Here is a 72,089-nt window from a genome sequence, read left to right as displayed (position 1 = left end):
TTCTAGTATTTGGTCCAGAGAAATGAAAACATATGTCCATGAAAACTGAAAACGAATGTTCACAGCAGCATTATTCAGAATATACAAAAGCTGGGAAAAACCCAAATGTCTATCAACTAGTGAATGGATATACAAGCTGTGGTATATCCGTGCAATGGAACACTACTCAATAATAAAAAGGAATGAACTATTGAAAAAGACAACATTATGCTAAGTAAAAGAAACCTTTTACTTAGCAAATAATAATAATCATACTATATGATTTCATTTAAATGAAATTCTAGAACAGGCAAAACTAACCTATCATGATGAAAGTTAGATCAGTAGTTGCCTGGAGGTAGGGAGTTAGGGAGATTAACTATAAGTGAACACAAGAAAAATTATTGTATAAATTTCAAAAGTCCTTGATCCATATACTTAAAGTGTATGGATTGTACTGTTTTTAAATTGTAATTTCATATGTTGATTTTTAACGGATTACATTGAATTTATTGATATGAGTACACTTTCTGGAAATTCTGAACTTCATTTTTTAGTTCAAGCAGCTGAGAAGTGGCTATAATCATTTTTTTGGTTAGTTAACTAAAAAATTATCATGACCTACGGTTAATTAAGTCAAGAAGCTAGAACTCTCTAGCATCATTGGAAGAATCCAAAAACTTAAGAAATGGATTTATCACATTCAGACTACACATCCATCCCCGTTCCTTATACCTTAGAAGGCTTTCCTTCACTGTGATGTCAAGAAATACATCAGAAAAGTGAGCAGCAGCATCCTTAAAAAGTTCTGTGGTGGAGGTTGCCCTCCGCAGGCTGGGGATGATAGTGGGAGACATCACTGTTGAGACTGGCTCCTGACAAAAGCTGTGATGATGAGACCCCAGGGTGAAAGGGCTACTTAGCAGCACTGACCCACCAGAAAAAAAGTGAGTAAAATCACTACAATGAACAGCAGGAAAAAGTAGTAATTAGAGCGACCTAGTCTGCAAAGATCTTTGCTATGGCTAACTGGCCATGATGTCCTTAGAAATAAAATAGGTTCCCTGCTAAAATATTATTTATATAATATTTCAGTGTACATAACACAAAATAGCTTAAGAATGGATGGGTAGAAAGCTAAATAAAGGTGAGAAAACTGACTTATCCAGTTCTCAGACCTAAGCCAGATCCAGAGTTCCTTGGCCAAAGAGAAGACATGGTCCTCTTGAGAATGGACCTTGCAACATAGTCAAAAAAAATGTGCTGAATTTTTTTCAAACCTTCTTCCAAAAGAAGTGTGCACTAGGGGATAAGTAATACTCAGACCTTTCAAAGTTGATTGATTCTAATTCCCAAAGACCCAATGTAATAATCTGACTTCACTCGTTAATGTTTGCTGACAGCTCATAAGCCTCATCTCTCTATTTTCCTCTTCTTCCTTGCATCTATGCAAACTGATACAAGGCGTTCATTCCCTTCTTTGGTACCAGCAGAAAGTTCAAACTACAAACAGGAGCCCTCACTCTGACCCCACCCTCTGACCACCACAAAAACTCCAAGCTAGCACAGCCATTATGGAAAAGAGTATGGAGGTTCCTCAAAAAAATAAAAATAGAACTACCCTATGATTCAGCAATCCCACTGCTAGGAATATAGCTGTAGGAAATGAAATTAGTATGTTGAAGATAGATCTGCACTCCCATGTTCATAGCAGCAATATTAATAATAGCCAAGATATGGAAGCAATCTAAGTGTCCATAAAGAGAATGGGTAAAGAAAATGTGAGATATATCAGCCATTGTGGAAGACAGTGTGGCGACTCCTCAAGGATCTAGATCTAAAAATACCATTTGACCCAGCAATCCCATTACTGGGTATATACCCAAAGGATTATAAATCATGCTACTATAAAGACACATGCACACGTATGTTTATTGCGGCACTATTCACAATAGCAAAGATTTGGAACCAACCCAAATGTCCATCAATCAACCAACCCAAATGTCCACGTCCTCTGCAGGGACATGGATGAAGCTGGAAACCATCATTCTAAGCAAACTATCACAAGGACATAAAACCAAACACCGCATGTTCTCACTCATAGGTGGGAGGTGAATAACGAGAACACATGGACACAGGGCAGGAACATCACACACCAGGGCCTGTCGGGGGGTGGGGGGCTGGGGGAGGGATAGCATTAGGAGAAATACCTAATGTAAATGATGAGTTGATGGGTGCGGCAAACCAACATGGCACATATATACCTATGTAACAAACCTGCACATTGTGCACATGTACCCTAAAACTTAAAGCATAATAAAAAAAATAAATTAAAACAAAAAAAGAAATGTGAAATATATATATATATATCACACACAATGGAATACTATTCAGCTTTAATAAGGAAATTCTGCCATTTGTGACAACATGGAGGACATTATGCTAAGTGAAATAAGCCAAGTACAGAAAGAAAAATACTACACAATCTCACTTACATGTGGAACCTAAAAATGTTTAACTCATAGAAGCAGAGAGTAGAATGGCAGTTGCCAGGGGCTGCTGGTGTTGGGGGATAGGGAGATGTTGATCAAAAGATGTAAATTTCAGTTAGATAGGAGGAACAAGTTCAAGAGATCCATTGTACAACATGGTGGCTATAGTTAATAAAGATATGTTATATACTAGAAAATTGCTAAGAGAGTAGATTTTAAGTTTTCTCCCCATAAATAAATGCTAACTGTGTTGGGGGAGGGAGCCAGTCTCTTTTTCTTGTTCTCTCAAGCCATTTTCAGCCCAGGTTGGGAGGGCTACATTGTTTTCCCCAGAAAGCTTCATTATGTGAGTAATAAACCTTTCCACACCCTCTTGATGTGTGTGCGGTGCCATCAGTCTCAATATAAAACAACAAATTTTGAGTGGGAGCTCTATTCTGTTTCTGAGGGATAACCTGAAACACCCCAAATGCCATTGTATTCACCAACGCAGGAACTTATGATAATTGTAATAGATGGAGCTTTGCTTATATGTCTCCGCAGATAGATTCATTAGTTATTTCCTCAGTTTCTGGATATATAATTGAAATAAATATGCTCATCAATGGGCTTAAATCACTACATTCGCAGATACTAGAATGAGATATGGTATGGTAGAAAGAGCCTAGTGGAAGCTCCTGGAACATCCTCTCCCCATTTGGGTAGAAAACCAAACACAATGCTCTATCTCCAAAGAAGCTAAACACATGAATGCCATAACCAAAGCCTTGAAAATGCAATTTAGTGGGTTTTACTACATCCTCATTTAACTTACCTATTTGGCCTATGCAGATGGTAGATGACCTTGGAGAGTAAAACTTAACCAGGTAATGACTACAATTGCTGCTGTTTCTCCTCCTGGAGTATCTTACTGGAGCAAACCAAGGCAACACCTGGCACCTTATACAGAGCTATTGATTGGACGAATGCTTTTTTCTCTATACTAATTTGAAAGCATAATTAGACAGAGTTCATTCTCACCCAGAATTGACAAAACTACACCTGCACTGTCACCTCAGTGAGTTATGTCAACTCTTCTGCTCTCTAACCCAATTTAGTCTGCAGAGATCATAATCATCTTGGCATCCCACAGAATATCTGGTCCATTTCATTGATGACATCATGCTGGTTGAACCAGACAAACAAAAAGTGACTCGTATTGTTGTAAGACACGTGACTGCCATAAGATAGCAAAGAAACCCATGAAAATTCCATCTTGTTACTATGAAGTTTCTGAGGGCCCAGTGGTCTAGGGCATGTGCGAAAAATATTTCAAAAGTAACAGACCAATTGTTGCACCTTGCACTAATTGTTGCTACAAAAGAGTCATTGGGATCTAAAGTTTTCATTTGATATTAGAAATAACACATAATATATTGGAATGTGCTACTCCAATCCATATATTAAGTAACACATAAGATGGCTCTATTTCAGTGGGGCTTAGGGAAAAGGAAGGCTCTGCAGTAGGGCTGGGCTGCCTCTGTAAGCTGCTCTGCCACTTGGGCCATATGAACCCACAGATTTAATGGTACTTGTGGTAAATAAAGATGCTGTATAGAGACTCTGGCAAGCTTGAACAAAAGAATTGTAGTACAGACACCGAGATATTTAGAGCAAAGACATATCTTCTTCTATTCATGATTCCTTCTCTTTTGAGATAGACTGCATAACTGTTATCCAGAAATGGAAAATGTGACCATTAGGAATCTGTAGCTCCCCTTTTTGAAGAGAAGATAAAAGAGTCTTGCCCTCTCTTACTCTACTCTAAGATACTTTGGGTATGACATTGCAATCAACATTCCCAGACTCCTTTGCCAGCAGACTTCCCATTAAGTTATCTCAATAGAGGATATAGAAGGAAATTGTTAGTCAGAAATTCATACATTTACATGATCTCATTCAGAATAGAAAAGTATTTTTGAATACACCTTTAATTCGAAGTGTGGGTTCACAAACTATTCTTGTCATTGGCCCCAAGAATATACACTGGAAGACAATTTATAATATTTTACAGTGAGAAGATATTGAATCAAAATTAAACTGAAAATTAAATATGTGAAATCTAGATATATTGTGCTGTCGTACTGAGCATGCATGTGCTCAAGAAATAACCAGTATTGTTGGATCTGCATACTTTAAATGTAAATATTATTTGTCTTCCCAATATAAAACTTCAAAAAATTTGTAATATTAATAATTCAGTTCAGCCCACTTTCCATTGAGGAGCTACTACCTCCCATAGACTACTAAAATATGAGCCAGGAAGACACACAGGAACACATACAAAGGCTGGGTGCAGTGGCTCACACCTATAATCTCAATGCTTTAGGAGGCTGAGGCAGGAGGATCACTTGAGCCCAGGAGTTTAAGTCTGCACTGAGCTATGATCATACCACTGCACTCCAGCCAGAGCAACACAGCAACATGCTGTTTCTAAAAATGAAATAAAATTAAATTAAAATTTAAAAAGAAACATATATACATCGTGTTTCATAACCAAATTTAAAAATATATTCTTGCGCTTTTAAGTCACCCAAGGTACTAATGTTTCTGTGAGTGTCAAAATTAGCAAATCACTGCAGTATTCCTCAGGAGACTGATTACATATCCTCATATGATTTATCACCCCAGCATGAAGGGCGTTTGGGGAATCTGCAGTGAAGTCTTGTAGGATCTTTGTCCTGGGGCTTGAATGAAGTTTGGTGTTTGCCTTGAAGCATGCAGGTGTCTGTACATCTTACTCAATTTGGTCCCAAGTGCACTCTTGTGAGAAACAAAGGTTAGGAAAAGACACGATAAACAGTGGGAAAGCCAAGGAAGTTAATTATGCCAGGTGAAAGGCCACAGAATTCCCTTTTAGCACCTGCAAAAGTATGCCAATATTTATACAACAGTCTCCTGGGATTTGTGGGAGATGTCAATTTTTAAGACACTCTACCTTTCCTTTTTTTTTTTTACTTTCAGCCATCTGTAAGTAATATGTGCAGAGAAAGGATGATCTGACAAAGTATGAAACACAACAAGCTGTAAGACTTTGAGCCTTGTATAACAAAATATGAAAACAAAGATCAAAGCCACAAGGCATACTGGGTGATTGTTTGGTTTTTTAAAAGAACAGCCCAAAGCAAGGAAAAAAATTTCCCAACTTCTAAACAAACAGAGTATCAGCAAAACATAAACAAGAGCATGTTTATCTTATACCTACCACTGAATCTCCTTGAGTCCCTTTCCTGTTTAAGCCGTTAGCCAGCTGGACACAAAGTCAGCAGAGCAGCCTGCTTTAATTTACTCAGAATGAGAGATTATTCTGAGGTTCCAGTGTTACTTTTTATGAAGTCAAATCCAAGAAAATTAACTCACATGTATAAATGTGTAAATCTATAAAAACTAGATATACAATATGATGAAAATGAATTCCATAAAACGTACACAAAAAATTCTGAGCAATTTAGATCCTAATGCTGATAAAAGACTTTCAGTCTTTGAAGAAAGAAATTTCATTCTTTGTAAAGACACTTTTATAACGTTGCTGGGCTTTTTCTTCTATAAGTTAAATGTGCACCAGAGGTGACATACATAACTTTTTCTGAGGAGGAAAGTAGTATCTTCACTTAGCCAGACATGAAAATGTCTCATTTTCCAGTTTTTCTATATTATGCTCTAATGATAAAAAGGTAATATTTTTAAACTATATTGTTAGATAAAATTTATAAATCTAGCTCAATAAAACATTTTTTTCATCAGTTCTATAATAGAGGCTTTTAAATGTTATCCAGAGAAATAAGCCCAAAGTGAGTAATAGAGTGTCTTTATCACATTAACCATAATGCTCAAAACAGTTTCATATTGATTAATTCAAAGAAAACTGAAATAGAAAACATCCAATATGTGACTTAAAGACAGAAATGTCAACCAAATTTAATATATTGTTTTTAAACTCTATAATTGTTTTTTGTTGCTGGCCATGAACAAAAGATACTTTTGAAGCTCAATTTCATCTTTAACTCCAAGTGTACTTTAAGAAATATCTTTCAGTTTCTCTTCCTTTCCATCTCAACTGCTATCTCACCTAGGTTTATACATCATCACACAAATCTGTTTATTTCACTAGGTCTGTTCCTAATATTTGTGGGATCTGAACTAAGAGTACAAAGAAATCCATTTACCATTTGTCTAAATATTTAAATGTAATTAAATCAAGCTAACAAACTACTAAATAAAATATATGCTGTCTTTCTAATTTGAAATAGATGATTCATAATAATTAGACAGTCCAAGTTTGAATTTAGAGTTTTTGGATTTCTTAAAGTTCTGTAGATACTACAGGAACTAGAGGAACTTGATACTACAGGAAGAGCTTGTTCCTAACCTTCATCCTATGGCCTACCCTCTTTCTCCTCCCAACATCAACTCCAACATACACCAAAGTGTCCTGCATGGGCGCTTCAGCCTGCATGTCCAAGTTCAGCCCTTTAATTCCTACAGCAGATGGCTATCCATTGGCTCCTCTTAGGGCACAGGTATGTGTAACAGGTTAACATGGTCCACCCTTGGGAGGAAAGATCTTAGATAAAGGCCTATACAGACCCTGAAAATGTGCTTGGAGTCATCTCAGCAGAGAATTATGGGGTCCTAAATACACAAGGGCCAGAGTGTAGGCCCTAGATGGACACAACCTCTTGCCCCTTGGAGGACACACAGCTGGAGGACAACCCAAAGGCAGCCCTCATAAGCACAGGTCCCAGTACAGGGGCCTTCTTTATTCCAATCCGTTGTTGATATTGAATTTTCCTGCCTGCTCTACCACCTTAAATTCACTCTACGTGTAAATGTTATGTCCAAAATTACATTCATTATCAGTTTGTAATTACATATTCACTTTCTCCTGAATTTCCTAACATGGTAATAAAAGCATTACAATTCAAATATTTGTTTAACCTAGAAATGCTAGGGTCTTAGAATTTTAGAGTCCTAGACTCTTCCCCCACTATTTGTCTCCAATCTTCTCAATTTTTTAGCCGAAGCATCAGTAAACTCTTTTCCATTCAAATTGCCATTATACTAGCTAAAGCTTTCATTATGTTTCTAGACTATAGCAATAGACTTTTAAATGGTTTTCTGGCACATGTCATGTCCTAGCTAAATTCATTCCCTGCTCTTTTAAAAGGACATTTGTAATCAAGTCACTATTATCTTTAAAAAGCTTTCATGCCTGCCCACTGCCAAAGAATGAAACTAGCATGAGTTCAGCATAGACAGCCTTTTTCAATGTGGCCCCAGCCAATAAGCAGCCATTTCTCCCTGAAACCATCCTGCCTTTTTCTTTGGCCACACTAGGCTACTCATCATTCTCAGAATATTTTATGCCTTTTCACTTCCTATTCTTTGCTCATGCAATTTCAACTGAATTGAATACCTTTTTCCACTTCTGATGCATGCGAACTCTTTCTCATCCTCCAAAGCCAGCTCAAATATCCCCACCTCCCAACAGGCTGATTTGAGCCCTAGACAAACTTAATAATTAATTCTTCCCTCATCTGTGTCCTGATTGAATTTTATGCCTGACTTTCTTACAGCATGTATAAAAGCTATTATCCCTAACTTTCTTACAGCATGTATCAATAGTATAATTCATATTAATCTTAGCTGAATGACAGAAGTGACTGTTGAATTTATATGAACTTTCTCTTAGTTTGGAATTCCCCAGAAGCACACCCAGAGGCAAGGATTTGTGTGCAAATAATTCATTTAAGAAGTGCAGGAATCACTGCTATACAGCAGGGAAGTGAGACAAGGAAAGGAAGCCAGCCAGTAAGGTTTACATCATCAAGCCAAATAATACTGAGAACAACTAGAGCTTAGGACACACACCCTCCCAAAGGACAAGGTGGCTGAGGTATGCTAACTCCATCATCAATGGCCAAAGGCTGCTCCCAGAGGGTATTCAATCCCCTGTACTTCTCCCTAGCTTTATACAGAGAGTGGCCTTCCCCTTTTAAAGAAAAACTCTTAAGCACAGAAATGCAAATAGTTGAAAGTTATGGGGAGCACTGTATTGAGGCCCTTATCGGGTGCTCAGAAGCCCAAATCTAGAATCCTATTGCTTCTATGGCATGGTAAGCAAAAAGCAGGGACCAACAATTTATGATTCCTCCATTAACTACCAATTTGTTCCTTAATCTCTAGCTGCATTAACTCTGATGAAAGAGCAAGGATTCATCAACCACTGTGAAAGTTCCACTTTATTTAATCCTCATAGCACTTAGAAGTAGCTATTATTACCATCATTTTATGGAAGAAAGTGATGTTCAGAGAATTTAATTCATAGAATTTAAGTCAAAGAATTTAGACCATAGAGTTAAGAAGACTTAAGAAAAGCATTTGAACCCAGGTACTCTAAAAACATTCAAATGCTTAATAAAAATCTGGCTATTTAATTTTAGAGTCAAAATGTTAATTAAACTGGACATGTTTTGTCATTTCTGTGCCTAATTTTTTAAAAACTTCATATTTAATCCATATTTTTTAAATCTTTAGTTACTTGAAATTATAAGCTATAATAAGAATTTGTAAAAAAAATGCTTTGCTTATTGTTTTAAAAAATCAAAGATTAAAAAATCATAGTGCCAAACTAGTAGGGAAATGCACTAAATTTTATTATAAAATACTAGAAACATGTTATAAATGCATAATATATATTATTATTAAGATTAGAAATATTAATGGATCTTTAACTCTAAAAGTAGTACCTCAATTTGTGCTTAATGTTGTGAAAGAAAACATTAAACATAAATAAATAGCTATTAATATATGTGGAGTCTATCTGTGAAAACTGTTCAAAAATTTGAAATAGATTTTTTTTACTTGTCATAAAAATCCTAGTCACTATATATTTAAGTGATATTTTGTATTTCTCCAAATTTTATAATTTGCTTTCAACCTTTTTGGAAGCATGTGTAGTATAAAACATTAAAACAAGGGTTTTAAGATCTACAATACAAGCACAGCTAGTACCCCCATATCATACCCTCATAAGTAATCACTGGGCCAGCCAAGCTGTTCAATCTCCCAAAATACGGAATAAATTCTTCAAAGTATTTGGATACGATTTGTCCCAACAAACAAATTGTTCTATACATATTATCAAGACCCTAATATGTGTTAAGTGGGAAATCATCCAATGATATAAAAAAAATTAACTATTTTGCTAAAAAGCTCAGTAGAAAATAGTGTTGATTCCATTTTGATTTAAAATAATGTAAAGAAGTGAATATTTTGGTTACTGATGATTCCTGTGCAAAAGGTTAACTTAAATAAGTCTTTTTCAGCCTGACCAACATGGTGAAACCCCGGCTCTACTGAAAATACAAAAAAATTAGCCGGGCGTGGTGGCGGGCACCTGTAATCCCAGCTATTCTGGAGGCTGAGGCAGGAGAATCACTTGAACCCAGGAGGCAGAGGTTGCAGTGAGCCGAGATGGTGCCACTGCACTCCAGCCTGGACAACAGAGTGAGACTGTCTCAAAAACGAAAAAACAAAAAAAAAAAAGTTTTTTTAATTTTTTAAAGAAAAGATGTAATCAGCAATTCTCTTAGTTCAACATTTACTCATAAGGGCGTGTGTGTGTGTGTGTGTGTGTGTGTGTGTGTATAAAATTCATATTGAGTCATTTTTTCCTCAACAAATTTAATAAAAAATCTTAGTTATTTTTCCCTCTTAAAAAAAAGAAACAAACCAAACCAAACCTGACCTGCTGACCAAGGAGAGATCACCGACACGGAATATTAAAGCAAAAGTTCTAGGTGTTTAGAAATACCTAGAAAAGGTCAATTTGTGTTATCTTTCAATAAAAGAAAAAACATAATTATTTATGATGTATTCCAAGCATGGGATTTATCAATCAGAGTTCTGACATGTTTAATAATTTATCTTGATAAGAATAAGAAGAAAGAGAGAGAGAGAAACAAGGAAGGAAGGAAGGGAGGAAGACAGGGAGGGAGGGAGGGAAGGAGGAAGGGATGAAGGAGGAGGGAAGGAGAGAGGAAGGAAAAAAAAGAGTTAATGATAAATGTGTCACTAAATTGTATTTTAAAGACATTCCCATTTTTTACAGCCGTATAAGCTGTGGCACATTCTAAAACATCCATAAAATTCCTTCTATCTCATTTGTATTCTACATTTGTAAATTCTGTCTCAAGTAAAATAAGCAATTCGGTGCAACATTTGCAAACTTTTATAAATACCATTTTAATTACTCTACACTCCTAAAACCTTCTGTTTGGATTCAAGACAGTGATGTCAAACATTTATGAGAGTGTTTATTGCTTTGGAGTGGGATGCGAAACTTATACGGCACATCTGTGTATTCTAGAAGACTGCTTTATATAACTCAATCACATACACATAGGATTACAGGTAATTTCACTTTTATATCAGATTAACACAAAATGATTATCAGCTTCAGTGAGTCCATTATTTTACAAAATCTCAGCTTAAATGAAAAATGGTACTTTACAATTCCAAATGACTTCTGAATTCACTATATTCCCAACTGTGATAACAAATCCAAAAGAAACATTTCACAGTATAATTCAATCTTTTAAGAAGGAGAATTCTTAAAAGGTCATGAATGAACATTAATTGGTTTTAGTCCCAGCTTTGATTTTGTAATTTATTGTTTATTAATTTATTAACTTGTTCATTTAGTCAATAAATGTTTACTAGGTTTCTTCTATTGGCAGCCTTTAGGCTGAGCACTGATAATACAAGATACAATTGTAAATAGCACCTGTGTTTAAGGAATTGCCAGCTGGTGAATTTGTCCTCCTTTCCTTTAAAGGAAGTACCCAATCTAATCTGAAAAGACTTAATGTATGACACAAAGTATTAGAAATAAATCCCCTTTTAACTTTATAGAATGTTGTCATATTAGAAACTAAAACTCGTGCCAATTTATAGAACTTTGACCTTATTCCATTTCAGCCATCCACACCCATATTGTCACAACCCAGAACAGTTCCACCTCTGGAATCATATTTAATTATCTTTTTCTGCCCCAAACATTCCATTATTTCACTACCTTACTTTCATTATAAGTGTCATTCCACATCATTAAAATCGTCCAGTCCCTTAATCTTTTTTTTCACACTATCAATCTGCTTTTTCTCATTTTCTTCACTGAGCAGCCTGTAGTTCATGATCCATCATTTCTCATTGTTAGCTTTCATTCCACCTTAACCCTGAATAAATTCAGAGCTTTGTGCTCCTGTTCCTTTAGCCAGTAGGTCTCCTGGATTCTGCAGGACAAACTACACAACCCTGTTGATTTGTTTCATTACTAAGACAGGGTCTCCAGAGTCATGTGGGTCATCAACCAGGAATAACAAACTTTTAAATGTCCCTGGGTCAGATACCTCTCTCACTTCCCTGAGATTATTTTAGACATTTATGAATGCATCTAATTTCTGTAATGCAAAGTCCTTACCAATTACCACTTTAATCACTTTAAAAAAATACCCAAAGCTGAAGGAACTTAAACCCTAGGAGCCCTTTCTTACTTATCCAAGAGGGTTGCATGCTTTCTGTGTTTCCATGTCTCCCTACTTAATACTATTCTGTAATTGTTTTTACTTTTTTCATCTGTCTTGCTAATTAGTTACTTAAGACCCAGTTCCTATCTTTTTGTGTGTGAAGACACAAAAACTAGCACAGCACTTCACAGATAACAGGCATTTAATTTTAGTTGAGTAAATTTATTTAAAAATATTTACTATAATATTTCTTCTCTTTCATTTCACCCACCTCTATAAAAGATTTTCTTATTGTAATATGAAATACCACCAAAATAGCTTTTTCTTTGTCCTCTTTTAACCCCTTAGAAAATAAAACAGTTTAATTTGTTTTTGATCCTAGATTAAAATCTAGCTTTTAGTTTAACTAATTTAAATTTTTTGATATGCCAAATTTCAAAATAATATTTCCAAAAATATTATATTTTAGTAAAAAAATTATGAGTATGTAAACACATATATCACATATAAATATAAAAAAGGAAGAATAGTTACTCACCTAATTGGTAATAGTGGTGATTTCTAGGGAGTAGTATTGGAAGAAGTTTATTTCTTACATTACAAATATTTATACTACTTGTATTTTCTACAAGGAACATGAATTACCTTTATTTTAAAGCTTGTGAGTACTTCTTATAATTTTTTAAAATAAATCTTAATAAAAAGCAGAACTTCTGTTTGTAAAGAACAAAGGTATTTCAGAGTGGAATTTCACCATAACATTATGAATCTAATGAGATTCTCCTCCTAAATAAGAAAACTTTCTTAAAGAGGGTCTAAGATGAACCTACTATATGTAAAATTCTAAGAAAATGCCATAGGTTTCAAATGTATTTATTAAATTTCTGAAGGAGTTGCTTCTTTTAACCTGCTGCTCACACACACCAACACTCAAACAATAACTTCAAACTAATTTATTATAATTAATTTTTTCTGGAATCATTTTAAAGTTGTCAGTGAAAGCCTTCTTGAAAGAGTTTTCTTCATAGCAATTTCCAAAGCACTTATTTTTAAAATCCAAACAGTGGTTTAGGATTCCAAATCAGCAACAATATGTGTTTAGACTGAAAAATTAAAATACATTTCAAACCAAATATTTCAAAATCAATTTCTTTCATGTTTACTCATCAATTCTTTGGTTCCGGGCTCTATGTTTTCCCTGAAACAGTTGACAGTTTTGCTTTTGGTATTAAATAACATAGGATTAGTTTGCCTGAGGGACCATCTGTTGTTCTACGCCCTGTCATGACAATTCTGAGGGCTTCAGAACTGCATTCTGTGGTTTCTCATTAAGGGGAGAATAAGAGTATTCTCTATCTTGAACCTAAGCCTCAGAAATGCTGTCCATTACATATGCATCAGAATATATTTGTGACATGTGTCAAGCAAGACAGGAGGTTTTTGTTTCATTTTATGTGAATATTACTTGATGCTCTAGCAGATGGGAAGGTAAGTTTTGTTTGCTTGTTTAAGTTTTTTTATTTCATTAGTCTGTGCCTTACAATGTGAATGTGTTATTTAACACTTAAACCATTTTCTCAATGTATGAATTACTGCTGATATTCCTGATCAAACCATAAGTAAAAACAAAGTATAAGTAAAAATAAAATAAATATGTATTATTTTCTAACAAGTTTAGGCAATCAGTACTCCTGTTCTTTCAAAGTTCGAAGAGAAGATGTCTGTCTTCCACCACAACTTCACAAATCCTTTGAGTCTTAGAAAGCTCAAAATAATATGAATCAAGTACACATACAATGAGGGTGTTATAAATAAGAGTAAACAAATTTGTGTTGATTCAGTAAGGAAAGATTAAGGAAACTTTTCCAACAGTCGTGTGTTTTGTACTAAATTACGAAAGGACTCAGCAGCATGTATTGGCAGAAAGGAATGTGTTAAAAGCTATCCCTGGGTCTACCCTAGAAGTCTTTTGCCTTTAAAAAAAAAAATCACATTACATTGACTTAAATACCAGTGCATATTTTGTTTTTATATTTATTATTTATATATGTGATTATTTCATTGTTTCATAATATAAACTAAATAGTACATTTTATTTATCAGACTCTCAGGTATCTATGGTGCATAATGCAAAACTCATGGGCCATGGGCCATGGGGGTGTGAAAAGATAAGAGTGGTCTAAAAGCCTCCCATAGGGTATACCCAAGAGTTAAGGGTTACCCTCAGAAATTAAAAAAAAAAAAAAGAGACCTAATATGAAATAGATGAACATAGTCATCTCCAGAAGTAGCAACCTTTAAAGATTCCATGTAAACATGTTTACAGATAAGCCCACAATAACCCCAGATTTCCAGTGAAAAGCCCACAGTGTCTCCAGGATTCAGTCATGATAACAAATTTAAATATGCCTTTCAACTCCAATTTAAGTCAATTGGCAAATTAAAAGGGAGAATTAAGCAGCTAACAATTTTACTATAATATGTCTGAGATAATTATTGTCTTGTTAAAACAGATGAGCTCCAAATGTAGGGTGAGACACAGGCAAAAGGGAAGAGTTGCATGTTCTGTATTTCCAAAAGATATAGACTTTGCTTCCAGCAGAAAAACTGTTCAAATGCCAGATATTTGATATGATGATAAATCACTTCTTCAAGCTTTTCCCTAGACTGAGTGAAATATCTCCCAAAACCACTGCAAACTCTTTGCTCCTATTTCATAGAGCATCCTTCAGGTTAAATTTTGTTTTCCAATTTCCTCCACATCTTGAAGGTAATGCCCTAAACATAGGACATAAGGATATCCCCGTAACAGATAAGTTAGCCCTGCAACTTATAAAACCTTCTCTAATAGGTTCAGGTAATATGCATTGAATGATCCAACAATGACCATGCGGAAACAAACTACAGTTTCCTGAACTTAAAATCTTATCTTATGAAAGGTAGCTCTAAAAGCGCCGCCTGCACCCCAGGAGCTGTGTGTACATATCATCTTTTAATACCACCATGAAGCCTAAAGCCATCAAGACAGAGGTCAGCTCCAGGGAGCTCAAAGCCTAGAAGAGGGGTTATATGTGTATAATTAACTGTGTCATAAGATAGAACGACTTGGCTATCATGATATTCAAGCAACTTGCAAATACTGACAAGAAGGAGGTTACATTTTACTAAAGGAGTAAGAGAAGCTTAATAAAGGAACCAGTTAGTCATCCAAAAAATATTTTTCAAGCACTGTGGCACTGAGCTGGGATTTGAGTTGTGACAGAGTGGATGGAAAGAAAATACCAAGCTAAAATAAAAAGAATGCCATCAGTAAAGTGCCGCAAATACTTAAGTAATTCAGGGATTCTCATTTGACTGATTTTACAATCTATAACAGAGAAAAGTCTATCAAGGTGAGTTGGTTTGAATACTAGTCCCGACCTGGTTTTCTTAATATACCAACCTAAGGAGTATGGACTTGATTTTATAAGCACGAGGAGAAGGATTACTTTGCACAGGGGTACTACCTGCTGGGTCTTGTCTGTGCTCCCAGATCACTCTGGCAGTTGGTAATGACAGATTTTGAACGGAAGAGGTGGTGAAGTCAGTGGGGAAGCTATTGTGGTGGTTGAGGTGAGAGTCAGTAAGGACATGGGCAAGCAGGGTACCAATAGGAATAAAAAGAAGTCAAGACATAGGCCATTATTAATTTCTACAGCAACACAATTGTTTTATTGATATGCTTCATTTGAATGTTTACTGTATATTCAAATCTTGATATTAAATTACAACTTCCAGTTACAATGAACTGGAAGAGAAAATCAATCAAAAAAGTAATTTGATAATATATGTTTATGATCCATTTATTGTGAAGCTCAGAAACAAAAGAAAAACCTGCCATTGTGGATACAATTATGTAATAGATCAGTAATCTTACCTGTTTTTAAAATATATAACTTTAATAAAATTGACTTGATTCTCTCTCTTAACTGAGAAAGTTACTGACAATTAAAATACCTAGTCATTCATAATGGAGGAATAGAAAGAGCTAAATGTGACTAATATAGAGACAGTGGAAAGGCAAATAAAGCTACTGAGATAGGAAGGAGTAGTAAATGTGAGGGCTCTTACATATGCCGTAGTACAGGATTAGAATCTCATTAAATGAAGAGTTAATAAAGGGCTTTAAATGAGGGGTGATAAAATCTTAGCAACTCTGCACTGAAAAAAAAAAAGAATCAAACTTTACACTCCCCAAATTCAGCTCAATTTCAGTAATATATGTAACATACCAAAATTTCCAAAGGGAATCCCCACATTCCAAAAACTTTCAAGTTTTATTAAAGAACAATAAAACATCCTCATATTTAAATAGTAGGATTTTATGCTTCTTATGCTAACAGTGTAAGCTGATTTCTCTAAGAATTTAATATAGGTACGAAACTAAGATATATTAATTTTTTACTGTTATAGTAATATATTTATCTAGTTATATGACATATCTAAATTTATTGTTTAATTAAAATTTGACAAAAGTAATCATTATTAAAACATTGCATACTTAAGGACTAAAGATGAAAGCATCATCCTTTTCTATAGTATATTGGTAGTTTGGTTACTTGCTTTAAACCCAGTAAAAGAAAAGCCACCATACAGAGTGCCACCTACTCCTTTGCTCCTTCCCCTTGATCCCAAAAATTTATCATGTGTCATCGTTTTCTGCATGGTTATTTAGGAGAAAAGATACTCGTTTTTGTTTTTAGAACTCTCTCCAGACTTTATTCTCTTAGTAGTAAATTGCTTCAAACATATTGGTTGGTATTTAATCCTACATTAAATAAAGTCCAAATGTGTGTGTTTAAGTGCCTCATCATATTCAGTGGAAAAGGTTTAATTTCTTTCTCTAGAGAATATTGCTGAAGAGTTTGTCTTCTTTACTGTTGTATCTAAATGGTTTTTTAATTGTATTTTTAATTGACAAGTAATAATTGCACACATTCTTGGATGCATAGTGATGTTTTGATACAATACTATATAGGAATCAGATTGGGCTAATTAGCATATCCATCATTTCAAACATTTATCATCTATTTGTATTGGGAGTATTCAATATCTTCCTTCTAGCTATTTGAAGCTATATATTAATAGTATTGTCTCCTATAGTCATCTTACAGTAATATAGAACACTAGAACTTATTCCTTCTACCTAGCGTAATATTGCATCCTTTAACAAATGCAAAGAAGTATTTGAGAATGCTAATATGGAATTTTTTGCAATCAAAATTCCAATGTTGAAATATTTCTAGAGATCATGTAGCATAACATCCCATTTTTTTGCAGCTGAAGGTAAATTGAGGCTCAGAGCATTTAAATGGCCTACAATTTTATGCATTCAGCTTTTTCAGGAACTAGGAATCAAACCCAGGACTCAAAGTATAGTGGTTTTTTTAGTTTTGTAATTTGCTGATGGGTTGTACTTTATAGTATCACACAACTGCTTGACCAAAATTTGGCATGGCTCAGCAATTGTCTATTCCTCCTTCTGTAGATGTGATCTTGAATGAAACTATTGTCTACATTGCCAGCACTTTTTTATTTCACAGAACTGGCTACCATGCTCTGTTAATTCTGCTTTCAAATAAATTTTGAAGCTGCTACTTCCTCATTACCCTAAATAATGTTGATATAATTTAGGCAGCTACCATACCCTACTTTGATTACTATTATGGATGATGGTGGCAGCCTGTCTCAAGAGGCTGCTGTGAGGACACCAGCTGCAGTGGGAGAGGCACAGCTGGGGCTACACACTCCGTGGAGCCAGTGGGGGCAGGAACAGGTGACACCAGCAGGAACCCCATGCCTTACCAAGTTAGTGGGGTGGCAGCCCAAGCTCCCGGGTGCAACTGCAGCCACCCAGCGGTGGCTCTGGACCTCGGCATCTCTGTGCTCTTGGGGGTCCGAGAAGCCCCCTACCCCCCACTCTCAGAAGTGTCTGCTCCACTCCCTTGCCTTTCCCTGTTCCCAGCACCCACTTCAGCGTGGAGCAAAGTTGTGGCTAAGCCTGAGTGCTGTCGCTACCCAGCCAGATGTGTGTGCGCTTGGGGTGGTGCTGATGTGTCCGGAATTGGTGGGTTCTTGGTCTCACTGACTTCAAGAATGAAGCCGGGGACCCTCGTGGTGAGTTTTACAGTTCTTAAAGGCGGCGTGTCCAGAGTTTGTTCCTTCTGATGTTCAGATGTGTTCAGAGTTTCTTCCTTCGGGTGGGTTCGTGGTCTCGCTGGCTTCAGGAGTGACGCTGTAGACCTTCCTGGTGAGTGTTACAGCTCATAAAAGCAGTGTGGACCCAAAGAGTGAGCAACAGTAAGATTTAGTGCAAAGAGCAAAAGAACAAAGCTTCCACAGCGTGAAAAGGGACCCCAGCAAGTTGCCATTGCTAACTTGGGCAGCCTGATTTTATTCCCTCATCTGGCCCCACCCAGATCCTGCTGATTGGTCCATTTTACAGAGGAGCTGATTGGTCTGTTTTGACAGGGTGCCTGGTGCGTTTACAATCCCTGAGATAGACGCAAAAGTTCTCCAAGTCCCCACTAGATTAGCTAGACACAGATTACTGATTGGTACATTTACAAACCTTGAGCTAGACACAGGGTGCTGATTGGTGTGTTCACAAACCTTGAGCTAGATACAGAGTGCTGATTGGTGTATTTACAATCCCTTAGCTAGACATAAATGTTCTCCAAGTCCCCAGCAGATAAGCTAGATACAGAGTGCTGATTGGTGCATTTACAAACCCAGAGCTAGGCACAGGGTGTTGGTGCATATATAATCCTCCAGCTAGACATAAAAGTTCTCCAAGTCCCCACTAGACTCAGGAGCCCAGGTGGTTTCACCCAGTGGATCCCACAGGTGGCGGCAGGTGGAGCTGCCTGTCAGTCCCGTGCCTTGTGCGCTGGTACTCCTCAGCCCTTGGGCAGTTGATCGGACCGTGGCGCAGAGCAGGGGTCATTGCTAGTCGGGGAGGCTGCCGCTGTGCAGGAGCCCAGGGTCGCGGGGGAGGCTCAGGCATGGCAGGCTGCAGGTCCCAGCCCTGCCCCGCAGGGAGGCAGCTGAGGCCCAGCGAGAAGCAGCGCCAGTGGGCTGGCCGGCACTGCTGGAGGACCCAGCGCACCCTCTGCAGCTGCTGGCCCGGGTGCTGAGCCCCTCACTGTCCGGGCCGGCGGCTCCGAGTGCGGGGCCGCGGAGCCCACGCCCACCCGGAACTCGTGCTTGCCCGCAAGGGCGCGCAGCCCCAGTTCCTGCCCACACCTCTCCCTCCACACCTCCCCGCAAGCTGAGGGAGCCGGGTCCGGCCTCGGCCAGCCCAGAAAGGGGCTCCCACAGTGCAGCGGCGGGCTGAAGGGCTCCTCAAGCGCCGCCAGAGTGGGCACAGAGGCCGAGGAGACGTCGGGAGCAGGGGAGGGCTGCCAGCACGCTGTCACCTCTCACTGACACACCAACACCATGCCACTTCAGCCCCCTGGGGACTTTGAACACCGACAAGTGTGGGGGGGAGGCCAGGGTGGCTTGGTGTGGGTCTGTGGGCGCCCCTCAGAAGGGACAGTGTGGGTGCTGTGAATGGCATGTTAATGGCAGGGGAATGCAGACAGGTTCCCATGTGGAAAGGGGAGGGTACTTGGTGAAACCCCACTTTCAAGCCAGGGATCACCTGAAGCCTGGGTGCCAGGCTGCCCATTAGGGTGGAGCCCACAACCGGGAGCGAGAACTTCCTTGATGCCTTTTGGCCAATCAAGTGGTGTTTTTTCCAGGCCTGCCGATGGGCACCCATGCACCAATCAGCACACACTTCCTTCTGCCCATAGACTAATAAGCATGCACTTCTTCCACTCTGAGCCCATAGAAATCCAGGACTCAGCCAGACTCAGACACTCCCAGGATGACCTGCTTGTGAATAGGAGCTAGCCATTTCACTGAGAGCTATTCTGTTGCTCAATAAAGCTCCTCTCTGCCTTGCTCACTCTCCAGTTGTCCACATAACTTCATTTTTCCTAGATGCAGGAAAACAAGAACTCAGGACCTGCCGAACGGTGGGAGCTAAAGGGGCTGTAACATGTTCGTGGCTGGCTCACCAAGCTGTGGGCTTGGTGAGTGGTGGACAGTGGGAGTGAAGAGTGGTGATCCTTCTGGGGGCCCAGACCTTAGGATTCCCGAAGCCAGAGCTGCTGTAACACTATGGTCTTCCTACCCTCTGCCAGAGCCCAGCAGCAGCCCCCACACAACAGGAAGCAGCTCCGGGGCTGGGCCAACCCAGGAGCCATGGACCGAAGCAGGGCAGTGGGACCGAAAGAGCTGTAAAACAAATGGGCTAAAACACGTGCCCGCGAAACACATCCCCCAAGTCGCCACACTGCAGGCAACAAGAAGGAGAGAAGAGCTGCAGCCCTTCTGGGAGCCCAAACCTAGGTTTCCCTGAGCCAGGGCTGTGACATGCTGTAACACCCGTTTGGGGGCTCTGCAGTTCCTGGCATCTCTGAGCTTTCAGGCATCACCACTTTCCCCTTGTCCAAACACTGTGCCCATAGCAGAAGCCGTTTTTGGTACGTCTGGTCCAGCTGCAGCCTCCCACAGAGCTGGCGCCTGTGGGAGCACCTGGAGCTGTCTATCCCACTGCAGCAAATGGCATGCACAGTGGCCAGACCCTGGACTTTCTCGCTCACACACCCCTCACTGCTCCGACCTGGTTCCTCTTTGGCAGGTGTGTTATCTCGGCCAAGCACAAGCCAAGTACAGCCTGCCAGGCCAAATGGGCAAAATGAGCCCAGTGGGTGTGAGCAAAACTCCAACAGAGATGCTGCTGGCCACAGAGGTTTCTGGCTGGCAAAGCGACACCCAAATGATCTCGTGACATTTCAATATCCTTATATCCAGTTTCTCCTTCAACCTAATCCCACACTTGTTCTAGAATGAACTTTTAAGATTATAATTCTTATCATTATCTGCCATTTTAAAGTCATCCAATGGCTGACCATTACCTTAAGGATAAGTCGAAGAGTATCAGATACGACACAATCTGGCCCCTGATCATATCCTCCATCATCACCTCCTTGTCCCATAAGTACAATTTCCTGAACGTGGTATGCTATCTTTTGCCTCCTTTGTTAGCGCTCCTTAGAATACATTCCTCCTTATTACATAGCTAACTCATTCTCAAATTTCAAGATACCCTCAAGTGAAACTTTCTCTGGAGAGTCTTTACTGGCATTCCTCCAACATGTGAAGGTGTTAGATGGTTCACTTCTAAGTTCCCAACGCACCTTGGGCACTAATCAATCATGGCACTTACTCAACTGTAATATAACTGTAAATTTACATGTTTATCTTTTCCATTAATCTTGAGCTTCTAAAAAGCAGGGACCTACTTCCATCTCCACATCACTGGAACCTAGCACAAAAATTTATTTGCTGAATAGATGAAGAAATAATTTAAGATGACTAAATGAAGAATGAATAAAAGAGTCTATAAGGCAAATAAAACAGAAACCCATACATACAAATACAATTGTTATGTAGACTGCCATCAGAGAAGTTAATTTGTTACACAGTCCCCATAGGTAAAAGAAATATGTAAAGTTTGAGTCTATGTTATACCCACTGCAAAACAGAAATTTATTATAAACAAAACTTATTTTTGTGGGAATATGTTTAGTAGTAAACTTCACCTGCATTTAAAGTGTTTTGATCTTTAAACTAAAAAGCCTTTTAAGAGTGCTGAAGTCCTCAACATTAAATGCTCACTTTTTAAACTCCTGACCATGAGATTCTACTTCTACCCTTTTGATCAACTAATGAGATATCCATTAGAGCCAGATATCTCATGAATAGAAAATGTTGCATACTACCTTCTGGGATTGTTGCAGTAGGCTATCATCAGTGCAAGTGCTATAAAACTTTGGTGTAGAAGTTATGAACTAATCCTAAGTAATACTAAGAGAACACAAATGCAATAGAGAAGAGCATCAATCAGAAGAAAAGGATGTATCTCGCACCCTTTCTATCTCTGGCTAAATGCTACAGCAAGTCTTCTCTGATCTTTTCTATGACCTTTTCAAGTACTAATTATTTTTTTAATGTTCTACGAATACGAATACATGTTTGTCATTGCCCTTCCTATGATGCATTATAAGATATTAGCAAAGCAAAAGAGATTTGATATTGAAGGTTTAACTGCACAACTTTTGCATACACTTTAATAGGCAAGGCAAAACCTTCTCAGCAGGTGCACTATGAGATGAAGTGATTTTCATGAATAATTCATTTTTATTTTTTTTAAAAAAGGTACCTCTGCTAAGATACAAAGTGCAATAATGTTTTTCAAGAGAAATCAGTGAAAATTCGAAGCTGTCATTGCCAATTTGTTTTAGTTCAGATTCAAAAGGTCACCCACTTGACACAATGAAAATGAAAAATGCCCGTTTCTTTTTTTCAAGTCAGCATGCTATGCTCCATATTTTCTATCTAAAATGTTTTTGAAGCCTAAAGAGTAAAGAATTTTATGAGATCTAATAAAAATTTATACTACCACAGAGAAAAAAATTTATAGAACTTCCTTCAAAAATCAATTTCAATAGAATAATATAAAAATGTGGAAATCATCTCAGGATCCTTTGCTGTAAAATGCCTAGAATTTATATTAAAATGCCATCTTACACTATCATGGACCAGGAAGTTCTGTGATTCAAATCATGGCCTGTATAGACTATCATTAAGAATGTTTCCCTTTTTATTTTCTCTGAAAGATAATAACTTCCCATAGAAGCTTTTACATATATTATACCTTTCCATACCCAAGATTATAAGGCAGAGCAGATAATAATGTCATTTTTTAAGATGAGGAAATTGACAACATAAAAAATCCTGAGGCAACACACTCAGAGTCACAAAACTAAGTGGTGAGGTCAAGAACCATGAATACAAAACTTTTATCAAGTGCTATGACTGCCCAGGACACCAGAATTACTATTCCTATGGGGTTTTCATTTAATAGAAAGCACTTTTGAATTGTAGGTAATAGAGTCCATGCTATATGCCAAATGCAATAAGGATATATTCTTTCCAAATTTTAGTTTTAAGAGGCAAAATAAATGAAAATGTAAGACATTCTGAATACATGTATTCTGAATTGTTTACTCCTAAAATATAAAATTTGGATAGATTATATTCCTTATTTAATAATATTAGACTATATTCCTCATATAAGAGAAATTTTCTCCAGAAACACTTTTGTATCAACACTTTTCATCTCAGCTATTACTTAATAACAACATAAAAAATAATCTAAGCCCTAATGGTTTTCTATGAAGCATATCAGCATAGGTCAGAGACCACAAAAGTTAAGGAATCCTTTCCAAGAGATCAAACAAGAGAAAGAACTGACCTTTGTTTTCAACAGAAGAAAAAAAATGGGATATCAAGTAATATGGTAAAACAGGTTCATATCATAATAATCATTATAACCTTACTTAATTGGCTTTATGAAAGCAAGGGTATATGAAATCCTGATGACTTGGAAATGTTTTTAGAAGCTCTGTTCTTCTAGGGATTGGGAGGCTGTGGTGGCTACTGATGCTAACACAAGTGGAAGCAGCAGGAATTGAACTCAGTTCCATTAATTCTCAGTTCCAAATTAGTTTTCAGTTATCAGCAACTTCAAATGATAGTAGTTATCTATCTCCTCCAGAAAGCATTTTCTCCTTTCCTTCAGCTGCAGGTCCTCCATTGAATTATTTTGCTTCATCATTCACATTTCTTACAGCCTCAGAAAGAGAGGATACTTTTCTAACAGTGACCCCCCAGTTTCCTTCTTCCACTTCTAGGGCACCATCAGAGATACCATAAACAAACTTGAAACACACATGCATCACAACATGGCAGAGATCAAAGAAGAAGCAGTCACATGTGAAGAGGAGCAAATTTGAGAGGTATCCTGGCTTAATAACAATGCGCTTTTGGGAATTTACCCATTCCCATGAAAACTAATACAGTCAAGAAAGCAAAAACTCATTCATTACTGTGAGAGTTACACCAAGCCATTCATGAGAGACTTGACCCCTGAACCCAAATACCTTTCACTAGGGCTTACTTCCCAATATTCAACATGAGCTTCGATGGGAACAGACATACCATATGCAAGACATAGTACTGACTAACCATATGCCACTATTATCAACTGACTCTGGTAGTACTTTCTTGTCAATATATCTGAAACTTAAGTGTCAATAGTCTGAAAAGCTATTCTAAGGGCACAATCTGAGTTTTAGACTAGAGTGCTAAGAAAGCACTAAGGCCATACTTTTGAACTCCTTAAAGGAGATCCACAAAGTACCAAAATCTCAATTAGTCTTATAAATAAATGTACCCAAGAACAAGAAAGACTAAGCAAGAGAGTACAGATATAAAGTATTGTTAACCTTCACTGGACAAACACTATATGCCAGAAACTGTGCCAAGCAATGGTGATAGAATGATGAATAGGACAGAAAATGGGAATAACTCCTTCTTTACATAAAGCTTAGAATCTAGCTGAAAATATAGACTATTAATAAAATAATTAAAACAACGTGTAATGAGTGCCTTGATAAAGAAATTAAGAGTGGAACATTTACCAAGATAGGCTATATTGTAAGTCATAAAACACACCTTAACAAATTTCAAAGAATACAAATTATACCAACTATATTCTCAGACCACAGTGAAATTAAACTGGAAATATAACAAAAAGATAGCCAGAAAGTTCCTGAATATTACAAATTAAATGAAACACTTCTAGACAACACATGTGTCAAAGATGAAGTCTTAGAGAAATTTTTAAATATTTGGAACAAAATGAAAATTAAAATACAATTTATAAAAATGTGTGGGAAGAAGTAAAAGCAGTGCTTATAGGGCAATTTATATTATTGAATGCAGCATATATTAGAAAAGAAGAAATATCTATGAACAGTAACCTAAGCCTCCACCTCAGAAAACTAAAGAAAGAAGAGCAATTTAAGTCTGAAGCAAGCAGAAGAAAAGAAATAATAAAAATTAGAACAGAAATCTATTAAATGAAAAAGAAGAAAACAAGAAAAAATTAACAAAAACAAAAGCTAATTTTTGAAAAGATTAATAAAGTCGATATAAACCTTTAGCCAGAGTAACTTGGGGGAAAAAAGGCACAAATTACAAATATCAGTAAGGAAAGACAGGTCATTCCTACTCATGCCATGGACATTAAAATGATAATAAAGAAATAATACATACAATTTTATGTCTGAAAATTTGGTAATGTGGGGAAGTTTAAATTTTCTTTCTGAAGTTTTGATAACTGAGTCTGCTAAGATATGCTAATAAAAGGCAAATTAACAGAGGAAATGGCAAATAAATTTATTAATGTGCAAGTACATAGGAATCACACAAAAGATGAAACTCAAGAAACAGCTAGATGGTTGAAGCTTAAAAATCCTCTTCTTAGTGGGGAAGAAAGTGTGGAATGCAGACAATTTGAAAGGAAGAGTAAATGATTTTTAGGGGAGATGAACGGGCCTGTAGCACAGAAAACAGCCTGGGACAAAGTTCCTCCAGACTGTGTGGGAGGTGGTGACAGTTACGAAAAGGTGAGGGGTAGAACTGCACTACAAACAAAGATTGCCAAACTATGCAGATAAAGTCTCTCAGGTAACAGCCTTCAGAAGAATAGATAAAACATCTGCCTAGGTGGACATGACAATAACCTTTAGTTTCATCTTTTGTGATTCATCTTCCCTGGTTAATGAGATTTCACACAGGGGATTGATTGCCATTGTGTTTGTTTTGAAAGAACTTTCCTTAGTCAAATAAAGGGAATTTCAGACAGACGCCCTGTCTGCACTGGGAAAGAAACAAGGGAAGGTCAGAGAGACATTGATTGTGAGGCAGCTTCAAATGTCTTCCAATTTCTTTTCATTCAAGGTGCTCAGCGTGCCAAAGCACCAAACTATGGTACTCCTAATAGTAACATAAATAAAATGAACAAACTCCTTGAAAGACACAAAATACCAAAACTTATACCAGGAGAAGAGAAAATCTTAGTAGGCCTATATTTATTTTAAAAATTGAAACCATGAGGCCCAAATGATTTCACAAATGATTTCTACCAAACATTGAAGGAAGGCAATGTTTCACAATCCCTTCCAAAAATAGAAACAAAGAGAACACATTCCAATTTATTTTTTAAGACCAGCGTTACCGCATACCAAAATGAGATAACATAGGAAATAAGAACTACACTCCAATATCTCTCATAAACATAGATGCAAAAATCCTCAACAAAATATTAGCATATTGAATCCAACAATATAAAAAAGAATTTACACATTTCAGGTAGAGCTGGTTAACATAACAAAGATTAATCAATGTAATCCACCACATCAATACACTAAAGAAGAAAACTTGTGTTATCATATCAATTAATGCAAAAAAGCATTTGATAAAATTCAACACCCATTCACAATAAATTTAAAAATAAAACTCTCAGCAAATTAGGAATATAAAAAAACTTCCTAAACCTAATAAAGAACATCAACAATTACCTATGGTAATTGTCCAACAGGTTCTTCCTGGCTGCTGCACAAACAATATCAATTTACTGAGACTACAGCATTGGAATAAAGGGTTTAATAGACATGAGGCTGGCCCACCTAGGAGAACTAGAGTTATCACTCAAATCAGTCTTCCTAAAGGCTCAGAAGTTAGGGGTTTTAGGGACAATTTGGTGGGTAGGAAATGGGTGCTGCAGATTGATTTTGGATGAAATCGTAGGGGTGTGGAAAATGGTCCTCATGCACTAAGTCTCCTCTGTATGGGGCCACAGGATCAGTTGAGTCATGAGCCACAAGTCTGGGTGGAGTCAGTCTGAAAAACATCTCGATAAACCCAATCAGGTTCTATAATAGTGATGTTATCTATAGGAGCATTTGGGGAAGTCACAAATCTTATGACCTCTGGCCACATGACTCCTGAGTCGTAATGGGTCATAGAAACTATGTAGATAGAGTTCAAGACCTTCTCATAATCCTAACTGTCAGGCCTCTGAGCCCAAGCCAAGCCATCACATCCCCTGTGACTTGCATGTATACGCCCAGATGGCCTGAAGTAACTGAAGAATCACAGAAGAAGTGAATATGCCCTGCCCCACCTTAACTGATGACATTCCACCACAAAAGAAGTGAAAATGGCCAGTCCTTGCCTTAAGTGATGACATTACCTTGTGAAAGTCCTCTTCCTGGCTCATCCTGGCTCAAAAAGCTCCCCCACTGAGCACCTTGCGACCCCTACTCCTGCCTGCCAGAGAACAAACCCTCTTTGGCTGTAATTTTTCTTTACCTGCCCAAATCTTATAAAACGGCCCCACCCCTATCTCCCTTCGCTGACTCTCTTTTTGGACTCAGCCGGCCTGCACCCAGGTGATTAAAAGCTTTATTGTTCACACAAAGCCTGTTTGGTGGTCTCTTCACACGGACACCCATGAAACTAACCTTGTGGATTTTCATTAGTTTTACAAACATGTTTAATTTTGGGAAGAGTTATTATCATCTTTGTTTTAAAGTCAAACTATAAACTAAATTCCTCCCAAAGCTAGCTTTGGGAATGGCCAAGGACAGCTTGGAGGTCAGAAGCAAGATGGAGTCTACTATGTCAGATTCACTTAATGTCAGAATTTTGTAAAGGCAGTTTCACTATAACTAACATCATACTTAATAATGATAAAAAGGACCCTTTACAAGTATTGTCGAAAATAAAGCAAGGATGTCTGCCTTCATCATTCTGATCTAACATTATACTATAAGTACTAGTTAGTACAATAAGAAAGGGAAGTAAAACAAGAAAGGGAAGTAAAAGAAAAACAGATTGGAAAGGAAGAAATAAAACTATCTTAATTCCTATATGAAATGATTATGAAGAAAATAGTCCAAAGAATCAACCAAAAAATTCCTGGATCTAATAAATGAGTATAGCAAAGTATCAGAATAGAAGGTTAATGTACAAAAGTCAATTGCTATTCTATATACCAGCAATGAACAATAGGAATTTTTTTTAAAATACCGTTTGTAATAGCACCCAATAACAGGTAAAATAATCAGGTATATCTAATGGAAATGTACAGAATACATGTGCAGGAAAGAAAATCTGATGAAAGAAATCAAAGGAAGCTCTAATGGACAGATATTCCATGTTCATGGATTGAAAGACTCAATATCGTTAAAATGTTAGTTCTTCCCAATTTGATCTATAGATTAAATGCAATCCCAAGCATAATCTCAATAAGCTCTTCTGTAGTTGTAGATACACTTACTCTAAACTTTAAATGAAGAGGGAAAAGATCCAGAATACAATGCAATGCTGAAGAAAAACCAAGTTGGAAGACTCATACTACCCATTTCAAGACCTACTATAAAGCCACAGTAAGAAAGACAGCATGGCACTGGAAAGAGAGTACACTGAATGGAATAGAATAGAAAGCCCAAGAATAGACCTATGCAGGTACAATCAACTGATCTTTGACAAAAGATCAAGGGTAATTCAATGAAGAAAGGAGAGTCTATTCAACAAATGGTGCTGAAAACAATGAGACATTTATATGCAAACAAAAAGGAGAAAGAATCTAGACACAGACTTTAGACCTTTCACAAAAGTTAACTCCAAATGAATAATGGATCTAAATGTAAAATGCAAACTATAAAACGTCAAGAAGAAAACACAGGATATATAGAAATTTAGGTGACCTTGGGTTTGATGAAGACTTTATATACCATACCAAAACCATGATCCATTAAAAAAATTAAGTTGGTCTTTGTCAAAATTTAAAACATCTACTCTATGATAAAAACTATTATAAAAATGAAAAGAAAAACACAGACTGTTAGGAAATATTTTCAAAAACACATATCTATTAAAGAATTTCTATCCAAAATATACAAACAACTCTAAAACTTAATAAGAAAACAAACAAACAAATTAAAAAATAGGGGAAGAATCTGACTAGACACTTTACCAAAGAGGATGTTGTTGGAGTTCATGAAAGATACTGCAAAGTATGGCATTTTGAAATGCTGAGCACTTTGAATTAAAGAGAATTAAAAGGCCTTAAAAGCATCCTCAGAGCCAAGGACTTTTTGACCTTCTCTTGATATCTACCCCCAAGCAAGCAATAGAACTGTATGCAAAGTTCACTTATCTGAGGCTCCTCCAGAAGGAAGATAATTGCCTTTGATCTCTTCCCTAAACTCTTACTAACCAGGGAAGATTAAACTCATATTGCAGAAAGGATGACAGAGGAATGTCACTATACCTAGGCAGACTTTGTCACAAGCTATTGTCTGTTCTTCAGTACCATTCAATTTCTAAAGAGAATCATTTATAAACTATTGTCTGCTCTTTGAGTCTATTAAACTCTCCTAAAAATCATTTAATACCCCTCAAAATTGCCTACATTCCCCCATGTCACTCTCCTCTATGAAGAGGGTGCTATTTAAGCTTCAGCCATTTGATCCTTCTTTGTGTCTCATATTTTGGTGGTCTGGTGCATATTAATAAATTTGTGTGCCCTTCCTCATGTTAATCTATCCTTGTCCATTTATTTCATCAAATTCTAATCTTCAGAGAGAGAGGAAAACTCTCTTTGCCCCTACAATATATAGATGGCAAACAAGCATATGAGAAGAGTCTCAATACTATTTGTCTTTAGGGAATTGCAAATTAAAACAACATGTGATAGAGCTCAGGACATATTACTCCAAAATATGACCGTAGGTAACCAGAATATGTCCCTTTGGCATACTCATTATTTTGGATTGGTTATGTTGAAAAACTGCAGACATGGGAGTAGCTATGAAAATTTGCTCTTTCGTAAGAGAAACTTATCTCTAGAAAGAAAATCTCTATTTATAAGGGTGTCTTCCTCTCTGCAGCAGGAAGAGAATGATAACTAAATCACCAGAGACTTAACCAATAGAGACAGCATATGCTTACATCTGTACAATAAATCTTACCTTTGTTTTATGGTGCTTTTCCTGGCAATCTCCTCTTAACTGAGCCTTTCCTCACAAACTTTTTTGTTTCACAGGAAGTGATACTAAAGCCTAAAGCTTAAATGCACTTTTGAGTTTACTCTGGCGATTTACTCATTTCTCTGGGTTTTCTCCCAGAGAAATCAACATATATACAGGCAGTATATATGTTGATAAAATTCTGTTTTTCTCCTGTTAATCTCTGTTTTGCTACAGTGAGTTCCAGTTAAGAACTATAAAGTGTGGAGAGAAAATTATTTTTCATACAAATGAAATACCACTACATAATTTTTAGAAGTTAAATCCAAAAATTGACAATGCCAATTGCTGTCAAGGGTGCAGAGCAACAGGAGCTTTCATTCATTGCTGGTGGGGATGCAAAGTGGTATACTTTGGAAGATAGTTTTGATGCAGGGCAGAAGATGCCCAAAATTTGGGTTTAGCCCAGGAAGGTTTCTGGCTTCACTCAGGACAGAATTCGAGGGTAGGTTGGTAGTAACAGAAAACAGCTTTTTATTGAGGCAGCAGTGTTACTGCTGTGTGACTGCTCTTGCAGAGAAGGGCTACCCCATAGACAGTATGATGAGATTAGCAGTTCAGGGGCATTTATACCCACTTATAATTATGTGTAAATTAAGGGCCAGGTCATTCAGAAATTTCTAGAAAAGGGGCAGTAACTTCCAGGTGTTGCCATGGAAAAGGGTGTTAAGGTCTTGGTGTTGCCATGGCAATGGTAAACTGTCATGGTGCTGACAGGTGTGTCTTATAGATTCTCTTTGGCCAAGGTACTTAGAGTTAAAAGACTTTTAGCCAATTAAACATTCTAGGCCAATGGAGATGAGGAGGCACTCAGTAGCCCTTAAAATATTTTTGAGTCAAAAACTAAAAGACAAAAATAAGATTATATATCAGTAAAAACCAAGATTATAGAATCAAGCTATATTGGGGGGAAACATTGCTCCCAAAGACCTCTGAGACAAAACACTTTAGCATCAAGCCACAATTTTAGTCAGAATCAGAAGAGAAAAACTCACTGGAGATGATGAAAAAGGAGACAGCCGTTATTCCAGGCCTTCTTAAAGGGAGATAAACTTGGAAGTAAAACAATAGTTGAATATGTTAGACATTAATCTGAGAAGTTTTAAAAGAAATTGGTTATAGTTCTAACAGCAAAATTTCCTCTAATTTAGGAAATCAATACCTTAAGAAAGCCTGGTTCTAATATGGAGGCCATTTTCTAGAAAGTCTACCGCAAATAATTCTTCTTTAATCATAGCAAGCTTAATCCTAAACAAAATTACTTTTATAAATTCCCCTTCACAAGCCTTATCCTCACTTACGCAGACCAGCTACATTATGCTTGGACTTTCTGACTTGTCCTACATTTTCTACCTTCTTCTTAAATAGCCAATCATATTACCCTAGGACCAGGATTTACTATTCAAAATCCTTTCTCATATAAAATTACCCTTTTTTTACATTCTTCCTAGCCAAAAAAAAAATGCACTTTCTATCCATAACATTCTTTACATCTGTTTTCTACTAATTGGTTCCCTCATATTTTGAAACTCCCTTTTAATAATTTCCAAACTGACATATATATATTTATTTTTTTTCTTTTCCCAATAGACAGTACAATTTTTGGTATATTTTCTATAAACCTAGAAAGCAAGAAATCCTGAATTGCCCACCAGACATTGACATTTTATAGATGAGAACCATTTCACAATTTAAGATTTTTAACTACACAAAGCTCACTATTTAAGGCCATTTTAACCATTCTAAAGCCTATGGACATCAATTTATTATAAAGTTACATTTGAGAAGACACAACATTATTTTCAAACTAAAACGTTTAAACTAGCCTTATTTGTTTAATTTATGAGTGAGTTTATAAACCAATTTGGTTTATAAACCAATTTGATAGCATCCTAGACATAACACCCATCACAATACCTGTATATACACATAAACAAACATATCAAACAAAGTGACCTACACAATACAACTGGATCCAAGTTGTTTACAAAATTGGAACCTGTCTACCTGGCCAAATTTTGTTTGCCCCAATAGGTATGGAAAACAGAAAGAGTCAGGGAAGAGGATCCCATAGCATTAAGTAAGGAAGGGAGGGGGCAAAGTATATTACTCAAAGGGAGATCCTGGAATCCCTAAACCACTGGAGGGCTCACCGGGCAGTGGAAACACTGAAGAAAAATGTTTGAGTGGCCACTTGTCTGCCACTGCAGAAAGCTGTTCATCAAGTCAAGTGTCGAAGACCCCTAGTAAACGTACTTGAACAAGGTAGCTTGTTGGGGCCAGTGGAAGAAGGTTGGCTCTAGTATTGATGGGGAGCTTTTTTTCTCTCTCACGGGGGGATGGTTAAGACATTCTCATTGTCAATAGCCCTTTTGCTTATACTACACACACTGATTCTAGCCCAGGGGCCAGAGAGTCAGGAACTCTTCTTTGGGCATTTCAGATGCCAATCTTGTGACACTTTCTTGGGACGGGTAACCCTGAGAGGGTAGGGAGCTTAATGAAACTGTTAATAATTGCATTTTTTGGCTATTTCCTTTTTTTTTTAACCTCTTTTGCCCTATCCCTATTGTAAACTTTAGAGGTGATGATTAAGAGTTGGCTCATAGAGGTTTGGGGTCCCATTGCTGCTTTCTAAAGCTTCCTTCTAATACCAGGGGTAGAATGAATAATAAAATACATACCAAGGAGAGCTTTCCCTTAGGGGTAGTCTGGGTCTGTATTCATATATTTCTGAATGCCTCAACCAAATGACCCTGAAACAGAGCAGGATTTTTGTCTTTTCCCTGACTTAATTTCTTTAACCTTGTCATAATTAACTGGCTTAACTTTTTTTTCCTACAACACAGTAAGTATGTGACAATACTTGCAAGTCTTGACAAATTAAAGCACATGGTCACCTTAACAAACATCTCTATGAACTTTTTTGGATCCTCTGAAAATCGCCCATATTTTGACTGGAGAAAGCCAAATCACACTTAGAAAATTGGACATATATTCCAAGTGTTACTTTATTTCCATCAGCTACCTCCTGCAATCGACACAGGTTCGATTTTAGACACTGATGTGGGACCCCACTCCTGGTGGTACTGTTTGAGCTTACTTTCTTCTCAGGCAGTAGGAGCTATAAGCTAGGGCTAGTGGATAAGGGGAAGGGGTACCTGATGGCCCTGGGGTGGAATCCTTCATTAGAGAACTAGTGAGATTCCCCCTGACCAGAATTGAGGGACTGAAGAAGATCCACGGAGCGTTAGGGCTTCTAGGGAGAGAAGCTAGGAGGAGATCCCTTAGGGATAGCTCAGGGGTAGCTTCCTGGTGGTGGAAGTAACATAAACAAGTAAAGGGTCATAAAAGCCTGTACATAAGGTACCTCCTCCCATTATCCTTCTTATTTACAGAATGAATCTAATTGTAAAATAACATTACATGCCTAGGCCAGATGTGTTGGTTTTCTACTGTGTAATGGACCCAAAAAGTGTTGCAATAGAAAATGAGTTTCTTTAAGCCAAATTTGAATTTGCTCTAGTAGCCTAAAAGACACCCTAGTGGAGAGTCCTCTGGGGTGCTCATCATTGTCCCCATGTCTAACAAGGATTTCTACAGGACACAGAAGACTTTCTAAATCTAGTAAGAGGGAAAGCAACTAGGCCCTTGCTATTTTTCCCTTTTAGTTTCTCACTTCCTGCAAAGAAGGTGTAAGTATAGTTAGCAAGTTATGAGAGTAGATTATAAGTGTTTGCCAGTAAACAAAATATGACAAAAGAAGTATTTTTTAACTAAGTGTAGAAGGAAAAGTGTAAATAAAGTGACAAGAAAAAAAATGCTGTTGTGAAAAATAATAACTTTAGAGCCAAAAACAAGAGAAGGCAAGACCAAGTTTCCCCCAAGATTCCCCCAGGGTGGGCCTCCAACCCACATTCCTAGAAGAAATGCCACTGTCAAAAACCCTGGAGAATCCAGGGAGCAACTAAAAATACCAAATGTCTAAAATCCACAGTACCTGAATATCGGCCAGTGAGGGTCTCCACAACTAATGCAAGAAAACCCAGAGTATCTGGGAGCCAACCAATGCTGAAAACCCCAGAGCACCCAGGGGGTAGCCAACAGAACCCCAAAGGCATGGCTGGGGCCACAGAACAATGTGACTCTGGCATTTCAGAGTCCTGCAAAAAAAACATTAATTTTAGGACTGAAAATAAAATGACTGGTGGTGCAATAAAATGGAGTCAGAAGAAAAAGGACCAGGGGAAGGGGTAACAAGGGTGTGTTTCAGGGCATTCAAATGACAGGGGACTTTAAATTGACCACTTAGCCAGAGGCTTTTATTCCCTAGCTCACCCAATATTATGGGAATTGGGGAAGTGGGGACACTCATCAATCCACAGGAGCCAAAATGGTGCTGATGAATCTTCTGCATGGGACCCAAGTGAGCTTTCTTCAGGTTCCCAAGGTTGGGTAGGCTCAGCTGTTGCAGTGGGAGTGCCAGCACAGGGACCAGTAACCCACTAGCCTGCTGGTCAGAGTGGCAGGTATTGTATAAGGCAGCAGTACTATGATCACTTGCCTGTCCACTCACCTCCACCGCCTGTCTGGAAAAATGAGGGCTCTGAAAAGAGCCTTTGCTTAGTGCTATAGCTCTTGCAGTGTGAGCAGCTCTTCAGTGTTACAACTCTTGAAGCCTCAGTCACTGACCACTTTACCATCTTTCTCCTCTTTGCTCATCATCTCACTGGTCGCTGTCTCTTGCCATCATCTTGCCAACTATAACCACTGCTTCTCTCACCGTCATCTTCTCTCTTCAGCCCCACTTTGGGCACCACTTGATGTAGGGTGAGCAAGCCCTAAAATTGGGGCTTAGCCTTGGAAGTTTCTTGGCTTTGCTCAGTGAAGAATTCAAGACCAAGCTGGTAGTAGAAGAAAACAGCTATATTGAGGCAGCAGAGTTACAGCTCTATGACTTCTCCTGCAAAGCAGCACTACCCCATAGGCAGCGTGTTGAGAATAGCAACTCAAGGGCAGTTCTACAGTCATATTTATACCCACTTTCAATTACATGCAAATTAAGGGGAGAGTTATTCAGAAATTTCTAGAAAAGGGATGGTAACTTCCTTGGAAAGGAAGGAAGGGGCAGTAAGTTTCGGGTACTGCCATAGCAATGGTAAACTGTTATGGTGCTGGTAGGTGTGTCTTATGGAAAAGTGCTTTCAGTGTATCTTCCTGTTTCAACCAGTCTTCAATCTGGTCCACAGTTGAGTCCCACCTCCTACCTCAGTTTGGCAGTTTCTTACAAAGCTAAACATTTGGTAACATTACTACATAATCCAGCAACTGCACTCCTAGATATTTACCAAACTAATTTGAAAACATGTCCCAAGAAAATATGCATATAAATGCTTATAACAATTTAATTCATAGCTATCAAAAACTAGAAACAACCAAGATGTTTTTCTATATCTGAATTCATAAATACACTCTAGTATATATTAATACACACAGTGCAATATTACTGAGTGATAAAAAGAAATGAGCTAATAAGCCACAAAATGACATTAATAAATTTTAAGTGTATATTACTATTTGAAAGAAGCCAATTTGAAAAGGCCATGTAATATGTGGCTCCATTTATATGACATCATGGAAAAGACAAAATGATAGGGATGATAAACGTATCAGTGGTTGCTAGCAGTTGGGTGGGTGAGGGGAGTTGAATAGGTGAAATTATGCTATATGACATTGTAATGTGGAATACAAGACATTAAATAGTTGTGCAGTGGCTCACGCCTGTAATCCCAGCACTTTGGGAGGCCGAGGCAGGCGGATCATGGGGTCAGGGGTTCGAGACGAGCCCGGCCAACATTGTGAAACCCCATCTCTACTAAGGATACAAAAAATTAGCGGGGCATGGTGGCACGCGCCTGTAATCCCGCTACTCAGGAGACTAAGGCAGGAGAATCGCTTGAACCTGGGAGGTGGAGGTTGCAGTGAGCAGAGATCACACCATTGCACTCCAGCCTGGGCAACAGGGCGAGACTCCATCTCAAAAAAAAAAAAAAACAGTGGGGAAAAATATACAAATTGCCCATGCAGAAGAATTCCAAATAATTTATGTGGCTATTCTGTCCCCAAGGAGGTAAAGCATAGCTCCCCACTCTCTCAAGTGCGGGCTGTGCATAGTGACCTTTCAAAGAGTATAGTATGTAAGGGAAGCATGGAAAGAGTAACTATACAGTGGAGAAACTTGACAAGCAATACCTCAGCCAGCTGATGAACGTCCACATCAACAGTGATAAGACACATTGAAAGCATGTATCCTGAATATGATAGAATGAAAATGGAATATTGCCTCTATGGTTCTCCTCCCAAAAATGTTATGAACCCAAGTCTAATCATAAGAAAAACATCCTACAAATTCCAATTTAGGGACATTCCAGAAAATGTCTGAGCAGTGCTTTCAAAACTGCCAAGATCATCAAAAACAAGTAAAGTGTTAGAAACTGTCACAGCCAAGAGGACCCTAAAGGAACATGACACTAAATACAGTGTGGTATCCACTAAATGTAATGATACCATGAATAGAAAAAAAAAGGACATAAGAAAATATGAATGAAGTATGAATTTTATTTACTAATAATGTATCAATATTGATCCATTAATTATAACAATCATACTATATTAATGTAAAATAATGATAATAAGGGAAATGGTGTGCAGTCTATGGGGAATCTATGTAATATCTTCACAAGCCTTTTCTGAATCTAAACCCATTCTAACATTAAAAGTTAATCTAAAAAAACAATTTGCCAACTTCAGGGGATGATAAAGAAACAATTCCTCTTCCTGAAAAGTAGTAAATTAAGGAAAAGAATCATGCATTTATCCTGTCATTCCTAAATAAACTGGACTCTGAGTAATTTTGGTAGCTTTGTAATATGGCAATGTGGCTGGGCTGAATTATATACTTGAGAATTCCCTTTCCTGTGTGTTTTCAGTTAGGCTGGGTGAAAAAGATCATCGAAGGCTCATGCAGTATAAGGCCTGTAGTGGCTGCCAGCACAGTGGACAGGAGAGACCAGTCTTCCGAGAGTCAAGCTGCTTGATAATGCAGCCCAAAGTAAGTGGTAAACTTCATCTTTGGCTAAATATCAGCAAGATACTGATATTTAATAAACTAGTACAATAAGGGAAAGTTGAAAATAATTTTGAAAGGAGAGAGTGAGCAAGACAGAAAACAGTCTTTTATAACCTAGTTTAGAAAGTGACATCCCATCACTTCTGCCATATTCTATTCCTTATAAGAGAGTCACTGGTCCTAGCTTACATTCAAGAGGAGGGGATTACACTGAGCATGAATACCAGGAGGCAGGGATCATTGAGAGCCATTTAGAAACTGCCTACCACAGTTTGCTTTGTGACTCCCCATTGACTCACATCCTTCCACATACAAAACACACTCATCCCCTCCCAGAGTCCCCAAAATTCTCATCCCATCACACCATCCGCTCAAAGGCTAGAATATGGCAACCTCCAAATCAGATTGTATACAGATAGGGCTCCTCGGGTGTAGTAACTATTTATTTTCCTTCTTAAAAATTAAAGATGCTTGATTTCCAAATCTAAAACTTAAAAATATTATTAACTTCAAGGCAAATGCATCCTTCTTGTCATTAGCAAATTGTACACGATCTATCATATATATTCCAAAGTAAATATTTAAGTGCTAAAGAGGAAATACTTTAGGAGAGCTTAATTAACAATTGCCAGGTCCATTGATTAATCTTGACAAATGTCTTTATTAAATGTTAATGAGAATCTAGAAGACTGACGACAATTTCTGAAGTTAGCTGGCAGATCAAGACTCAGATACTTGATTAATACTAATTCTTTCCTGTCCTATTTTAGAGTGTAAAAATGACACTTGCGACATTTTTCAACTGATATCAAAGAAGTAAAAAGAGAAAATTTATTATGCTTCCTAAAATAGTTGAAACTTTCATTCACAAATGACAGAAGCACACTTTAAACTAGTATAAGCAAAAATGGAATAAGGAATTTACTTGTTCATTGCAATTGAGAAATGTAAGGCAGAGCTGGATTCAGATGCAAATGAGACCTCAAATAATATTGTCTTACCTTTCTGCTTCCCTTTCTCTCCAGCTCTCAGGACCACATTTTTGAGAATGTTCGAAAATTCTCCTCTTTAGGCACATATCAACCCATCAAATGACCATAGAACACACAGAAAGATCTCCTTTTTTGAATCAATATATAAAATTTCAGAGAAGGCCTCTGATTGGTCCAACCTGGATCACATGTACGTTGGGCTGATTTTTTTAATCAAGAAGCAGGGTACTGTTATCACAAACACACCAGAACTGGAGTAGAAGAGGGCCAGTCTCCTAAGGAAGGGCAAGAAATAGGGGAGAGCAGGTGGGAAGGGGATTTTACCACAGGAGGAAAGAAAAAGATAGCTGGACAAGCTAAAGCAGTTTTGTTATGCTGTCTTAATAGTAAATTGAAATCAATTATTATGTGAGTTATCCAGCTACATCTAAAATGTAAAAAGATACTAACACTTCAATTCAAGAAAGTTTACCTCGGCCAAGATTTCTCTGCTTTTGAAAACTAATAATCTTCATAGTCATTCCCATCTATTATGTATTTAAACTTTCAATTTGTTGGTATTTAATGCTACACACCATCACTAGAAGAAGAATTATAGGTATTTGCTTTTTAATCTGAGTAAAGATTTACCTTATCTTAGTCTGAGTTCACTGCTGTTGTAGTAGATGTTTAAATAGTTTTTACATATGACTCAACTGTAAAAGTTCTCTAATATAACTCTTCCAATAAAAAACATGGTATATGCAAAAACAACACATTTATAAAAGTAACCTAACTCCTGTAAGAAGGTGATACTACTGACATGTTGTTGATAATGTTGTTTTAAATTGTTTTCAACTACTTTCTTGGAAAATAAAATGATAAAAAAACTGAAAAATGAATAACTTGATGAGATATTTTAAGATGAACTCACTTATAACTACCACCCAGATCATAAAGTAGAATTTTGCAAGCCACCCAGCAACTCCTCCATGTAACTCATCACAGTAATAAGTCCCTTATTCTCCTAAATTTAATCACTGTTCTGACATTTGTAACATTCACTTCCTTCCATTCATTATCATGTTATCACCTAAGTATGCATCCTTAGACACTATAATTTAATCTTGCACCCTCTTTAAGAATCTGATGTGTCTTTTAAGTCTCTTTTAATTTATAGGTTTCTCCTTCACCCCTTTCTTCTTATATCTGTTAAATAACTCGGTGCATTTGAACTATAGAATATCTCAGCAGGTTCCTGTAGCAGTTTAATTATTTCAAGTCTGTTCCTTCAGCTCTCTTAATAATTGTGTAAATTGCTAATAATCCTGAATAAATCCTTTTCTGTTTAAACTAGTCAGAGTGGGTGCAAATGCCTATAGCTAAAAAATACACATATAGTGGAATATAAGATGAGGATGAAAGTTATCTTTAAGAAAATTTTTAGTGAAATTTTATTTAGAAATAAATCCAGCTGGGTGCAGTGGCTCACACCTGTAATCCCAGCACTTTGGGAGGCCGAGGCGGTCGGATCATGAGGTCAGGAGTTCAAGACCATCCTGGCTAACACAGTGAAACCCCATCTTTACTAAAAATACAAAAAATTAGCTGGCTGTGGTGGTGGACACCTGTAATCCCAGCTACCTGGGAGGCTGAGGCAGGAGAATCTCAAGTACCTGGGAGGCGGAGCTTGCAGTGAGCCAAGATCACACCACTGCACTCCAGCCTGGACAACAGAGTGAGACTCCATCTCAAAAAATAAATAAATAAATAAAAATAAATCCACATTATGAGAAATAATATTGCAGCTTAGTTTCTTCATGTCATGTAGACACCAAGACAACTCTTTCTAAAAGTGTTCATCTTGTATTATAGATCCATATGCAGATCTCTATCAATAGGCCAAGAATATGTGTTGATATAGATGAAAATCTCCATGCAGAGATGAGAAATATATGGCAAAATTTAGGTTTGTAATATTTCCAGCAAAACCCAAATTAGCTTTAGAATTTGAAAAGCAAATATGATTTAGCTTTTAATGAGCATAAACAATGTACATGATACCACCAAGAAATAATGGTAATCACCTATCTTCTTACTGGTTTGAAATGATCATACAACTTAAGGAAGAAGACAAAAGACTCAAACACAGACAATACTGTTAGCAAAAGGCAAAGTCTGCAAGTGTGAAGTGACTTTAAGTGTAATCACTACTGGATTTAATGTAGTAAAGATTAATGAAGATGCATAATGCATAAGTATTCCTTGAAGCTAGCTAGAAAACAGCAAGTAAGGCATTGACAAACGGAATGTCATCATTCTAATGCAATACTTTTATTGACTACCCTTATTCAGTAGGTTCAAAAGGAAATACAGAGGAAACAGCTAGAAAATAATCTAATAAACTTACCACATATTATATATGTTTTCCATCTAACCAGGCAATGGTCCAGAAATAAAATTAATGTTTTAGCCAATGTATTCTTGGCATTACCCAAAGTCGTTGAAAGCTCTTCAATAACAAAAACCATAAGAAAATAGTGTTGAGATACATAACATAGGATAGGAATGTGTAAATCATAATATCATAACAGAGATACTAATAGAAATAATGCTAAAATACCTGCACATTCACACATTATAAAGGAATATAAAGAAGGATCTATTCCAAAATCTCCAAGTTGGAATGATTCACTCTTTGTAGTCTAGGCATTTGGTTGGTCAGTTATGTCTTAATACCAAAATTCACTTGTATGTTAACATATGTCTACACAATACTGAAAGACAGCAGCCTACAACAGAAAGGACAGATGTGTAGCAGACACTGTGTTATTTGCACAAACTCTATTGTTATGTCAGATACTCCTAAGTAATGATAGAACTCTTTCCTGAGGACATGGGCAAAGATTCAGAATCTCAACTCAGGGATCCAGGCAGCTACTACTAATGGAACAAACATGGATGATCCTTGAGACTATGTCTATTTGCCCTCCCTGGCCTGCAGTAAATAGGCAGAAGGATAACCTTGAATTATTTGACAAGAGATAAGCTAAAAATAGCTGGTAATAAGCAGTAGAAATAAGTATCATTAAAATTTCCACCGAATGATGCTTCATAATGGAAAAGTTATTAACTTGAGTTTGAAAAATCATGTTTCCTCAACTGGTATGATAGGTAGTCGATGATTTAAATCCCTTGTTTTTCAAATCATAGTCAACCTAATCTTTTATACTCCATAGAGTGCTTATGTTAATTCCAATAAAAATAATATTTTATAAAAAATAAGGTACTGCTATGAGCATGTTTTTGAAGGAAGCAATGCATGTTTGTGAAGGAAGCACAAATGTAACACAGACCAACCATAATGCCCCAAAATTTAATATAGAAAAGCATGTTTCTTTGAAAATGCAAATTCAATTTTTATCTATTATTGAACTTCTATGATAGGTGATGCACCTTTGGAGATTACAATCCTATGTAGTGGTCCAAAATATGAGTTCTGGAATCCTAGTGCCAGGGGTCAAATCATGGCCCTGTCACTCCCTAACTGACCTTGGTGACTTCTCTAAGCCTGAGTTTTCCCATCTATAAAATGAAGTAAAAATATTAGCTATGTCATTGTGAAGTGGTATAAACTCATGATATATTATAATGCAACAGTACTACACCATCTTCAACTAGTGAACACTCAACAAGACTTAGAAGTTATTGTTTTTATTATTGTTATTGTTGTCATTGTAATACAAAGATCAATATGACTCATTTAATATTCTCAAATCCTCTTTCAAGAGTCTGGGAGCATAGGGTGGGAGGGGAGGTGGAGGATGGAGAAGTGGGAGGAAAAAACAGAATACATCTAACAGAATAATATGTTATAAGAGATAGAATAATATTGGCATATTGACATAAAAACTGTTAGATCAACTGATATCAGAATTCAAGTTCAGTGGAAAGGATTAAGAAGATCTTCATCGAGAAGATGAAATTTTGAGAAAGGCATGAGATGGTACCTATGATTTCAACAGACAGAAGGGTCAACATGAGCAAGCTGGAAAGAATGCAGAGGACATGTTTGGAGACTAATGAGTCAGAAATTAAGGAGTAGGTAAGGAAAAATGTGAAAATATAATTTAAAAGTTAGGCTGAACCATATGCTAAAGGGCCAAGATGCTGTGCTGAAAGTTTGAAATTGAATAAAACAAGTTAGAAACTCAGCATGTAATACAGAGCTAGAAGTCTGTTTGTAGAAACAAATCATAACAGGGTATTTTTATGGGACAATGATGACTCACCACCCCCAAAGTCAAAGGCCAGTCAAATGTGCTTTTTTTAAATTTTACTTTGAATTATAGTAAATAATATTTTTGTTAATATTCTTAAATTACAGGGAAAGTTTTGCAAAATCTAGTTAATCTCACAATTTGCATAATGTTACTCTAAACTGTCTGTTACCTTCTCAAATGATAATCAATGAAAATATACCATATAAAAGAAGTATACATAACTGCTGTTTTAAAACATGTATATAATACCCAGATAATAAACCACATTAAAAGTGACATCTTCTGGATTAAAGACTTAAACGTTAGACCTAAAACCATAAAAACCCTAGAAGAAAACCTAGGCATTACCATTCAGGACACAGGCATGGGCAAGGACTTCATGTCTAAAACACCAAAAGCAATGGCAACAAAAGCCAAAATTGACAAATGGGATCTAATTAAACTCAAGAGCTTCTGCCAGCAAAAGAAACTACCATCAGAGTGAACAGGCAACCTACAAAATGGGAGAAAATTTTTGCAACCTACTCATCTGACAAAGATCCAGAATCTACAATGAACTCAAACAAATTTATAAGAAAAAAACAAACAACTCCATCAAAAAGTGCGCGAAGGACATGAACAGACACTTCTCAAAAGAAGACATTTATGCAGCCAAAAAACACATGAAAAAATGCTCACCATCATTGGCCATCAGAGAAATGCAAATCAAAACCACAATGAGATACCATCTCACACCAGTTAGAATGGCAATCATTCAAAAGTCAGGAAACAACAGGTGCTGGAGAGGATGTGGAGAAATAGGAACACTTTTACACTGTTGGTGGGACTGTAAACTAGTTCAACCACTGTGGAAGTCAGTGTGGCGATTCCTCAGGGATCTAGAACTAGAAATACCATTTGACCCAGCCATCCCATTACTGGGTATATACCCAAAGGATTATAAATCATGCTGCTATAAAGACACATGCACACGTATGTTTATTGCGGCATTATTCACAATGGCAAAGACTTGGAACCAACCCAAATGTCCAACAATGATAGACTGGATTAAGAAAATGTGGCACATATACACCATGGAATACTATGCAGCCACAAAAAAGGATGAGTTCATGTCTTTTGTAGGGACATGGATGAAATTGGAAATCATCATTCTCAGTAAACTATCACAAGAACAAAAAACCAAACACTGCATATTCTCACTCATAGGTGGGAATTGAACAATGAGAACACATGGACACAGGAAGGGGAACATCACACTCTGGGGACTGTTGTGGGGTGGGGGGAGGGGGGAGGGATAGCATTGGGAGATATACCTAATGCTAGACGACAAGTTAGTGGGTGCAGCGCACCAGCATGGCACATGTATACATATGTAACTAACCTGCATATTGTGCACATGTACCCTAAAACTTAAAGTATAATAATAATAAATAAATAAATAAATAAAAAGAATGAAAAGAGAATAAAAAAATAAAATAAAATAGAATTTCAAAAAAAAGTGACATCTTCAAAATCATCTTCAGATACTCTTTTCTTATTACAAAGAACTATGAACCTCTGAATTTTGCATTTATCTAAGTAGCACTGGACTTAGCTTTATAAAGACTTGAAAAGAGGCATATAAGCTTCTCTTCAATCAAGGATATCTACATAAAGAATCAAGACACATCTTTTTTAAAGTAATAAAATAAAATACCATGTTAAGTGGCTAGAATAAAGTAAAAAATAAAGGGAGCTAACCTTTTTTGAAAGCCATGTAGTTTACATCCCACATCTCACTGAATCTGCTCAGCAGCCCCATTTTTACAGATCAGAGAGGTTATCAAGAGGTCATCTTCCCAACAGGTGAGGCTAAGCCTGGACTCAGGAGCTAGAAATTCAAATGCTAGTGCTGCCTCTAAAGGCTTTGTGATCTTAGGCAAATGGTAAGCCTCTTTAAGTCTCAGTTGCTTCATCTGTTAAACTGGGAATATAACAGTGTTTGATAAACACAGATGCTGTGAAGGAAAACTAAAAAGTATGTGTGAAATAATTACACCCTATTTACTTGAAGTATGTTCTGAGGAATTCTAGTCCTGGAAGATTGTTGTGACCACAAATGGATCTACAGTCTTATAGATTGATTCTTGGGAATGACTATGTATAATTTTTACCCTTTGGAGATTTATAGTGTTCATTAAGACTCTGAGAAATCCTGCAGTCAAATATTTAAAAATGTAGCTTTAACTTCACTTAACCCATAAGTTTTCAAATTTATTTTTACATAGACTATCGTTTTACTCGTTTCCCTTTCATTACTTTTCCTATCGTTTATTCTTTTTCTTCCTTTCTTTGTTCCTTTTTATGGAGCATCTAAGCCCCTCTATCCAAAGAAAAATACTCCACAGAATATTCTCCAGGAAGCACTTTATAATACAATTAGCTGGCATTCATAGCAGGCATGAGAGATTCAAACAATTAGCAATATAAAAGTTCAAATACGGAAAAGGTACATGAGAAATGGCATGACCCAAGAGGCTTTACAAAAGAAATAAACTTCATGCAGAGATACAAACTTAGACAAACAGAATAAAAAGGAGACTTACACAGGCAGAGTAAACACAGTTCAAATGGAGAGTTTGTAAAGGTTATAATATTGATGGTGATGCCAGATATCATGGCTATTGCATACCAAATACATAATATTCATCAGGCATTATCTCATTTAGCAGGTGAGAAGTTTAGTGAAGTAGACCAGGACCAAATTTGGGAAACTCTGAGTACCTTCTTATATAGCTATCTTCCTGATAAAATCCATGGGGAATTTAAGTGTTCAATCATTCAAAAAGCATTCATTGAAAACTGCTCCTCAAAGCAATATGCTAGATACTTTGTGTAAGAGGAGTAAAGAATTAGTATGCTGAAAGCAAATTAGAAGGCAGTAAGTTGGAGGGAGGAGAATATAGGTAGGGAGACGAGCTAGCAAGCTATCATGTGAATCAAGGTATAAAATGATGAGGGCCTGGAGACAGAGTTAAGGTGGAAAACAAAGAAAAAGATTAGGTGAGAAATCAGTTCTGGGTGTCACATGATTAAGGAAGAGTGATAATTGTGACTAAGAATGGGTTAGCCCTCTAAAGCAGGATCTTTAAACTGCAGATTTTGGTACATTAGGGTTTGTGAAATGGGTTTAATGGATCACAACCAATATCTTACTGCATTCAAAGAAAAAGAAAAGAAAACAGCAGAGTGTACCTACACACTAAGTATTGTTTCATGAAACTTTTATTTCAGAACTACGTACTACACATGTGTGCACTGGGTCATATGTAGTTAAAAACTTTAAGATTCTATGCAAATAAAGAATGAAATAAAGCAGTGAAATCAGAAAAATGAGAGAATTTTAAGGAGATGATATCACATACCAATTATAAAAGAACTAAACACAATGATTTCTCAGAGAAAATTATTGGGCTTACATAAAATAGGGTCAATCAGAAAAGAGCAGACACTAGACTACTAAGAAATATCATATTTTTTTTATTCATAGCATATTAACTTAGTAAACTAATGTACCTCAATCATGTGTAAAGATGACCAAATATTTTGAATTACCCTCATGTCTCTGATAGACTTTTCTTTTCTTAGTTTCGTGTTAATAATAACTCAAGTATTTAAGATCTGTAATGTATAATATTGAGAAAATCTGTAATTTATGAAAATATGACCCTTAAAAACCAAAAATAAATCACTAGCTGTATAGGCATGCAGAAAGTATCCTTAAAAGGATTAAGATCCAGTTCCATTCATACCAAAAGCCTTGGACAAGGCAAAAGTTATGCTATTCTTCCAAAAACTGTACCTTGATTTCTGTTTATTATCCTTTCCGTTCAAATACTGCATCAAGCACAAGCTATTTTAAAACATTGAAAATATTGCTTTAGGTTAAGAAGAGATAAGGGACTTAGCTGTTACTGTCAGTTGTTTGTGCATTACTCTGACATTTTACAAGACAAGGCATTTGGCCATCTCTGGTTGTCTAGATCTGCAATGGATGTATTTCAATGAATACTAAATTCAAAGAAAATTTATTGAGTTTCTAGTATGTAGATATTTCAACAATATTGTCGTTTCTTGTACATAAGAAATTAACAATCCCGTAGGAGTTCCAATTATATAATGAACCACGATTAAGGCAGAGTATGCTATGTGCCATGCTATAGATAAAATCCAGGGTCAAAAGGGTTTCAGAGAATAAAGATACATTTTATTTTTCACTAGGATGATTGATGAAGACTTTATAAGAGATGTGACACTTTAACTGGTTCTTGAAAAACAATAGAATTCTGACAGGTCAAAATTAGAAGTAGGGATTAATGATGTAAGAAGATAAACAAGATGAGGAAAAGGAGAGATGAAGATTCACAGTCAACCAATTTGAATATATCATAAGGTATATGTGCAGAAGGGTGGATGATGCTGTAATGAGCTACCCAGATCACCCTCAGGAATGAAGGACCTACATTCCAGTTTCTGGAAATTCTGCCAACTTACAGCCCTTAGATGTCAGCTCTCTCCAAAAATATCCTATGCCTAAAAAGAGCCACCTGAATCAAGGTCACTCTCTCATCATGGGCCCGCCAATGTTTAATGATTGACTGATGCAGAAGTACAAAGGCACTCACTGGATGCAGGACAATTCTGACAGCTATCCCAGCTTCAGAGATCCTGGTTCAGCTGAAGCCTTTGTTGAGACCACATCACATCTCAACTTCTACTTCTGCCAAACTCTGTTTCATTTACTTCCCTTACCTCCACAGGAGTTGATCCCAACAGTGCTTCCTAACAAACTTCCTGCACACTAATATCCATCTCAGAGTCCTTATTTGGGAGGCCAACCTATGACAAGAAGCATTAGTAGAGATTTCTGATTTTTAAGATGAAGAACAGAAAGCATTCTACTCTTTCTATTCATTTTGTCCTCCAAGATACTTCCCAGAACTCACAAGTAGACAAAGAAATAGAAATTCCATATTCATTAAAACCAGGAGATATATTTGAACTCAAAATATAATATAGAAAGAAGGAAAATAAAGACCAGTGCATTTAGCAAAATATTGGCTTGTTAGACTTCAAAGCACTCAGAAGAGAATAACTAAAAAACAATTTGCCCCACATATCCATGAAGATTGTTTAGGGACTGAACTTTGTCCCCCCAAAACCACATGTTAAAGTCTTAAATGCCCAGTCCCCAACCCAGTACCACAGAATGTAACTGTGTTTGGAGAGAGAATCTTTATAGAGATAGGTAATTAAGTTAAAATGAAGTCCTAGGTGGGCCTTAATACAATATGACTTGTGTGCTTAGAAGAGGAAATTAGGACACAGAAACATACAGAGGGAAGGTTATGTAAAGACACAGAAAGAAGACAGTGATTTACAAGCCAAGAAGAGAGCCCTTCAGAAGAAACCAACCCTGCCAACACTTTGATCTTGAACTTGACTCAGGAACTATGAGAAAATAAATTCTGTTATTCAAGTCACCCTGTCTACTGTGTTTTGTTATGATGGCCCAAGAAGACTATGGGTCTTATCTAATATCTCACGCCTAAAGATCTTAAGCTGTTTGAGAAAACTCAAAAGAACAATTAAAGCAAGAAAATACAAAGGAAACACAACCAGCATAGAATATAACAGCAAGCTTTAAAGTAATCATCTTCAATATTCTAAGAGAGATAAGAGAACAAATTATATCAAGAAACAAGATATAGATTGCTATGAAAATAAAAAAATTTCTTTTAAATTAAAAAATGTAACAGATAGAATTAGAAAAAATTAATAGCATACTCACAAAATAAATTTAGAAATTAGAAATTTTCCCAAAAAAAATCAATGAAAAGAAAAGAGTTAGAGAATAGGAGAGAAAAGAAAATTAAAAGACCAGTTGAGGAAGGCCAATATTCAGCTAAAAGGGAGACCATGTGACATTGCTCTAGCTAATAAGATGTAAATGGAACTCATTATTAGGTAGAGCTTCTAGGAAAATATTTTAAAAGAAAAAAGACTCAGAGAGCTCAAGCTTTCTGCTTGTTTTCATTCTTTCTTCCTGTCTGAAATATAGATGAATGCTGAAAATAAAGCATTAATCTTGCAACCTAGAAGTGACCTGCATGATACAAATAGCCACATGAAAACAATTGGAAAGTCAGAATGAAACTTGTGTCCCAAATGGCATAGTGAAGCCTATTCATCATCACTGAGCTGCTATTTCTGGACTTCTTACTATACGGGTAACATTGAACTTCTTGGCACAGTGTAGCCAAGTCTTCCATAATTAGCCAGTGTAATCTATTTCATTATTATAGTATACTATTTGACTCAGCAGATACTTAAAACATCATAAAAATAGAAACTCTAAATATTAACTTAACAAAAACTATAATGTAACCAAAAATAGTATATATTAGAAATGTGGGGATGTATTAGAGTTCTCCAGAGAAACAAAACCAATAGGAGATAGATATAATAGATATAATAGATAGATGATAGATAGATAGATAGATAGATAGATGATAGATAGATAGATAGATAGATAGATAGATAGATAGATAGATTGATGTGGAGAGAGAGGTTGTGAGAAATTGGCTCACATGATTTTAGAGGATAAGAAGTCCCATGATCTACCATCTGCACATAAGTAAGTATATTCCAGGCCAAGGCAGGAGAAGCTGCAATGAGAAGTTCCAGCTCATACAGTGAGGCAGGAAAAAAAAAGGGCAAATTCCTCCTTCCTCTACCTTTTGTTCTATTCAGGCCCTCAACCCTGAACAGATTAAATGATGCCCACTCACATTGCGGAAGAGTATCTACTTTACTCAGTCCACTGATTCAAATACTAATCTCATCCGGAAACTCCCAGAGATACACTCAAAATATTTAACCTGGATACCCCTTGGTCCAGTCAATTTGACACATAACATTAATCATCACAGGGGAGTTGCAAGATAGCAAAAATCCTGATCTATGATATTCAAGTTCAAATAAATGCCTTAAACTAATTAATCGAGAGAAAGAAATGTAAGTATATAACTTAAAAATATAAAGTAACTATTATAAAAGAGTGAAAGTGGCTGCCAAAGGAAGCTATAGTTTGAAAATAAAAAGACATGAAGCAGGTGAATGAATTTTTAATTTTAATCCTTTTGACACTGTTAGACTTTATTAAATGTTCTGCATGTATTTTTTTTTTTAATTTAGAAAGTATTTGAAGATGAGGAATGAATTCCAGTAGTCCTTAACTAAGCCCTTATCCTCTAGCCTTCAGACTTAAAAAATTTAATAAAGGTCACTCTCATTTTGTCAAATGGCCAATGAACATTTTAAGTCAGCACTCCAAGCGACTTCACATATAAAATCAGAAAAGTACAAATGATTTTAAATTTCACAGTACTCTTTTAGGATGGTTGGTATTCAAACATCTACATGTTCCACATTTTAACTATCCAGTGTCCCAGTAATCGATTTCCAGTTTTCCTTTCCCACTGCCCCAGTGATGGATTTCCAGGCTTATTTTCCCACTGCCCCAGTGATGGGAACCTAGGATTACCTACCTATAGGCCCAGCTCTTCTATCTCTGTCCAGGTGGCAGACATCCAGGGCTGCCTTCAACTCCTGCCTTGACAAACATTTCTGCAAAGAAAATCCTAAATCCTCACATGTGTCTCCTCAAGCTCACTGAGATGTGTACTCAGAAGTAGAAAGGTAGGGTTGTAGGATACACTTACACTTAATCTGAATAAGTCATGTCAGATCCACTACCACTACCACTAGAAGTGCAATAGAGTTCTTATGCCTTCATATTTCAGTTGCTATTACCTAACTTTCAAATACCTGCCACTCTAATCATTTACAATTACAGCTCAATGATGCTTGAACTTGAATTTCTTAAATTACTCACCATTCTGACCATCTTATCACATGCCTCTTAGTTTTCTAAGTTTATTCTTCTGTAATTTCATGTTCATCTATTTTTGTCTGTTCCCTGGGGTGCCTTTTTCTAGTTGATTTTTAGGAGACACTTGTGTAGTTTATATATTAAGCACTAGTTGCTGTTAGATTTTGAAAATGTTTTTCCACTTATTATCAGTTAATTTTATTCAATGAGTTCTTTATTGAACAGAATGTTTAATTTTTATGTAATGTTATCAATTTGCAATTTTAATTTTTTTAATTTTTCAACTTTTAAATTTTGGAGTATATGTACAGGTTTGTTACCTGGATATATTTCATGATGCTGAGGCTTGGGTATAAATGATCCCATCACCCAGGTACTGGGCATAGAACCAACAGCTTTTCCACACCTGCTCCCCTCCCTCCCTGTCCACTCTAGTAGTCCCTAGTGTCTATTGTTGCCATCTTTAAGTCCATACGTACCCAATGGTTAGCTTTCACTTATAAATGAGAACACACAGTATTTGGTTTTCTGTTCCTACATTAATTTGCTTAGGATAATGGCCTCCAGCTGGATCTATATTGCCGCAAGGACATGATTTCATTCTTTTGTATGGCTCCAAAGTATTCTATGGTGTATATATACCACATTTTCTTTATCCAGTCCACTGTTGATGGGCACCTAGGTTGATTCCATGTCTTTGTTATTGTGAATAGTACTGGACTAAACATGTGAGTGTATGTGTTTTCAGTAGAACAATTTGTTTTCTTTTGCGTATATACCCAGTAATGGATTGCTGGGTCAAATGTTAGTTCTGTTTTTTAAGTTCTTTGAGAAACCTCCAATCTGCTTTCTACAGTGGCTGAAATAATTTATATTTCTACCAACAGTGTAGAAGTGCTCCCTTTTCTCTGCAGCCTCACCAATATCTGTTGTGTTTTGACTTTTTAATAATAGCTATTCTGAATGGTGTGAGATGCTATCTCATTGTGGAGCTTTGTTGTTGTTGCTGTTGTTATTGTTGTTGTTGTTGTTTTGAGACAGAGTCTTGCTCTGTCGCCCAGGCTGGAGTGCAGTGACGCGATCTTGGCTCACTGCAAGCTCCGCCTCCCGGGGTCACACCATTCTCCTGCCTCAGCCTCCAGAGTAGCTGGGACTACAGGCACCCGCCACCATGCCCGGCTAATTTTTTGTATTTTTATAGAGACGGGGTTTCACCGTGTTAGTCAGGATGGTCTCGATCTGCTGACCTCATGATCTGCCCACTTCGGCCTCCCAAAGTGCTGGGATTACAGGTGTGAGCCACCACACCCGGCTGTTGCTGTTGTTTTTTGAGATAGAGTCTCACTCTGTGGCCCAGGCTGATCTCAGCTCACTGCAATCTCCACTACCCTGCCCTGAGCTCAAGCTATTCTCCTGCCTCAAGCTCTGGAGTAGCTGAGATCACAGGCACATGCCACTAGGACCTGCTAATTTTTGTATTTTTAGTAGAGATGGGGTTTCACCATGTTGGCCAGGCTGGTCTCGAAGTCCTGACCTCTAGTGTTCCACATGCCTAGGCCTCCCGAAGTGCTGGAATTACATCATTGTGTTTTTGATTTGCATTTCTGTAATGATTAGCGATATGCAGAAATTTTTTAATTTTTATTTTTATTTTAAGTTCTGGGGTACATGAGCAGGATGTGCAGGTTTGTTACATAGGTAAACATGTGCCATGGTGGTTTGCTGAACCTATCAACCCACCACCTAGGTATTAAGCCCAGCATGCATTAGCTATTTTTCCTAATGCTCTCCTTCCCTCTACCCCACCCCCTGTATTCTTGATTTAGCTCTCAGCTTGAACAGTATTGGTATATAGAAATACGGCTGGTTTTTTTACATTGATTTTGTATCCTAAAGATTTGATGAAGTTGTTTACTGATTCCTGGAGCCTTTTGGTGAAGTCTTCAGGGTATTCAAGAAATAGAATTATATCATCAGCAAGAAGAGATAGTTTGACTTATTTTCCTATTTGGATGCCTTTCTCTGGCCTGATTGCTCTGACTAGTATTTCCAATACTATGTTGAATAGGAGGGGGAAGAGTAGGCATCTTTGTCTTATTCCAGTTATCAAGGAGAATGCTTCCAGTTTTTGCCTGTTCAGTATGTTGTTGGCTGTGGGTTTGTCATAAATGGCTTTCATCATTTTGAGGTATGTTGCCTAGTTTCTCCAGGGTTTTTACCATGAAAGAATGCTGGATTTTATCTAAAGCTCTTTTTGCACCTATTGAGATGATCATATAGTTTTTGTAATATAATTCTGTTTATGTGATGAATCACATTTATTGATTTGCATATGTTGAAACAACCTTGCATCCTGGGAATGAAGCCTACTTGATTATGGTCAACTAACTTATTGATGTGCTGCTGAATTCAGTTTGTTAGTATTTTGTTGAGGTTTTTTTGCATCTATGTTCATCAGGGATATTGGCCAGTAGTTTTCTTTAGTGGTTGTGTCTTTGGCAGGGTGTTGCTAGCTTCATATAATGAGTTAAGGGGGAGACCCTCCTCCTCAAATTTTTGAAATAGTTTCAGTAGAATAAGTACCAGGTCTTCTTTGTACATCTGGTAGGATTCAGCTATGAATCCTTCTGGTCCAGGGCTTTTTTGGTTGTTAGGTTTTTTTATTACTGATTCAATTTCAGAACCCGATATTGTTCTGTTCGAGGTTTCAATTTCTTCATGACTCAATCTTAGGAGATTGTGTTTTTCCAAGAATTTATCCATTTCCTCTAGATTTCCTAGTTTGTGTGCATAGAGGTATTCATAATAGTCCCTGAGCATTTTTTTTTATTTCTGTGGGTTCAGTTGTAATGTCACTTTTGTCATTTCTGATAGTGTTTATTTGGATCTTTTCTCCTTGTAAATCTGGCTAGTGGTCTATCAATCCTGTGTATTCTTTCAAACACCAACCTTTGATTTCATCAATTCTTTATATGAATTTTTGGGTGTCAATTTCATTCAGTTCCACTCTAATTTTAGTTATTTCTTTTATTTTGCTAGCTTTAGGGTTAGTTCATCCTTGTTTTCCTAGTTCCTTGAGGTGCATTGTTAGATCATTAATTTGAGATCTTCCTAACTTTTTGAAGTAGGCATTTAGCACTATAAACTTTCCTCTTAACACTGCTTTTGCTAATTCCCATAGATTAGGGTAATTTGTGTCTCTGTTTTTATTTAGTTGAAATTTTTTTATTTCTGCCTTGATTTCATCATATACCCCAAAGTCATTCAGGAGCATATTGTTTAATGTCCATGAAATTGTATGCTTTGGGGAGATTTTCTTAGTATTTATTTTTATTTTTGTTTCACTGTGGTCTGAGAGTACGGTTGGTAGGTTTTTGATTTTTTTGAATGTATTGAGACTTGCTTTATAGGGGAGTAGGTGGTCAATCTAGGACTATGTTTCATGTGCAGATAAAAAAATGTATATTCTGTGGTTGATAGGTGGAGTATTCTGTAGATGTCTATTAGGTCCAATTTGTCAAGTGTCAAGTTTAAGTCCAGAATTTTTTTGTTAGTTTTCTGACTTGATGATCTGTCTGATGCAGTCATTGTGGTGTTGAAGGTCACTACTATTATTGTGTGACTGTCTAAATCTTATAACAAGTCTAGAAGTACTTGTCTTATGAATCTGGATACTCCAATGTTGGGAGCTTAAATATTTAGGATAGTTAAGCCTTCTTGAATTAAACACTTTATCATTATGTATTGCCCTTCTTTGTTCTTTTTTACTGTTGTTGGTTTAAAGTCTGTTTTGTTCTGATATAAGAATAGCAATTCCTTCTTTTTTTCTTTTCCATTTGCATGGCAGATCTTTCTCTGACCCTTTACTTTGAGCCTATGAGTGTCATTATTTTGAAATTCCTTAAGATTTTTAATTCCAGAAACTCTGATTGATTTATTTTTAAGATGTTTATCTCTTCCTTCATTTCCTAGATTGCTTAAAAGTTTCTTTGTGTTACTTTTCAACCTTGTCTTGGATCTCATTGAGCTTTCTTGCAATTCCTGCTTTGAATTCTTTATCTGTCATTTGTGAATTTCCATTTCGGTTAAGGAACCATTCCTGGAGTGCAAGTAGAATCCTTTGGTGGAGTCACTATGTTCATCTTCAACTGAAATTCCAGGTGGTGGTGAGTCCAATTATTTCATGAGTCCCTCATTTCACAAAACATGAAAGCTGTTTTTTTATAAATCTTTTTTTTTTTTTTTTTTTTTTTTTTTTTGAGACAGAGTTTTTGCTCTTATTGCCCAGGCTGGAGTGCAATGGCATGATCTCAGCTCACTGCAATCTCTGCCTCCCTGCAATTTCTGCCTCCCCGGTTCAAGCGATTCTCCTGCCTCAGCCTCCTGAGTAGCTGGGATTACAGGTATGTACCACCACGCCTGGCTAATTTTGTATTTTTAGTAGAGACAGGGTTTCTCCATATTGGTGAGTCTGGTATCGAACTCCCAAGCTCAGGTGATCCGCCTGCCTTGGCCTCCCAAAGTGTTGGGATTACAGGCGTGAGCCACCGTGCCTGGCCTAATTCATTTTTTAAATGGGTTTATTTTTTGTTTTTACCCATTCAACAGAAAAAAAAAATTAGACATGGTGAAATTTACAATTGGTGACATCATCCTTCACTCTGTCTGTACTATGAGATTCTACACTTAAAGCTCAGCATTATTGGTATAAAACTTTAAGACACCATAAGGATTCTCAAGTGAAGAAAAAGGGGGAAATTAAAAATGATCTGCAAACAACTAAGAATGACTAAACATTGAACCAGACCTAAAACATCTTCCAATTCCTCTGCACACTGCATCCCATTACTATCCAGCCAGATCAGACAACAGGGAAGGAACAGAGAAGCCACTTGGTAGATATTTTCAAGGGATTTTAACAGAATACTCTCAAATGAGAAAACAACTCATGGTTTCTTATGTTTGCTATAAAGCAATAAAAGGGTGAGAATTATGAAATCTCAAATGGAGATATTAAATGACTGTGAATTTAGGAAAAAGATCATAATTTCTGACAAAATAGAAAAAATTAATTGGGATGTACTAGGTTTGTTTTGCTTTGTTTGTTTTTAAGGATACTTATATTTCACATTGGTCTCATTGATAAGGTGACCCAAAAAAACTTTTTTTTTTTTTTTTTTTTTTTTTTGAGACAGAGTCTCACTCTGTCGCCCAGGCTCACTGCAGAGCATGGCTCACTGCAACCTCCGTCTCCTGGGTTCAAGCAATTCTCCTGCCTCAGCCTCCCAAGTAGCTGGGATTACAGGCACTCACCACCATGCCTGGCTAATTTTTGTATTTTTAGTAGAGATGGGGTTTCACCATCTTGGCTAGGCTGGTCTTGAACTCCTGACCTCATGATCCACCCACCTCGCAATGTGGCAGGATTACAGGCATGAGAGTGAGTTCTACAGTATCATTTTAAAAAGTACAGGTGAATGTGGATCCATCTGCGAAAAAAAAAAAAAGAACTACAAAAAGACAAAAATGCAACACTCAGCCCTTGCAAAGGACGACACACTGGAGCTGACCAAGCACGTGCTTTATAAATGCTTTTTCAAAATCAAATGATAGAACATACAAGAAACTGGTTTGTTCTTATTGTTTATTTTGATTGTGTCATTCCTTGCACATCACCTCCTCATCGTCCTAGCATTTCGCGTAGTGAGAAAAGTCATCAAAGATAAAGGTTGTGTGCTTGTAGGAAGCAATAATTTTCAGCACTTGTTTTTCTTTTTCTAAAGGCACCTCCTGTGTGTCATGGTTTATGACTGGCTTGTTGTCATGATTCTCCAGTCTGATGTGCCTGAGCTCGTTATTGGGTACATCACTGACAAAAATCCACTCGACATCAAACTTCCCCTTCCATTTGTCTTGAGACCAGACTCCGGCACTGGTGCTGCTGTCCACAGAGCACTTCATCTCCGCCACCCCACAGAAATACTCACTCCCACTGATGCCAAAGAGCAGGCAGACAGGCCCCTTGCTGCTTATGGAGCTGAATGCACTATTCAACTAAGTAGTGCCATGTTCTGTACTACACAAAAGGGAGTACTTAATGGAGTGGTGAATGTCATCCTCAGAATAGCTCTTTATAATGCGTACATGTCCACTTTTAAGATTCCAGTCAAATTCTTTAGGATTATAACTGTGGGCAGCTTTCACTTTTTTTTATACTTGGGGCAGAATTAGTCTTGGTATTTCCAGGAGAGTTACTACCACTGTCAGCCCCTCTGCTCTGCCCAAATGCCATATTTCCACGTGAGGAATGATCCAGCAGGTCTGGAATGGCTGCTGAGGGCTCTGATACTGTGGTTGAGCCAAAGCAGGAAGCTTCACTGGGAGAAGCTGAAGCACCTTCTGGGGTTGTAGGACAGCCTGTGAGGATCATGTCTCCTGGGGGGCCGGGGTCTTCAGCACAGGCCCCTTGTTATCCTGGGTGTCAATACCCATGTTATGCTTTATAGATGGAGGGGGCAATGCACCCCCCTATGACAGGCCCACTCCTTGTTTCCATTTTAGGCCGTGGTTTTGCAGGCTTGCTGGCAATGGCGGCCCATGAGGTCAGCTTTGAAACTGCCATGTTCACATATGTCCCATCATTGCCAGAAAGTATGCCAATCAGTGCCACACTGCTGATGACAGAGCCCACTGTCTTGACTGCAGAGGAGATGACATCCCCAATTTTCAGGCTGACTATGCCCTGCTTCAGGCTGTTCACCCCAGGGGCCTTGCTAAGGGTGTCGCTGTGAAAGCCCATCTGCCCATCAACCACTGCGTGGCCCAGGGAGCTTGGGGGTAGGTGTAGCTGCTCCCATATGTAGAGCTCTGAATCTGCTACCCTTGAGACCCACTTGTCCTCCATGCCAAGAATACAGGGTTTGGGGGTAAAAATTAAACCTGTGCTGATAGATTTTGTTCTCCGGACCCCAAGGCCACCCCAAAATAGAATTGTGCATAAAATTATGATCTCTGTTACTGAGCTGTTCATAGGTGATGAGGTGTAGAATCAAAGGGTCCCTTGCAGTGGACCACAGAGCCTCATTGAGGGATTAAGGAACTCCAGTGGATGGTGGGTAATAGCCGGACAGGTAGAGGTCACTCACTGAAGGGTAATTGTTACTCTAATTTGACTCTCCAGAAAGGTAGGGCTGAAAGTCATTGTCATGAACCACATCCTTCTGATGCAAAGAATCATTGTGTACTTTATTATCTTGTCCTTTTGTTCTCTAAGTGTCCATGCTGATGGTCACATGCTTCATGAACAGCCTGGGGCAGTGCAGGGCCGGGACACTGGCTGGCTCAAGCATCCCTGTGAGGCTGGGCCTGTCATCTCTGCTAACGCAATCTCTGGCCTCACCACCAACTCCCCAGGTACCAGCTGGGCAGTGGCAGTGGCAGTGGCTGCTGGGTGCTCAGGCCACTGGTGAGGCACTACCTCAGTAATGCTTTTCCCAAGCCCCAGTCTATGTAAGTTTCCTGTTATAAACTCCAATATTCCTCTGTAATTTTCTATTTTTCCATCATGGTAGTTATCATCCTTGCCATTTCTTTTTCTCTATTTTTTGAGACTGAGGGCTCACTACATTGCCCAGGCTGGTCTCAAACTCCTGAGTTCAAGCAATCCTCCCGCCTCAGCCTCCCAAGTAGCTGGGATTATAAGCATGTGCCACCAGGCCTGGCTATCCTTGCCATTTCTTTCCCGCTATCCACCTACTCAACAAAATTGTGAAGACAAAAGGGCAAGAAATGTGGCGATCTTGTTTACTAATGCTTATCCCAGCACCTTCCATGGGGTAGAAGGTGCTCAATGAAGTCTGCAGAATCAGTAAATAAATGGGAAAGAATGGGCATTTCATACATAACCAGAAATTTATATAATAAATAAAAGCCTATGAGAAAAACTAGATTTAATTAGTTTTAACTAATTTTACCTTGTAAAATAAGTGAAAGAAAGGGCTAATGGTGATGAAGGAATAAATAAAATATAAAACCATAGAGAAAATCAACAAGGTCAAAGTCATTTTTTAAAATTTTTTATAAAATTGATAAAGTCCTAGCAAGATGGAATAAGTAAATTGCTGACATCAAATATGAGATAGGGGACATTATTATAGATACTATAGAAATTAATGAGATAATAAAAGATGTTATGAAAATTTTATGTTAATAAATTTGTCAACTTAAATGAAATGGACAAATTTGGAAATAGGTAAACAAATTTTGATATGTTGATACAATGAAATACTGCATAGCAATACAAATAAATGAACTATTACTAGATACAATATGGATCTCAAAAACATTTTGTAAAGTGACAGAAGTCGTCCCCAACATAAAACACACTGTATATTTCTATCTATACGAAGTCAAAGAACAGGCAAAAATAATCAATGGATACAAACAAAAGAATAGTGATTTTCATTTGGGGGATCTTTGGGGGTGGTATGAATGGAAAAGGAAATGAAGGAACTTTCTAAAACAGCCATTCTCAATTAGATGCAATGAGAGAATTAGACCTCACAGAAAATAATTTGAGACGCTATCTTCTTAATTATTCTAATAATGATACATAGTATCATTCTTGATGCACGAGAGGTAAACTGATGCATTAGAAACAGTGTATGCCTTTGGTCATGAGGATTTAACTCCCTTCTAGATCCCCAGTTGAGAGGTACTATCTGAGGCTGCACTGTTCCATATTGTAGCCACTAGCCACATGTGGCCATAAGAATTTAAATTTAAATTATTTAAAATTAAATACAATTTAAAATTTAGTTCCTCAGTCAGACCAGCCACACTTCAAATGCTCAAAAACCATATATGGCAAGAGCTGCTATATTAGATAATACATATGTGTCAATTTTATTTCAAATTTTAAAAATAAGAAGTTAGCACAAATAAGTTTATATTACATATGAATAAGGTTTTAAAGTTTGATGATGGTAAGGCATTATGTCTCATGAAACACACACACACAAAAAAAAAAAAATCTTACTTTTGTCAGTTTTCATAATATAACACATCTACTAAACTACAACATTTCATATTATTACCGGTCCTGAATAATCACTTTCCATGAAAATCGCAATTTAGAAATGTGTATCTGGGCTTGAGTTCATTTTGAAATATAATTAATACCCCCAGGACTGGTCAGATTTGTTTCACCCAATTTATCTTTAAAGGATTATAGAGCCAGGGTATTTTGCAGCAATACATGGACCAAATGCTTAATATTCAAGATGGGCTTTAACACAGCACACTTGGTGAAAAACACCACCACTACTACAAACAATAGAACACTTTCTATATTAGCCAAGTTAAACATATCAGCATTTTTCATACAGTCATGCAATCAAACAGACTTCATTTTACAAGACACTGTTCATTGGACTCTAAAATGAGTTTGCTAAATTAATATTTCAATGAATTACTGTTAAAGAGAATATATAGATTTTCAAGTGCCATTGGTTTAGATCGAAGTGTCTTAGAACCAAAAAACCAAGTTATCAATAGTTGTCAGCAGTCTGTAAGTATTCAACTTAAAGGAATATGTGTAAATTGTGAATTTATTCCAAACATCCAAACAAGAAAATAAAATTTAAAAAAGGCTCTGATTCCTAGAATAGCCTATAGCCAAATTTCTACCAAAAGAATGCTTATTTTAAATAAATTCTCAGCCCTACAAAATGTAACAGCTGAATTATAGTCTGAGGTCGAGCACATATATAGACATGTAAAGTCTAGTGTGTATATAACAAACTAGCCTGCCCTAATGCTCAGGAGGTCCCAACAATGTCCAGTTGATATTGGAAAGATGAGTTCTAAGCCACAGAGCTCAGTCACAGTGTGCTCGAGGCAGCTTGCCCTGTCTTTCAAGAGCCTATAGTACTCATTTCTTCCCAATTCCACTTTCAGGGACATCATGTTAGTAGCTTGAATTACGCCACAGTGGAAATTTCCAGATGGTTCTTATTTAAACATTGAAATAATAAGTAATAACACACTGGAAAATGACAATAATATGAAATAGGTCCTGCACTAGAAAAATGTTTTATGGTTTATCGTTGTGTTGCCCCTGACTGTTGCTCTCACCCACTCCACAATCTTATTTAATGACATCTCCAATCTCTGGATGCTCAGGCAAAATACTTTACAATCACGCTTCTCTTTATCTCATGCCCCTTTTGTCACCTATCAAAAAATTTGGCTGCTGTTACTTTCAAAATATATCCAGAATTCAACTATTTCCCACACTTCTCACTGCTACCACCCTGGACCAAGCCACCAACAGCTCTTTCCCTGTCTTCATCTGCTCTTAACTGCTGCCATTCTACCCCTTACCACCTAGTCTCAGAATACCAGCCCCAGGGACACTCAAAACCCTGCTGGCTCCCCATTCATAGTAAAAAATCTGAAGTCTTTACAGCAGTCTGTTGATCTGACCCCTGTTCCCACTCTGAACACAGTTTTAGCTACTTTCCTCTCACTCTCTTCACTCTAGCCACATAGGCCTTTTTGCTCTTCCTTGAACATCCCAGGAAATTTCCCACTTCCATGCCTTTGCATGAATTGTCCTAGTATTAGAATGCTCTTGCCTAGTACATGCATGACTACCTCTTTCACTCCCTTCAAGTCTTGACTCAAATGTCACCTTAATAAGACTGATCACACTCTCCAATTGCAATGCCCTCTTCAGCAATTGCCACTCTCCTTTATCCTGCTCCACTTTCCCTTTCCTCCCATAGCACTTATTAACTTCTAACATAGTATACAATTTACTTATTTTATGTAAATAAAGGCAAGTAAAGTTAATACTTTATGAAAGCAGAGTCTTTCATCAATTTTATTTGCAGATGTATCCCATGCCTCTGGAATAGTGCTTGGCACATCATATTTGCTCAAGAAATGTTTGTTAATGAAAAAATGAGTGGCTATCCCAAACTCTAAAGAATGTCAGATAGCTTTGTTTTCTCCTTTGATCTTAAGATGTTTGGGAACATGATAACTGGATCTGAAAGCCATCCAAATGTGTTGTGAAAATGTTCAGAATTGTTTAATCACATCTGTGATTCCATTCTGTAAACCAAAATCTGTCAGAAATCTAATGCCAAAATTGTTAGTGGAATTTTCTTGCTCACTGCATCACTTCTAAGAACAGTTTGAATCATTGCCTGAGATCCTAAAGGCTATAAATATACAATCTGCTTCTTAACTGGTGAGGAGACTCTAGTTTGTGTAAAAGTTTTAAGCATATTTTAGGAGACACAAACGGTTTGAACAATAAAATTAACCTATGATTTACAGGAGCAAAAAACAAATGATTTTACCATCCAGTAAAATTTTATGCTTGACTGCTCCATTATTTTATATCTGTACATGAAACTACTTTTCATTTTCTTTACTGGATACTATCAAGGTACAAATAATAACTCAAAATCTAGAAGTATAAAATTCTTATAACATCAAAGAACCAGCAGAACTAGTGTACTTTGTATTGTTCAATAATGTAGGTGGCGGTAAAAGAATGTATTATCACATTTGAACACTCCAATTCTAAAATTTTATAAAATGTCTTTAAATTATATTAAAATGATCAATATATTTTGAAGCAAATTTCTCAAATGGCCTTCAGACACAATCTTCATAGCCATGCAGAGATGTAAAGCAACAAATAACCTACATTTGTTTTAAAAATGTGTTGCAATGCTCTATACACCTAACATATGCTTTAGAAGTTCAAATTCATTGCTATAGCAGTAAACATGACTGACAGCTTTAGAATAAGTTAAAGAAATAAAAAAGAATTTTTAACACTATTATGAGTGCCTGGATGGGAAGAAGTAAAAAGAGAACACAGGGAATTCTAACTTCTCCATACCTCTGGAGGATAAGAGAGTTGTTTGTTATTCATTTTTTTGTTGCTCTCTTTTAGAAATAAAGTGACGGAGCATGAGCTACATTTTCACCTACCAATTTTTGGCAGAAGCAGCTAAACAAGTGGTGCAAAAAGGAACCATGGCTCCTGCTGTCATGGCTGAGATAACCATAGCCATCAGCATTGAATGGTGATGTAAGAAATATAATCATTGTAACAATCAAAGTGCACAAGCCCTACCTGGTCCATTCATATGTAACTCAATGAACATTGTTCTCCTTGGGCAAGATAAGCAGCCCCAAAGTGCAGGTGAACAGAAGATATGGGGAGATTACTGGCTTCAGTGTGAATCCTAGCCAGTTTGAAAGTTCATATTGGAAGCAAAACCACTAAAGAGGAAGTATTACTAAGCAATAATGCGTATTAAGAGCACGGTATTATTGTTGATTAAATTCTCAAGTATTTATTAATTTTTAAATGCACTATATGCCTTCCTAAGAAAAACTTAGATCTCACGTGCCTCTAGAATCCTTGTTTCAGTGCACACTAAATATTTAGGAATGACATATGAAAAATTTCCAGCTTTTCTATACCTTTCAATTAAATAACAAATATCTAGTAATTGCCTACCATTTACCAGACACATGTTTGGAGTGCAATAATAAACAAGGTAAGTGATGCTAGTAATTTTTGTACATTGATTTTGTATCCTGGAACTGCTGCAGTTGTTTATTAGCTGAAGGGGCTTTTGAGTTAAGACTATGGAGTTTTCTAGATATAGCATCTTGTCATCTGCAAACAGAGATAGTTTGGCTTCCTCTTTTCCTATTTAGATGCCCTTTATTTCCTTTACTTGATTGATGTCTCTGGCTAAGACTTCGGTAGTATGTTGAATAAAAGTGGTTAGAGAGGGCATACTTGTCTTGTGCCACTTTTCAAGAGGAATATTTCCAGCTTTTGTCCATTCAATATAATGTTGGCTGTGAGTTTGTCACAGATGACCCTTACCATTTTGAGGCATGTTCCTTTAATACCTCGTTTATTGACAGTTTTTAACAGGAAAGACAGCTGTCACTTTAAATTAAAAGCTAGAAATGATTATGCTTACTGGGACAAGCCAAAAGCTAGGCCTCTTTTGCAAAATAGCCAAGTTTTGAATGAAAAGGAAAAGCTCTTGAAGAAAATTAAATGTGCTAGTCCAGTAAACACATGAATGATAAGAAAACAAATCAGCCTTATTATTGATATTTTTAAAAGTTTGAGTAGCCTGTATAGAAGATCAAAGCAGCTATAACATTCCCTTAAGCCAAAGCCTAATCCAGAGCGAGGCCCTAACTCTCTTCAGTTCTAAGAAGGCTGAGAGAGGTGAGAAAGCTGCTGAAGAAGAGTTTGAAGCTAGCAGAGGTTTATTCATGAGGTTTAAGGAAAGAAACTGTCTCCGTCATACAAAAGTGCAGGCCAGGCATGGTGGCTCATGCCTGTAATCCCAGCATTTTGGGAAGCCGAGGCAGATGGATCACAAAGTCAACAGATCAAGACCATCCTGGCCAACATGGTGAAACCCCGTCTCTACTAAAAATACAAAAATTAGCTGGACGTGACAGCATGTGCCTGTAATCCCAGCTACTCAGAAGCCTGAAGGAGGAGAATCACTTGAACCTAGGAGGCAGAGATTGCAGTGAGCCGAGATGGCACCACTGCACTTCAGTCTGGAGACAGAGCGAGACTTCGTCTCAAAACAACAACAACAAAAAACTGCAAGATGAAGCAGCAAGTGCTCATGTAGAAGCTGCAGCAAGCTATCCAGGAGATCTAGCTAAGATAATTGATAAAGGTGACTACACTAAACAACAGATGTTTAATATAGATGAAACAGCCTTATATTGGAAAAAGATGCCATCTAGCACTTTTATAGCTGGAGAAGTCAGCCTGGCTCCAAAGATTCAAAGAACAGGCTGATTTTCTTGTTAAGGGCTAATGCAGCTGGTGACCTGAGATCGAATCCCATGATCATTTACCATTTCAAAAATCCTAGGGCCCTTAAGAATTATGCTAAATCTACTCTGCCTACTCTATAAATGAAACAAGAAAGCCTGAGAGACAGCACATCTATTTACATAATTGTTTACTGAATATTTTAAGCCCACTTTTGAGACCTATTGCTGAGACCAAAAAAAAAAAAAAATCTCTTCAAAATGTTACTGTTTATCGACAAAGCATGCATGGTCACACAAGAGTTCTGGTAGAGATGTAGAAGGAGATTAATGTTATTTTTTTTAATTTATTTATTATTATTATACTTTAAGTTCCATGGTACATGTGCACAATGTGCAGGTTTGTTACATAGGTATATATGTGCCATGTTTGTTTGCTGCACCTATCAACTCATCATTTACATTAGGTATTTCTCCTAATGCTATCCCTCCCCCAGCCTTCCACCCCTGCCAGGCCCCGGTGTGTGATGTTCCCCTCCTTGTGTCCAAGTGATCTCATTGTTCAACTCCCACCTATGAGTGAGAATATGCGGTGTTTGGTTTTCGCTTCTTGTGTTTCTTTGCTGAGAATGATGGTTTCAAGTTTCATCCATGTCCCTGTAAAGGACATGAACTCATCCTTTTTTATGGCTGCATAGTATTCCAAGGTATATATGTACCACATTTTCTTTATCCAGTCTATCATTGATGGGCATTTGGGTTGGTTCCAAGACTTTGCTATTGTGAACAGTGCCGCAATAAACATACGTGTGCATGTGTCTTTATAGTAGAATGATTTATAATCCTTTGGGTATATACCCAGTAATGGGATTGCTGGATCAAATGGTATTTCTAGTTCTAGATCCTTGAGGAGTCGCCACACTGTCTTCCACAATGGTTGAACTAATTTACACTCCCACCAACAGTGTAAAAGCGTTCCTATTTCTCCACATCCTCTCCAGCATCTGTTGTTTCCTGACTTTTTAATAATTGCCATTCTAACTGGCATGAGATGGTATCTCATTTTGTTTTGATTTGCATTTCTCTAATGACCAGTGATAATGAGCATTTTTTCATAAGCTTCTTGGTTGCATAAATGTCTTCTTTTGAGAAGTGTCTGTTCATATCCTTCGCCCACTTTTTGATGGGGTTGTTTTTTTCTTGTAAATTTGTTTAGAAATAGTTCTTTGTGGATTCTGGATATTAGCTCTTTGTCAGATGGATAGATTGCAAGATTTTCTCCCATTCTGTAGGTTGTGAGATTAATGTGTTTATGTCCACTAACACAACATCCATTTTGTAGCCAATGGAACAAGAAGTGATTTTGACTTTCACATCTTATTATTTAAGAAATACATCTTGCAAGGCTGTGGGTGCCATGCATAGTGAGTCCTTTGTTGGATCTTGGCAATGTAACTTGAAAACCTTCTGGAAAGGATTTACCATTCTAGAAAATAATAATAATATTTGTGATTCCTGAGAAGAGGTCAAATATTAACATTAATAGAAGTTTGGAAGAAGTTGATTCTAATGTTCATGGATGACTTTGAGGAGTTTAAGGTTTCAGCGGAAAGAGTAATTGCAGATGTGGTGGAGATAGAATGAGAACTAGAATTAAAAATGGGCCCGAAGATATGACTGAATTGCTGCAAGCTTATAATAACACTAACCTATGAAGAGTTGTTTCTTACAGATGAGCAAGGAAAGTAGTTTCTTGAGAGGGGAACTTCTTCTGGTGAAGATTCTGTAAACATAGGATTTAGAATACTACGTAAACTTAGTTGATAAAACAGTGGCAGGGTTTGAGAGGACTGACTCTAATCTTGAAAGAAGTTCTACTGTGGGTAAAATGCTATCAAACATTGTAAGCTACAGAGAAATCTCTCATGAAAGGAAGAGTCAAGTGATGCAGCAAACTTTATTGTTGTCTTAAAAAATTGCCGCAGGCACCCCAACCTTCAACAACTACCACCCTTATCAGCCAGCAGCCATCAACATTGAGGCAAGACCCTCTATCAACAAAAAGACCATGACTTATTGAATGTTCAGATGATTGTTAGTGTTTTTTTTTAGCAATACAGTATGCTTTAATTAAGGTATCATTGTCTTAGACATAATGCTATTTCACAGTTAATATACTACAGTATAGTGTAAACATAACTTTTAAATGCACTAGGAAACAAAATAATTTCTGTGACTTGCTTTATTGCAACATTCATTTAATTATGGTGGTCTGAAACCAAACTTGAACTATCTTCAAAGTCTGTATAAATGAAGCCTAGAAGGATACCATCCAAGCAGTTAATAGTGGTAGACAACAGATTCAAATTTGTACACTTGTGCACTATTTGAACCATTTAAGTAAGCATATATCACTTCTCTAATAAAAAACAATTTTTCATTGGGTAGATCTGTCCAATATCTTGCTACCCACCTAATTATTAGTAAATGCTTTGTGATGTAATTATCTGGGAGGCAGAGCAAGATGGCAGGATAGATGACTCCACTGATCATATCTCCTGCAAGTACATCAACTTAACAACTATCTACCCAGAAAAAAATAAAAAACACCTTCATAAGAACTAAAAACCAGGTGAGCCCTCATAGTACCTGGTTTTAACTACACATCACTGAAAGAGGTACTGAAGAGATAGAAAAAAAGTCTTGAATCACCAGTGCCACCCCACCCCTATCACCCCAGCATTGGCAGCATGTTGAGAAGAGCATCTCTGGGTGCTGAGGGAGGGAGAACACAGCAATTGTGAGCCACTGAACTCAGTGCTGTCCTGGTAGAGCAAAAAGCAAAACCAGACCAAATTCAGCTGATGCCCAACCACAGAGGGAGCATTTAAACAAGCCCTAGCCAAAGGGGAATTACCAATCCCAAAGGTCAAAACTTGAATTCCCACAAACCTCACCACTAAGGGCCAAAGTGCTCTGAGTCTCTAAGTAAACGTGAAAGGCAATCTAGGACATAAGGACTGCAACCCTTAGGCAAGTTCTAGTGTTGAACCAGGCTAAGAGACAATGGAACACACAACCTACTGAGATAGCTGGAGCAGCTAAGGAAATGCTGGCATCACCCTTCCCCTTACCACAGGCTGCACAGCTCCTGACTCCAAAAGAGACCCCTTCCTTACGCTTGAAGAAAGAACAGGAAAGAGAGGGGAAGACCTTGTCTTGCATCTTGAGTACCAGCTCAGCCACAGCAGAATAGGGCACTGCTCAGTCATGAGGCCTTAATTCCTAGGCTCTAGCTCCCAGACAACATTTCTAGACACAACCTGGCCCAGAATAGAACCTATTACCTTGAAAAGAATAAACTATTCTTGGCACCATTTATCACCTGCTAACTGAAGAGCCCTTGGGCCCTGAACGACAAGCAGCAATACCCAGGAAGTACATTGAAGGCCTTGGGTGAGCTTCTGAGATTCACTGGCTTCAGGTGAGATCCAGCATGTTACTGGCTGTGGTGGCTATAGGGTGAAACTCCTTCTGCTTGAGAAAAGCAGAAGAAAAAGTACAGCGGAATTTGCCTTGCACTTTTATGTACCAGCATGGCCACAGGAGGATAGAGAATACCAAGTGGGCTCTTGGGGTCCCTGATTCCAGGTCTTGACTCTTGTCAAGTATCTCAGGACCTGCCCTGGCCCAGAGGGGAGCCCACTGCCCTAAAGGGTGAGTCCCAGGTCAGGCAGCATTCATCACATGCTTATTTAAGAATTATTGGACCTTAAGCGAACATCAGCAGCAGTCAGGCAGAACTCCTCATGGCCTGTGGTGGCCGTGACTATGAGGTGAAGCTTCTCTGACTTTGGAAAGGGGAGGAAAGAGTGGAAAGGACTGTATCTTGTGGTTTGAGTGTCAGCTCAGCCACAGTACAAGAGTACACCCCATAGACTTCTAAGGTTTGTGACTCTAGTCCCTGAATCCCAGACAGAAACTGTGGATTCACTCGGGGCCTGAGAGAACTTGCCACCCTGAAGGGAAGGACACAGGCTTAGCTGGCTTTGCCACCTGCTGATTGTAGAGCCCCAGGGCCTTGAGCAAACATAGGCAGTAACCAGGGAGTGGTTACAGCAGGCCTTAGATGAAACCCAGTGCTGTAATGGCTTCAGGTCTGATCTGGTGCAGTCATAGTGGCGGTGGCCACAGGGGTACTTGTGGCACTCCACCCCTAGCTGTAGGTGGCTCAGAAGAGAGAGAGACTCTGTTTGTTTACTAGAAAGTAAAGGAAGAAAACAAGAGTCTCCAAGGGGTAATGAGAAAATTCTCCCAGATCTTGCCCAAGACTATCAAGGTGGTACATCAGTGAGTCTACAATAACCACAGCGTTATTGGGCTTGGGGTGCTCCCTGAAGCAAATGCAGGTTAGATCACAAAACCCAAGTCCTTGAAAATATCTAGCAAGCATTCCCAAGAAGGACAGGTATAGACAAGCCCAGATAGTGAAGACTACAATAAATACCAAACTCTTCAATGTTAAGCCACTGAAGAAAATCTGCTAACATTAACACCATCCAGGAAAACATGACCTGACCAAATGAACTAAATAAGACACCAGGAACCAATCCTGGAAAAAGAGATGTGTGACCTTTCAGACAGAGAATTCAAAATGGCTGTCTTGAGGGAACCTCAAAGGAATTCAAGAGAAAACAGAGAAGGGATTCAGAATTCTATCAGATAAATTTAACACAGATGAAAATAATTAAAAAGGATCAAGCAGAAAGTATGAAGCAGAAAAATGCAACTGTCATACTGAAGAATGCATCAGAGTCTTTTATTAGTGGAATTGATCAAGCAGAAGAAAGAGTTAGTGAGCTTCAAGGCAAGCTATTTGAAAATTCACAGAAGAGACAAAAGAAAAAATTAAAAAAAAAGAAGCATGCTTTAAAGATATAGAAAATAGCCTCTATAAAAATAGCCTCAACAGGAGAATGGCGTGAACCTGGGAGGCAGAGCTTGCAGTGAGCCGAGATCATGCCACTGGACTCCAGCCTGGGTGAAAGAGCGAGACTCCGTCTCACCAAAAAAAAAAAAAAAAAAGCCTCAAAAGGGCAAATTTGAGATCTGACCTTAAAGAAGAAGTAGAGAAAAAGAAGTAGACAGTTTATTCAAAGGAATAAAAACAGAAAACTTCCCAATCCTACTGAAAGATGGCGGTATTTGAATACAAGAAGGTTATATGAACACAAGCAGACTTAATCCAAAAAGATGACCTCAAGGCATTTAATAATCAAACTCCCAAAGATCAAAGAAAGGATTCTAAAAGCAGCAAGAGAAAAGAAATAACATACAATGGAGCTCCAATACGTCTGGCACCAGACTTTTCAATGGAAAGCCAGGAGAGAGTGGCAAGACATATTTAAAGTGCTAAGGGGGGCGGGGGGAAAACTTTACCCTAGAATAAATATCTGGTGAAAATATCCTTCAAACATGAAGTAGACAAACAAAAGCTGAGGGATTTCATCAACACCAGATCTGTCCCACAAGAAATGGTAAAAGGAATAATTCAATCAGAGAAAAATAAGAATGTTAATTAGTAATAAGTAATCACCTGAATGTAAAAAACTCGCTGGTAATAGTAAGTACACAGAAAAATGCAGCACAGTGTAACACTGCAACTGTGATGTGTAAACTACTCTTAGATACAAAGACTAAAAATAGAATCAATCAAAAATAATAACTACAGCAACTTTTCAGGACACAGAAAGTATAATAAGATGCTGATAAAATCAACACAAAGTTTAAAAGTTGGGGGGATGGAGGGCGAAGTAAAGGTGTAGAGTTTTTATTTTACATACACTGACTCCAGGCTTCCCAGTGAAAGTGACAGCAACTCCAGCAAGGCAGGAGGTTGGACCTCTGTACATACCCCTTTGAAGGGGACTGAATCCAGGGAGCTGAGCAGTGACTGTCTCTGGGCCCTACTTCCACAGCACTACACAGGATAAGACCCACTGGCCTGGAATTCCAGCCAGCCACCAGAAATAGCATTGCACCTACCTGGGACAGAGTTCCTGTGGGGAGGAATGGGCTGCCATCTTTTCTGTTTGGGAGACTCAGCTGTTCCAGTCTTAGGGCTTTTGAGAGTCCAAACTGGCCAAGGGCAGAAGGAATCCCCCAGCACAGCACAGCTACTCTACCAAAACATGGCCAGACAGCTTCTTCACGTGGGTCTCCAATCTGTACCTCCTCGCTGGGTGGGACTTTCCAACTAGGGCCTCAAGCCACCCTCACCAGTGTTCTCAGGCCGATAGAGATTTGAATACACCCTGAGAGGAAGTTCCCAAAGGGAGGGGCAAGCCACTATCTTTGCTGGCTGGGTGACTTAGACATTCGAGCCTGTGGGCTTTGGAAATCTCAAGCTGACTGGGGCAGAAGTGGTCCCCCAGCACAGCAGAGCTGCTCTATGAAAGGCATGGCCAGACTGCTTCTTTAGATAGCTTTACCAATTATGTGTCTCCTAACTGGGCAGAACCTCCCAAACAGGTCCTCCAGCCACCCCTGCTGGTGTTCTCTATCTGACAGACATTTGAATTCTCCCAGGGATGGAGTTCTCAGGAAGAGGGGTGGCTGACACCTTTGCTGTTTGTGTGACTGAGCCATTTCAGTCTGTGGGCTTTGCAGAGTCCAAACCAACCAGGGTCAAAGGAGATACCCCAGCACAGCACAGCTGCTCTAACAAAATGTGGCCAGACTGCTTCTTTGAATAGGTCCTCAATCCTGTTCCTCCTGACTAGATATGACTTCCTAACAGGGGTCTCCAGCCACTTCTACAGGTGCTTTCAGCCAGCAACACCCCCATACCTCTCTGGGCTGGAGGTCCCAGAGGAAGGAGCAGGCTGCCTTCTTTGCTGTTTTGCAGGCTTCACTGATGATACCTCTGGGTGCTGAAAAAATCCAAGGCAACTAGAGATTGGAGCAGACCCCCAGCAGACCACAGCAGCCCTATGGAAAAGTAGCCAGACCATTAAAAGAAATAGAAAACAAAAATCCAAAGGTCAGCAGCCTCAAAGATTGAAGGTAGATAAGCCCAAAAAGATGAGAAAGAATCAGCGCAAGAACACTCAAAATTCAAAAAGCCAGAGTGCCCTCTTTCCTCCAATTACTGTATCACCTCACTAGCAAGGATTCAAAACTGGGCTGAGGCTGAGATGGCTGAAATGACAGAAGTCGAACTCAGAAAATGGATAAAAACAAACTTCACTGACCTTAAGAAGCACCTTGTAACCCAATGCAATGAAGCTAAAAATCATGATAAAACATTATATGAGCTGACAAACAAAATACAGTATAGAGAAGAATGTAACTGAGCTGACAGAGCTAAAAAAAAAATAAAAGAATTTCATAATGCAATCACAAGTATTAATAGCAGAATAGACCAAGTGGAGAAAAGAATCTTAGAGCTTGAAGACTGTCTTTCTGAAGAAGACAGACAGACAAGAATAGAGAAAAATGAAATGAAAAGAAATGGTCAAAACCTCTGAGAAATATGGGATTATGTAAAGAGACTGAATCCATGACTGATTAGTGTACCTGAAAGAGATAGGGAGAATGGAAAGTTGGAAAATATATTTCAGGATATCGTCCATGAGAAATTCCCCAACTTAGCTAGGCAGGCCAACCTTCAAATTCAGGAAATGCCCAGAACCCCAGTTACATTACTCCACAAGAAGATCATTTCCAAGACACATCATCCTCAGAATTTCCAGTGTCAAAATGAGAAAAAAAAAATGTTAAGG

General features: G+C 37.7%; 1 pseudogene, besides 2 other annotated features; it reads right to left on the bottom strand.

Moving 5' to 3' along the window:
- Positions 25,419-26,259: an enhancer, noted in NCBI's record as "OCT4-NANOG hESC enhancer chr5:96735958-96736798 (GRCh37/hg19 assembly coordinates)". NCBI's record gives its function as "activates a minimal SCP1, AML or CMV promoter by ChIP-STARR-seq in naive and primed H9 embryonic stem cells {active_cell/tissue: H9 hESC(naive and primed)}" and the evidence as "EXISTENCE:reporter gene assay evidence [ECO:0000049][PMID:30033119]".
- Positions 37,017-38,216: an enhancer, noted in NCBI's record as "P300/CBP strongly-dependent group 1 enhancer chr5:96724001-96725200 (GRCh37/hg19 assembly coordinates)". NCBI's record gives its function as "activates an origin of replication core promoter dependent on BRD2, BRD4, P300/CBP, MED14 and CDK7 cofactors, with strong dependence on P300/CBP, by STARR-seq in HCT116 cells {active_cell/tissue: HCT116}" and the evidence as "EXISTENCE:reporter gene assay evidence [ECO:0000049][PMID:35650434]".
- YTHDF1P1 (YTH domain family member 1 pseudogene 1) lies at positions 55,894-57,926 on the bottom strand (annotated as a pseudogene).

This window comes from Homo sapiens, chromosome 5 (assembly GCF_000001405.40).
Source record: "Homo sapiens chromosome 5, GRCh38.p14 Primary Assembly".
NCBI lineage: Eukaryota > Metazoa > Chordata > Mammalia > Primates > Hominidae > Homo > Homo sapiens.
This window is presented reverse-complemented; position numbering and strand designations above follow the sequence as displayed.